Source organism: Canis aureus, chromosome 9 (assembly GCF_053574225.1).
Source record: "Canis aureus isolate CA01 chromosome 9, VMU_Caureus_v.1.0, whole genome shotgun sequence".
In the NCBI taxonomy this organism is placed as follows: domain Eukaryota; kingdom Metazoa; phylum Chordata; class Mammalia; order Carnivora; family Canidae; genus Canis; species Canis aureus.
The window spans coordinates 57,478,490-57,550,578 of NC_135619.1; the positions used below are offsets into that span (position 1 = coordinate 57,478,490).

At 37.4% G+C, this 72,089-nt stretch overlaps 1 long non-coding RNA gene across 1 annotated transcript; it reads left to right on the forward strand.

Moving 5' to 3' along the window:
* The first annotated feature begins 4,009 nt into the window (after window positions 1-4,009).
* LOC144320165 (uncharacterized) lies at window positions 4,010-31,049 on the forward strand. Its single transcript, XR_013385728.1, has 2 exons — window positions 4,010-4,115; window positions 30,764-31,049. It is a non-coding gene; the product is annotated as an uncharacterized LOC144320165 (long non-coding RNA).
* Window positions 31,050-72,089: the final 41,040 nt, after the last annotated feature.

A 72,089-nucleotide genomic window follows, 5' to 3' on the forward strand; every position in this document is an offset into this window, starting at 1 on the left:
CAAAAACAAAAACAAAAAAATCCTTTTTACCCTGGGGATAAGGAGAATCAATTAAATCTCTATCAGATTGGACAGAATTTACATGTTTATCAGTTATTTATAACGCAGAAGGATTGCAACATATCAAAAATAATAAAAGGTTAGTATCTGATAAACTGGTAGGATGTGCTGTATGTAGACAATGCATAGTTTTCTCTGAAACACATTCTTTTAATAAATGCAAAATAGCTAATACTGATTTTTTGTTGACTTCTCAACTATCAGTATTTTCTTGACTCAACCTTTTCTTTAACAGGCTAATCGTATGTCAGGGTTTCATCCTAGAGACTTTTAATATTCTCAAGGTTAATATGCGGGAGGTTTGAGAATTTTTGGAAGAACACTTTGAGAAGCCCTTAGGGTTGCTTGAGATTGGATTTTTAGGTGCTTAGTTTTAGAGAACTGGGAAATCAATTACTATGCCAGCTTCCTCGATGTCAAAAATTGGCCACTGTTTCACACAATCCCTGCCAGGTAATAAAGCAATCAACATTTCCCCCATTCACAAATCGTTCATACCAACTATTCAACTTGACCTTCTCCTTAAAGAATACACAGTATTTGTGAATTCTCTAGCTCCTTGTGCCTCAGATCCTTAGAATTAAAAATGTTTGTATTATATATCCTGGCAATGCTGATCTGTTTGTGTTATCCCCACAGTGTTATTTGTTGCTTATGCAGCTTCTGGGGAAAAAGAGATACAGTCAATCCTCATTTTTCCCAGATTCTGTATTTGCAAATGCTTACCTTGCTAAAAGTGATGTGTAACCCCCAAATCAATACTTAAGGTGCTTTTCTAGTCATTCTTAGACATAAGCATGGCAGGATGGTGAAAATTTGAGTCCCCTGGTACATGTTCCCAGCTGAGGAGGACCAAGGTGATAGTCTGTCCTTTTATTTCAGCTCTCACACTGTAAACAAGTATCCTTTTCACGGTTTATTTAGTGTCACCTTTTTCACATTTTGTGCTCTATGTGGGTGATTTCTCTGTTTAAAATGACCCTCAGGTGTACAGCTGAAGCGCTGTCTAGGTTTTCTAGGTATAAGGGGGCTGTATGGTGCCTTATGGTGAAAACATGTGTGTTAGACAAGTTTCATTCAGGCATGAGTTATAGTGCTGTGAGCCAGAAGTTCAATGTTAAAATCAACTGTATATATTTTAAAAGGTATCTTTAAACAGAAACACACATGAAACAGGTTATGTATCCATCAGTTGACAAAAATGCTTTCAGGATTCTACCTTTGGATTTCCCCCAGAAGCAATGATTTAGTATTCACTAATTCAGTGTCTGCAGTGACTTTATAGAACATGAATATCAAGAACAAGAATCAATTATATCTATCTATCTCAGAGGATGTTGGTATGGGCAGTGATGAGTTTTCTTCCTGGGTGCCATGGAGTCCTCTCCTTGGCTTTCGTTTTGTGACTGGAATTTACATCATTTGGTTTGTTTGAAGAGATTTGCTTGTGTCCAAACTTTGTCAAGAGTTGGTTAAGGTAAGAGAGCGGCGTTCTTCTGGAAAAGTGTTTTCTCCTCTTTTTGAAGGGATGGAAATAAAATTCAAATGCTATGTTCCTCTTGTTCCAAGTTGTGCTGAGTTACTAGTGAATTAATTGCCTGAATACTTCATCTTTAGGAGTTTGTAGAGTTTCGAGTGGAATCCCATTTATATGATTTTCATTGCCCTTCTAAATTCTGATTAGCCTTTCCATTGACACCCTGGCTCTTTCACTTCTTTGTGGGTCTTGAAAAATTGTAATGAATACACGAGTGCTGGGCAGACCTCATTTATTTTATAGCCCTGTGCACTCATTTCTTTGAAAGGAAACCAAGTGCCCCACCCCCTGCACACACACACACACTAATTGGGGTCATATGGGAGCAGAGAGCTGGAGACGGGGAAGGAGGGAGAGATGACAATATTCCAAAAGGAAACTTGTTAAATACCACTTCATAGAACAGCTTTAGATAGAACAATTGCTCCTGCCATTTTCAACGAGGCCCTGAGGGGTTAATACCAGCTAATAAGAGGTGACTGTTGTAATAACACCCCCCTCCAACTTTTGACAATAAAATGCAAACCAGATTGGAGTAGTGAGGGAGAGAAAACCATGTAGATAAATTGAGTTAGGGACCTGACTGCTCTCAGGCAACCCCAGTTTTGTTTTGTGCCAGCCTCCCGTTGAACCACTCCAGTTTCTCTTTAGGTGAAAATAAATGGCTTGACCTCTTTTTCTACTCAGTGAACAGGGTCTTTTCTCTGTCATTATCACCTTCACACAAACCAAACTTTTTAGTTTTCTTCTCTCGGATATTTTTCATTTTTACGTTATCATTGCAATGTGAAAGAATAGTCCTTTCCTAAAGAAATTCCAAGCATGAGTGTATAGATGGAGACAGGAAGAGCTCTACTTTAAAAACATCAAAAGTATGCCAGAGAGGAGATGATCTGGTTTGGGACAAATAAAAGCCAGCAACACTGACTTCTGAGGAAAAATACAAGGTAGGAGGTTTAAGGGTCTGGGCTATGTCACTCACTCACTGAATTTGGGTAATTTTCATAACCTTTCAAAGCCTATTTTCTCATCTATTACAGAGTTCAACAAACCTTATCTGTAAAGAGATAGATAATAAATATTATAGGCTTGGTAGGCCCTCAATCCGGGGATCCTGGGATCACAGCCTGAGCTGAAGCTGGATGCTCAACCACTGAGCCACCCAGGCGTTTCTCAAAAGTCATTTTCATTGCATTTTAATTTTCTACAATTTTACACAGTTGAAAATAGCTCAAAGGTAATGAAAAGACAGAATCAGGTGACCCTTAGTGATGTGCTCTAAACAATGCATAATTTGCCACTGGAGAAACCCAGTAATCTTACTTGCTGATTCTAATTTTCTTTATACACTCAAATCTTGCCACTATCATTGCTGCTCACATGTCTACTAGGGTTACCCTGTTCTTTGAGACTGAAATGGAATTGGCTTAAATCTCATTTGTGCATGCTCTGGAGTGTTCTTCAAGTCAAGCCTGATTTGAAGTTCCTGATTCTGTTGTGAAAGTTCGGTGGGTGATTGCTTCAGTGGAATGCATGGTGTTGTTCAGTTTTGGTGTGATGTCCCCCTGTGAGATGAGTTCCCAGTGACTCCATGCCCTTGAGATGTCACCAGCCTGAGAGTCTATGAATAAGAGGGGCAGTCAAACATATATATCCTAACAATGCAGTTTAAAATGACCACAGCTTCCATTGGCTTCCCTGTCATTAGGGATTTCCTACTGGCTGACATTTGTTAGACTCCAAGTCAACTGATTTCTTAGCTCTTTTTCTTCTACATCCTCCGACCCACCTTCCTTTCTCTAACAGTCTTACATTCTTGTTCATTTCTTTTTTTTTTTTTTAATTTATTCATGAGAGACACAGAGAGAGACAGAGAGGCAGAGACACAGGCAGAGGGAGAAGCAGGCTCCATGCAGGGAGCCTGACGTGGGACTCCATCCCGGGTCTCCAGGATCAGGCCCTGGGCTAAAAACAGAGCTAAACCACTGAGCCACCCGGGCTGCCCCATTCTTGTTCATTTCTTATGTTAAACAGTTTAACTCTCTCTCTGTTTTATAGTCTCCTTAGAAAGTATGATTCCATAGTCTACCTTTAACACCCAAAGTAGCTTATCAAGTTATTGAATTAAACAAAAGGTCAAGTACACAGCAGAACATACTGGGATCTAGTGTGGTTTTAGATAGAAGTTTTTTTCTTTCTTGATTATTACTGTTATTATCATGATCATTAGGAGGAGATAAATCTGGGGTACATATGGTATTGTTTGGCTAAGCAGTTATTTCTTCAGGGTGCTATTTGGCTTTCCATGTTTCTTAGTTACCTTTTCCCTGCTCTCTCTCTCTCTCTTTTAGCGTTCTTCCTACACAAATTAGATATATTTTTAAACTGTGATTAAAATCTTTTTGCCTCCACAGGGAGAAACCACAGACATACAGAGGCAACATCAAATCTCAGCAAGTCTCTCCAAGTGTTGGGATAACTTCAAGGGCTCCTTAGGCATTCTCACTGCCAGAACCAGGTAGGCCTCCTCAGATGGTACTCAAATATGCAGAGAAAGTAAATGAGATTAACAACTCATTTTTCTTTTAGGAAATCAGTGGTAGGCTTTTGTCAGTCTGTGGAAGTTTAGACTTGGCTCTAAAGGTTGGATGATGGAACAGTCTTCTTAGGTTAAATGGTCCAAACTAGCAACTTGGATTTAAGTATTAGTTATGGTTGGTGTAAGGAAAAATTGTGACTTGTTAAAATGGTAAAGAAGACTTCATTCAAGACTTTTGCAATAGAGGTATTGTAGCAGGAGAGAAAGATTGGACTCAACTTCAAACATAGCAAAGACAGTTGGGAATTTATAGCCAAGAAGCAGAGTGACAGAATAGGTGGGTGGAAAATCACTAAGAGGGTAGCTACATCAAGGGTAGGGTTGTTCTTGCTATCTTGGCCTAACAGGATTCTTGTTAGAGGCAGACCAAGAACTTATTCATCAACATTGGGGTATGAGAAACTCGACTAAAAATCAAGGGTGATCAGATACCAAGGATCAAATAAACCTTAGCAGGATTCCTGCTAGTACTGTGTTGGGCCGGCCAAAGATGGGTTTTTTGACTGAAGCCAAGGTGAGAAAAAGACTGAGAGAGCCTGATTAAGTCTGACTAAAGACAGAGATTTGTCACTGATTAGGGTAAATCTCTTTGAAGAAGGTAAGTTTTGAGCAAAGGCTTGAAGGACAGAAGATAGTTGGCCTGGCAGATATCTGGGTAAAATGCATTCCAGAAGGAGGAAACCACAAAGGCCCTAAGGTAGAAGTTGACCTGCAACATGAAGGAATACCAAGAAGGCTAGTGTGACTGGCCACACAGTATATCCATCTCACATATGCTTCTTACAATGTGATATTAATATTCTTTCCATTTTTCTGGCCAGACTTTGTGAGCATATTACATAAATGTTGTTTTATACCACAAAGATTTGGGGTGGTTTGTTATGCAATAGTAATAACTAGAATAACTACAGTGACTGAGATTGAGTGAAAAAGGGAGAGAGTAGTTTGAGGTGAATTCAGAATGGAATTAGGGGGCAGAAAATGCAGGACATTTTTGGGCCAAAGTAAAAACTGTCTTTTATTATAAGTGAAAAGAATGAATGAATGAATGAATGAATGAATGAATATTTTTTAATTATTGGGAAAGATGAACTCTTAAAAGAGAATAATTATTGTGTCTCTATTAATCAACAGCCTCTACAGTGACATGAGAAAAATCACGTAGTTGATTTTCAATACTTCCACTTATGGTTTTAGTCATGGAAGAATTATTTAAATATTTGAGCCTTATTTTCTTCTGTGTAAGTTATGCTATGAGAATTAAATGTTACAATACTTATAATAAGCATCCAGTGTTTGTTAGTTTTCGCATCTGCTCCCTTTAATATTTTGAATATGTTTAGATTCCCATTAAAGTGAAAGGGATTGAATTTAACCTGCCTCGCCATTCATAAGAATTAGGTGTAGTAGAATGGAAAAGACAAAGAGGCATATTTTAGCTCTGGACAAGGTTAATAACTTATTATTGCATACAGTTACCTGACTCTGAATCTGACTCTGTATTTACTAGCTTTGTGACCTTAGACAAGTTACTTAAATATTCCAATGCTCATTTTCTTTATTGGTAAAATTCTGCTAATTATAGGACCTGCCTCATGAGTTTGTATTAGATTTAAGTGTGGTAATCTATCTAAAGTGCTTACCATGGTGTTTGACACTCAATATTTATTAATAATTTACCTCCACTTGTAACAGGGAATGCCTAATGAAGATTAACTTCTCTTACTTGCAATGTTAAGGGAAATATTGCATGCTATCTAATGAAGTTTCTTCATTGACCAATTCTAGTTTTAAATTCCATCTTTCTCAGTTCCTCTGATGACATCTTAGGTTTCTTTGATCCATAAGTATATCAACTAGATTTTCTATTTTCTTTTTGTGCACATGGTCCTAAATTATGAGACTGTATTGGTTGGGATGGGCTAAATTTTGCTATAATAACAATTCCCAAATCTTACTGGCTTAACCCAACAGAAGTTTATTTCCTATTCAAGTTAACATTTCCACTGTGGGTTCACTAAGAGCTGAAGGTAGAGATGGGATGGGGATTCCACTCATTAGTTGCTCTTGGATTCAAATTAGTAGAATGATCATCACCTTGATTGTCATTCATAGTGCCAGACCAAAATGAAAGTTCTAAACTGTACTTTTTTAAACTATCTGAGGTAGGAGGCCAATTTTCATTGATTTATTTTATTCTAATCTGTTAGGGACCAATACTTTTATAAAATATGGTAAAGATAAATCATTGACCACATGTTTGGATGTTGTAGCAATACTAAATTACTATTACAGTTTATAAATATTTATTTCCATCTTTGTACTTATCTTTTCATGGACTGGGAAAAAATAGTTTATGGAATACTACTGATCTGGAAGGTCTTACTCTGGTAAACAACATGTTATTTCCTTTCAAAATTCATTGGCTGATGCTAGTCATGTATTCCCTCTCCCAACAGTGAGAGTCAAGGAATTCAATCCTGTTGAGTGCCCTCAAGATGGAGAAAGGGGTGAAAGGAACTATTATAGTACTTATGATTACCACACTGATCACAAGAGCCTTTTTATAAAATATAGAATTCCAGGAATAAGCTTGGGAGACTTTGATTCAGTAGGTAGAGGAGGAGTAATTGGAATCAGTTCCTAAAAAAAATCTCCCGGGTGATTTAGTTTATTCATAGACCTATTGTTACAGGTGAAATGCATTTTAATTATATCACAGATCATGAAGATGATTAAATAGTGAACTTGGTATCATCTTATATTAGTCCACGTCCTCTGAAAAGCAGGTACAAAGACAGGACTAAACATGTGTGGATTTTATTTGGGAAAATGTTTGTCTGAAAGGAAATGGAAAGGGAATAAAAAAACTGGAAGACCTCCCAGACCACATAATGGAAGTCTGATCCCAAGTGAAGGAGAGAAGTTTAAGGCAACATGACATAGATAGCCATGCAGTCTCAGGATGAAGCAGCAAAGTTGTTGGGAACTCTGAACTAAAGTTGGATGACAACAGAGTACTCTGTCTCCCAGGAATCTGAGTCTGTCTTTTGTAACACTCCCTTCCTGCCCCCACTCTTCCCATACTCAGTCATTGTCTGAGAGCAGCCTTGGCATAAGCCAGTCAATGAATTTCAAAGCATAGCAGCTGAGGCCCCTGGTTGAATACACTTTCCATGTTGGAGGTTTGCAAGGCATATGCTCATGGCTGCCACATGCCCTCTCTAGTCTCCCGCCTTTAGGAATTTTAAATATTTATTCCCATTTTATGAATTAATTACTGAGGCCAAGGGCGCTTAGTGGATTAAGGTACTGGCGTGAGGTCCAGAGCTATTAAATTTGGAAACCGAGACCAGAACTACTTATACCCTACTGTCCCTAGTGATATACTTATGGCTTCCATAATTGAAAATATTTTTAGTGGATATTAAATTATTTTTAATTTTTAATCTGTCAAGCACTTCTCCTTTCTGCTGGAAGCAGCACTACCTTCTTTCAGTCATGAAATTTTTGCCTGGTGTGGTCCTGCCTGCCTGAATTTAGCAAGTCCTCCAGGAAGGAATTGGGCCAATTATGTTCTTCCCTGGGACTTTTAAAGCTTGAACATCCTGAATGCTGGAGGTAGAAAGCAGAGGAGTTGTTGGCAGTCATGTTCCTCATTCTGTGGTTTAGGTTAGTCTCTGAGAATGGAATTAAAATGTACAAGGAAACAAGAATGAGAAAATGGCAATACCAGTTGTCCTTGGGGTTCAGCTGCACTTCTTTTCGTCTGGCCTTCATATAAGACATCTCAGTATCCTTTCAATAATTTCCCTATTTTGCCTAAACTGCAGTGAGCTTCTATCACTTGCAACTAAGAGACCTTGACTGATACATTTCCTTAGAAATGCAGACTTGGAGATCTCTTATTGTAGTGCTACATTTCCTTAGAAATGCAGACTTGGAGATCTCTTATTGTAGTGCTAACACAATGGGGTAATTACTTTTTTTCTATTTCCTACTCTTTTCTGTGTATTTTTTAAAATGCTTTTGGAAATAAAATGCCTTTGATCAGCTGTCAGAGACAGTGATTAACACCTAGATAGGCAGCAGAGGGTTCCACCTAGCACTGGGAAGGCAAAGAGGTTTGGCAGACCAATGAACCATTAGAAACTCATTGCTCTTGCAATGAAGAGATCGATCCTTTGTTAAAACTCCACCTAGCTTCACAATTAAGTCTTGTGCAATTAAATGCTGATAGCATTGAGTGTTCACTGAAAAATCAGCATTTTATTTCTGCAGGAAAAAAAGAGAGAGGGATTGTTAATACAAGCCAAGCATATGGAATGAATTTGTTAAAAAAAATCATAAAACAAGTAGACTGTTGTGACTAAACATAAGACTGGTATTTCCAGTTTGTGTGTCATTTTTGTGTGCCCATAGAATCTGTATCCTGAACAACTAAAACCTAAAGATAAATCTTTTTAGCATCCTAAATTTAAGTAAGTAGATTGCATTCTAGAGATTAGAATGGCCTGAATCAAGAGAACTGCATTGGTGCCCAGGTTGGCTTTGAATATGGATATGATCCTCCATGCCAGTTAGGTTCTTTGGGTCTTTATTCTCATTTTTAAAATGGGGCTACTAGAATAAATGATCTCTAAGGTTCCTTATAATTCTATAATTCTTTTACTTAAAAGAAAGTTCTATGTGTGAAGAGGGTATTTCTTTCTTCCATCTCTTGGCCCCATTTTGTATATAGAAATTAGAGACCTAGAGAAGCCAATTGAATGTGAGGTGGGACTTTTTGTCTTCGCTAGAAGAATGGATGCTGCCCTTCCTGGGATGGTAAAACAGCTCAGTTTTCTTAACAATGACCCACTTTATGGGTCTGAATAGCTGTATCCATCTTCTTTTTCTGTGATTTTTTTGTTGTTGTTGTTAGCATCTATTTTGCATGTTTCTGTAACTTGAGTCAACGGCAAGAAAAAGGGAAATTTAAAATAACTCTGGGAAAAAAAATAACTCTGGAGGTGATAATAATAACATTTATAGTAGAATTAATGTAATAAATTGTAGTTCTATATATGCATACTTTACAATATCTTACTTAGTATTAGAGTTCAGTCAATAGAACATGTAACTCTTGATCTCAGGGTCATGAGTTCAAGCCCCATCCACACTGAGCATGGAGCCTACTTAAACAATGGGTGGGGAGATGGGTAAAATAGGTGATGGGGATTAAGGGGTGCATTTTCTGTGATGAGCACTGAATGTTGTATGGAACTGTTGGATCACTATATTGTACACCTGAAACTAATATCACACTGTATGTTAACTAACTGAAACTTAAATACAATTTTAAAGTTTAAATTTCAATTATTTAAAAGTTTTCCATTTAGTTTTCAAAAGTTTTCTAATATTTGAACATTGGAAGAATTTTTCTACTTTAAAAAGCTGCATGTATTTTAAGTTGGTTGGCCGGGTAAGATAGCAGAGAATTAACCTCCATTTTTTTTTTTTTTGGAAAAAAATTATTCATTTGAGAGAAAGTGAGCACAAGCAGAGTGAGAGGCAGAGGGGGCAGGGGAGAGAGAGAGAGAGAGAGAAAAGCAGACTCCCTGCTGAGCACAGAGCTTGATTCAGGCTCAATCCCACAACCCTGAGATCATGACCCTGGCCGAAATCCAGAGTCAAACCCTCAACCAATTTAGTCACCCAGATGCCCCACCTTTTTTTTTTTTTTTTTTAAATGCCTGAATAGACCTATTTCTTTATGAAATATAGCCAAACCTCATGCCAGGACTTTTTCTATTTGGGGTTCATTCAGACAAAAATGATTAAAGTTGGTTTAAACAATAAAGTAAAAAAGAATATTGCAATTGTCAATTTATTTAAGAAAGGAGGTAAGAAACTTGAAGAGAAAAATGAGAAAAAAGCTCTAGACTGAAGGAAGAGCTTGACCATGAGGTCAAGGGCTTTCTGGGAAGTCTTAATGGGTGAGGCGAAGGTGAGGTGACCTTGAGCCATTTTGTATAGATAGTAAAGAAAAAGTAGCCCAGAGGCAACCTATTTTCAGCATGAAGAAGCTGAAAAGGCCCAGAGAAGTCATCTGACTTCTTTGTGGCTAGAAGATACTATAGACTAAGAGAACAAAGGGACAGTTTTTCTGAAGTCCAACTTCATAGCTCCTTTCTGGATAACAGAATACACCTGATGACCTTCTCAAAGCAATTGATTAAGTTACATTTCTGAGTAGATGAAGTCATCATATTACCCACAATAAGTATTCTTTCCAATATCGAGACAATTCCCTTATGTCCCATTCTATGTAGCACTTGCTCTGTGTTTATGGAGTTAGACAGCACTCGAGCCTGGAAGGTACATCACTGTGTTTGAGGCCAACTGGCAGAGAAATCCAGCTTTCATAGGCCTTGAAGCCTCTACAATTTGGGCAGGGGCTTCTTTAGGGAAAAAGAATAAAAATTCACAAATATAAAATTAGAGATAAAAGTGAATATTTATCTGGAAAAAGAAATCACAACCAAGTACACAGTTTTTAAAAAGGTGGCAAATATCACAGACATAAAAAATACAGAAAAATAATGATTTTTACATTATTTAACAGCCTGCCACTTGTCTTTTATACGTTTTTTCCCTATATGTTATTTTGACAGCTTCTTCACATAACAATATTTTGTGATGTCATTTTCTATGGAGAGAATGGAAAGATAATTCAGTCTTTCCTCTAGAGATGTTGATTGACACTTTTTTATATTTTTGATAATAATAAAAATATAGATGTACTTCTCTGTTTGTAGGATGACTATAGATTTGCCCTCTTTTACCACAGGATTTCTGTTTGATCGTTTCTTTGTTCGATTCTCATCAAAAAAGAAAAGACATGTATGCTGTTGGAAACTGCATCTTGTGTATTATTGAGTATATTCCTGATAGGAGAGAACTTCTGTTTTAATTATGCATTTTTGAGTACTGAATCTATGGATAATGTCACCTGTCTAATATGTAAAATTATTCACATTATTGCACATACCAGCTTCTGGATCCAGAACTTTCAAGTTTGTTTCTCCCCTAATTCCCTCATGCTACTGGTTCACATCATGGTAATACTTAGGCCCGGGCACCATATTCACATCATGGTAACACTTTGGCTGGCACCTTTGTGTCTAGTGTAGGATGCGTTGGCACAGTGGGCAGAGGGAACGTTCCTGTAGGCCATGCCTACAAAAGGAAAGCTTGCAGTAACTTAACTATATGCAGAAGTGACTGAGAACCACATACATATATCACATCAATCCAAACTAAATGTACCCCTAACTGAACTGCTATTTAGCCAGGTTGTAAAAATGCCTATAGCCACTCGAACATTATCCAACACAGTTGGAAGTCCAATGATGAGAAAAGCAGAGTGGAAACAGATAAGTCTTAACCAATTGTGATTAAAATTCTTATTTTGGCAAATCTTCAAACACATACTGACCATGTGAACATATTGTTGGAGTTCCTCCCAGAGCCTTGGAAGGGGTTTGGGCAAGTAAAGTAAAGCTAAAGCTTAAACTTCATTAGCTTCATGGTAAAACTGGTTCAACTAACTGGTCAAGTGATTACTTATCAGTTGCATTCCATTCTGGACCAAATTCTTTGGGTAAAGGTATATATTCCAAAAGCATGCTATTGTTCACTTCGGCTTTGTTTTTGTTTCCTAAGAGAATTTTGGCTTTGGCAGGTAGTGGTGCATAATGAAGACTTGCTTACTTTTCTCCCTGGTGAGACTGTTATGATTAGATGTGATAAACCTAATCATAGCTTTAATAAGAAACTGCTTTCACCTTATTATTTGCCCAAGCTGTGTGTGGGATTTTTATTGGCCATAAACTGTGTTTACTAATTCTTTGGGTTCATGAACAAAGAAACTTGGCCTTTTTGGAAAGCTTTCTGGCCAAGTAGTTTCTGGGCAGATCAACTAGTATGTTCATATGCTCCAAAGAATAAAAAGGGGGTATTGACAGCAGAGGCACAAAATTGAGAGGGGTTTCCTGGCAAAATGAACAAATTTTTGCTGCTCATCAGATTCAGCCTTATTAATTGTGCCCTAATAACTTTTCCTCCTATTCCACCCTCTGCCTGCAGTATATTATAGTGGATTTCTTTATTGCCTTTGAAAAGTATTTGTAGAGAGACTTCTAAGTAGACTGAATTAGCCAAGGTCTTAATAGGAAGAGAGAGGATAATTGAAAACAGCTTAGTAAAGGGACTTTTTTTTTTTTGCATAGGTGTAGGCAATGATGATGTATATTGGATAATGATATACCCACCCCTACTGCAGCAATAACTAGCCCTCACATTTGTAATCATGGAGGGTCTAGTGGAAGGAGCCATTATTGACATGTGGAGAGAGCAGAGTAGCTGTAGAGGAGGGATGTGTAGCAGAAGCAGTGACTTGTGTGGGAATACCACTAATCCAAAGCCTGGCAGTGTTGCAGCAAGGGAATAAACACCCTGACCTTCCTCTCCTATTGCCCTTTGATGTTTTGCAGGTGATTCTCATTGGCTGAACTGAACAGCAAACCAAAGGTCAAGAAAGCTTATTGATATAATCAATAAAGGTCAGGTGAAGGGTCACAGGTGAGGAAAGAGAGTGGATTTAGAGGGGCAAAGAGAAAAATATGCAGCACAGAGGGTTATTAACATTGGGGAAGTCTTACCATTACAAGACTGGCCCAAGAGGAAAAGATCTCTGCATTCCTGTCTTAAGAGTTAGGCTTGTGTTTTTGCCCAGCTCCCCAAATTTCTCTTTCTCTCTCTTTTTTTTTCTCAAAGAGGGCCCAGATGCCCAGCTTGAAGGAGTGCAGTCATCAGATAACCTCAAGGTGTCAGCTCCATTAGGGTTTGTCTCCGCTGCCAAGAGCGGTCCTATCCAAGGTCAAGTTGTATTTTCTGGGGGTAGGCTTAAGTTGGATAAAATTAAATAGTTCAAAACTCTTCTTTTTACATATCTATTACAAAGTGTGCCCTATTAAATATTGTCTTAACCTTCACCACTTTCATTACAGAAAACCTGTTCCAGGAATGATATTAAGGCTTTCTTTTAAATATTTTTACTGGAGCAAGTCCTTCCTCATTTCAATGACTATAATAAAATGAATTTTTCATATGTTAGAATTATCTTTTTCCCTATTTCAGGCAGTGATATTTTTCAAATTCCATGTATTTTAGACATTATTTCTTCAGTTTTCTTGAATTGGAAGACATATGTCAACATTTATCTTTGGTGTATTTTTTTTTTGGCTCTTTAAGTTTTTATTTTAATTCCAGTGCTATATTAGTTTTAGGTGTACAATATAGGGATTCAACAATTTCGTATGACACCCAGTGGTCATTGCAATAAATGCACTCCTTAATCCCCATCACCTGTTTAACCCATCTCGCAACCCCCTTCCCTCTGGTAACTGTGTCAGTATTTATCTTGGTGAGAAATTCTAATGAACAAATTTATGCATTTCCGAATGCATAAATGCATTATGCATTTCCATTGAAATGGACTGAAATTCTCCCCCGCTCATTCTGTAGTGCTTCATGCAACTTATTGAGAGAAAATACCATTTGATCATGGTTCAGTCTGGTCATTGAATATTTCGTAGTGTCACTTTATGATCTGCAGTGGACACTATTACCTTATGACAGGAGAGCTCTGAGATACTGAGGACCATTTTGTGTTATCTATTTTGTGTTATCTATTCCTCCATTAATTTTCAATCATGCTGATCCCTTTTTCATCTTCCTTAGGGAATTTATAAATTTTGTAACTGATAAATTTTATAAAGAGCTTTCTGAATGCCTTAATTTCACATCTTTCTCCAGGTCTTGTCATGTACTGATATTGACTCTAAATTTCTTTCAGAGTGTTTTACTTTCTTTAAATGCATTCTTTAGTTTTCAACTTTTATTTTCTAGCCTAGGTTTTTGTTTATGACTGAAGTTGGGAAATAAATATGGATCTGCCTGGAAAGCTGTAGAATCACTTTATAAAGTAGTATAAAATTTGGTGAAAAGACACGTTAATCAATGTTAAAATTTTTCTGTGTTATATAAAATAAGAGGAGTCAATGAAAATGGTTTATTAAGAACAATTTTATATAGAATTCAAGTAAAAAAAGCGAGCATATTGTAATACCACTGAGATAAAGTTTCTAGTAGTACGAAAGTGCTCTATGTTGTTTAGTATATGTACAAACATACAGTACATATATACATACTTGAAGTAAATTTATAGAGACATACTTGAGTATGATACATATTGAATTCAAAAAGTTTTAGGATGTGGAGGTAATAGAATTATGAATGGATTCACACAGACCTGAAGTTGTTTTTGTATTTTTCATCTCTTTCTGTCAAGCTTCAATCTGGCTATTTTCTTTTTATGTATCTTCTAGTTTACTAATCCTTTCTGTAACTGTGTCTAATTTGCTATTGAACCTGTTTATTGTGTTCTCAGTTTCAGTTACTGTATTTCCAGTCCTACGATTTCCATTTTATAATAGTTTCCAGCTTTCTGCTGAAATTCTTCATCTAATTGTTTAATATCTGTCAAGAACTGAGAAGAGTCTGAGATTTTATTTTGTTTTCAAGGTAACAAATTAGCATGCCACAGTTTCATGGATCTTGACAGAAGATACAGGGCTCATTGGATCAGAGAAATATCACACTGTTACTTGTAGCATGGCAAGATGCTGTGCCTCATGGTGACATTGATTTTCTTTGCTCCTCAAATACCATTTGAGGTGCAATTTAGTTGGGTACTGCAGTGGGTTTATGTCAATAGCCAAATATCTCCAAATTGGGAAATATAACTCTTTTATAATGAACTATAAGCAAATCCTCCATTTTTCCTGAAGGGAGACATCTTTATTATTCTATATAGAAAGCAAATCTTCCTGCTGCTTCAGAGGGAGACATTACCATTCTCTTCCAAGGCTGCTTGCTACATTAGTATATTTTAAAAGAAAGTCAAGAACAAAAGCTGTCATTATTTTCCTTGTAAGATGGACAGAAACTCAGGAGACCCATAAAGAATTATATTCCAACAATTTCTTGAACTAGATCACATACTTAAAACTATTTTGAATATTTGCATCTTCCACACCTATCTTATTATCTGCTATTTGCCCTCAGTTTTTAGTACTGAGGTACTAATCTGCAGTAGTCATAGAAAGTGATTAAGAAGTAATTTTTTTATGTTTTATATCATTGAGGTTTTAGGGTTGTTTGTTACTGTGATGTACCTTAGCCTATCTTATCAGAATGTTATTTTTATTGTAATTACTCCTACTACTATTGGCAGATCTTAATGAGTTCTTCCAGACACAAAATGGAAATGTGGAAGACATAAATTCAGATAGCAAAGTGTCCACCTGCTTCCATGAATAATACATCTAGCCCTACTTTCTACCTTTTACTTACTCCTTCTCCAAGAAGGAGGGCATATTTGATTGGTGACACAGGGTGAAGCTTTCATAAACTTTCATTTGGAGGCCCCTCCTCCCTTTTTGGAACATCCTGAGTGAACCTTCTGCCATAAGGTGAAGAAACACTGCTTGACGAGCAATCTTCCACACAAACTGAAGAGGAAAGAATGCTCTGAAAGCTAACAAGAAGGGTTCTGCTACGTATATCCCATGGATTGTTTCCAATCTCATTAATCCAAATTGTCTTCTTTTTCTTGGATAGGACTGAGTAAGGGAATAAGGAGGAAAGCACAAACTAGAAAAGAAATTCCTAATATTTCAAAGAGAATAGGAAGTTCTATTCATAAGAACAGCAAAACCTCCCTATGAGGCAGAAACACACATGTTTCTCTTCTCTTACTGCTACAAGTTACTGGGAGCAAAGACTTATTTCTGTCTAGTGCTCTGCTATGACAGGATAGGTGTATTTCATTCTAGGAGGAAAATGGTGGGAAGCCTAAATGTGGCAATAGACCAAAGTGCATTCATTAAACCAGTTTACTGGGAACCAAATATGTCTTGATACTTCATCTGCTTATGCCTTCTGTTCTTCAGTTGGTTACACTTGGTAGCAGAAATGGTGCAATTGTCCATCCTAGGTCCAACATATAGGACACAAATCTATCATTTGCTTCTTGTTCTTTCCCATTTAGGGAGCCATCTAGTATATTACTTCATGGAAATTAAAGCAAACCAACAGAAGAGTAGAGAATAGTGCAGTCACATTGAGAAGTAGTTACTGGGTTCAATCATTAACTGACTCATTTCAGCAACCTTCCTACCCAGCTCTATTTATGCTGGGGTTTCAGCAAAATGACAACCACAAGTCAAAGACCTTCAGAAGTTGCTTGTAAGTGATCAACAACACAACTGCTGAATTCACAAATGCCAAGGGTCAACTGTGTGCATGCACTAGTGTGTGAGTGAAACCAGTCTAGAAATAGCACAGGTATTGTAATCCCCTTAGCCCACTAATGGAAAGTTAGAGAAATTCAGACCAGCACATGGGGTTTACTCTTTTTGCCAGAGGGCCTTTCTCTTCAGAGTTTTTCTTTTCTAAGAACCATAGACATTTATTTTATTGCCACTCTATTCCACTGCACGGTTTTTCCCTGGGCTAAGAATGGAATTACTAACATTGCTTGTTCCATACCCTGAAAATTGCTGTCAGGTGTGAATTAAATGTTTTATTTGAAGATTTGAACTCCTTCTCATCAGTCACAAAGGGAATTTTTATGGAATAATACTCGTTGGCACTAATATAATTCTTTTCATCTTAGACTCTCTAAGTGCTTTGTAAACCTTCTCTCTCCGCGATCTACATTTCAATGAGTCTTATCACCCCTCCATCTAGCATCTCTGACAGAAGCTTTATACTAACTCCCTCAACTCTTCGGAGCCGCTTTCAGTTCCATGTAAGTGGCAAACATTTGAATAATTGTTTCTGGGTACTTAGAGAAAGGAGCAAGACAATTTTGATGACCTTCTGGCATATTGTGAATTCAGAATTTAGGAGAGGTGCTAAGAGTAAAACGTGTCCCTTGAGCTGACAGGGTAGAGAGAAAAAAGAATGTTAATAGCAGGTTAAGAAGAAGCAAGCAGCCAATTACCACCCCCCCCTCCCTCGCCTCCTCCTGCCAAGCCTACCAAAACTTTTTTTGATCTTAAAAAGATCACAACTAGGGACGTTACGGTTTTTCACCATTTGGGCTTTCAAATCATAACTGTTTTCTAGTCACTTATGTCATAACATGTTTCAGTTGGAAGGAATGGTAAACGCAACTCATAATCATGAATAATCCAGCCAAATCAATTCTATAGTTGAGGCAATGAGGTTCAGAGACATCTACTCTTTTATTAAAGATCAAGCACAAAGTTAATTAGTGCAAAGCTGGGTTCCTGGATATTTTTTACTGCTCTTCACTCTCACAACCTCATACCAACTATATTCTATGCCCTTTCCTTTCCTTTCTTTTTCCTTCCTCCTCCTCCTTCTTCTTAGGCTTCGTTTTCATTTTCTTCTGCATACCATAGCTAGATCTTTGTCACATGGACAAGAGTGGTTTACAAGAATGAGAGAAAAATAAATATGAATTAAAATGCAACCAATATCTAGAAGGAAGAAAGGACTAGACTCTCTTCCTTGTCATTGAGGATGGCTTTCACTTGCACATTCTGTGTCATTTAAACCTTATATTATGTCATAGGGCTTCATCCCACTAAGGATTCTGCAAAACACAGGTTGTCATGTGAGGATAAAGCCTGAAATGTATCATATACCTTGAAATAAGAACATTAGGAAAAATGTTTTCAGAATATGATATAAAAAAACACAGAGACCAGGTTCTTCAATGAATGGTCATTCTTACCTTTTATCCATAGTAGTTTTATCTTCTTAGCTTCAAGTCACCCTTTAGAGTTTGGATCATTTAAAAATGATTTTATTTTTTAAAATCCTGTGGAGAAAGTGATATTAGATGTTGAAAGTTAAGGAGGCAATACACCAAAGAAATTAACCCGTTGGCTAACGTTTTGAAGGAGATGCTTCTAACTGCTTTTCCTGAGTCATTCCTTCTTACTTCTGTGTGATTTATATAACTTTCAATTACTGGGTAGCACCTGTAAAACAGAATCATACAATGTTAGTGTTGGCAAGGGACTAAGAGATCCAAAAACCTTCGTTTCATATGATGAGATTCGGAAGGATGAAATGACATATCCAAGGTCACCTTGTAACTCCTCCCTTAAATTTGATTTACTTTGGATATGAAGGTAGATTGTTCTTTACATTCTGGAAACATGGAATTTCAATATAAGACAAATCTTTGTGGCAATTTGGCCCCAGAGAATTTACATAGAGCAGGAAATTTCGAGTTATGATTCCCACAACAGTTTCAACTTGGCAATAGTCAGCATGCTCATTAAGACAGAGTCTCTGGGATTACTACATTAGCATGTTTTCTTTTCTTTTTCAGTTTTAAAAAATTTTTTAATTGAATTTTTGGTTTTGTGTATCCTTGGTAGCTGCATTCATTTGGGGAAGACATTTCTTGTCAACCAAACACACTGCCTTAGGAAAAGGGAAAAAGTAACTCCAGGGAGTTAGGCTTGTTTAAACAAAGAGCCATCTCCGGATGTGGGATGCACAGAGCTGAGTCCAGGCAGAGCGCCACTGAGCTACTTTGCCAAGCTCATTAAATTCTTTCTTGCCTGCCACAATCACCAATAAGTTAAGAGGGTGTTTTGTTGTTCTCATCTCTCTTAGGCATCAGAGTTTTAGGAATTCTTCGCTCCTAACGTGACAGTATTTGTGGTGCTGCAGTTTGGCCTTCTTTTGATGGCTGTGTAGCACTTCTCAGAGATTATTGCAAATCATTCTAGAAGCTTGGCAGCAGTTAGAGTTTAAAAAATCTTTATAAAATCAATTTGAATGTGGTTAAATGAAAATATACTGCATCCCATAATAAAATAAAAGTTCAGATAGATTTTTTTAACTTCTTTTCCTAAAATCATGTAAGAGTTCCCTTATGAGTCATTTATTCCCACCCCCACAATTTATACAAGTGGAACCAGGGCTGTGGAGGTGGTAGAAATCTTGGCCTAAATCAAGAGGGGCAAAGAAAACACCAGAAGCCTAAAACCTAGCATAGAGCTCAGGCCTTGAAAATATATTGTAGAATGAATCAGTTCCCAGTATTACTTTTCTTACTGCATCGTGGTTACTTGGTTACTTGCCCATCAGGTCACTCATCCCTGTCCCTCAAGTCCTCACTTGCAGATGACCCCACTGAGATGGACTCTGGCTGACCTGCATTCAAGTTGAGACATTTGAGTTCTGATGCACCAGGGCAGTCCCAAGTTCTACATCTTTCCACATGGCTTGAACAGGCGCTTCAATCAGTGACTTAATTTGGGATGGCTGAGAGCACAGCTCCCTATCTACTTGTTTCTCTTAACATGGACATTTTTAATCAGGCGCCTAATTTGGTCCTGGGGGATCTCACTCTGCTTTAATAATACATGTGACAAAATTTACCTCTTTGCTTTCAAAGTTGTTAATTATGGAGTGCATTTCAAATGAGCTATTGCAGCCAAGAAATCATCCCTTTTGGATGCTTACATACTTTAATGCTGAGAAGGAGCAATAAACATGGAAGGGTTATGAAACACCTCTCCATATGGACAGTGGTGCTTTGCAGGGGACCAAGCAGGGTAGTCATGAAGATTTTTTGGTGATGGGCTCATATTAAGTTGTATTTCAGGTTATGCTACAGACTCTGCATAACCCAGAAGGCTTAACCTGCTTTCAAAGCAGAGGAAAGAGGAGCAGACAAAGACAAACTTTAAGTGGCTAGGTCACTGAGCTTTTTAAGGAAGTAGACTTCACTTCAGGAAAAGACAGGTTTGTTTGTTTGTTTGTTATGCCTTCTATGGTGAGGATAGCCAACTGCAGATTGCTCCAGGCTTCCAGTGATCTTTGGGGTGTGTTCTCAGACTCACATGTGTTGTGAATCCTTATGGTTATTAAAGCTGTTCCTTCTTAATAAATTGAGTTGGTTTCTGTGAAATTTGTTATAGGTCTTCTGGTCTTCAGACATACAAATGCTGTTTAAATACTGATGTAGTTAAAAGGACTTAAACAATCACCTAAATCACTGTGCCTTAAAAGCAACAGAACCGAGCCAACCCATTTGCACGTTAGCCTCAGAAGATGGCTTTTAGTGGCTGCGTTCCAGAGCTTCCTCTATTATTTTCTCATTACCTGAAATGATTACTAGGCTTTGCAAATGACTTTGGGTGCCATACAAAATATTTACTTTAACCCTCTAGGGTACATTGTCTTAGAAAATATGATTGCTCAGGAATTGGAGTAGGAATAGGTCTTCATGAGGTGGCCATTTTATGTCATCTACTCAGAGGCATGCTTAGTCTTAAATCGGGAGCAAGATAGAAGACAGAGCTAAGAAAAGCTTTCTACTTTGTTTTATGAGAAAAGCCAGGGATTTTGTTTTTTATAAATTTCGAGTTGAGCTCAGATTTACTAGGCATTACAAAGGCCTTTGGAATATAGTCTGGTGGACCAGTGTGATGTGATCATGTCTTTGTACTCATCAGCAACCAAAGTAGAAAATAGATTAATTTTTGAACATGTGGGTGGCAATAATTCTCCTTCTGAGAATTGACCTAATAGAAATTTTGCCAGTAGAAACTAGGTATTTTGCAGAGTAATAAAACTATGATAAAAAAAAGAGTAAAAGCTGATTACTATTTGGCTAGATGAGAAGTTGGAGAACCATCCCTCCTGTGCTTTGTAAGGAGAAACTACTGGTGACTATAAATGGCTGCTCATGTGGGGGGACTCCCTTAATATCTTGGCCTTCACTTTCCTATTTCTCAAGTGAGAACTTTGGAGAAGATGGTGACAAAGGACCTGTCTACTTTGACTATTTTTATGGTCCAGATGGTTAAGATGCTAATGTAGATAAAATAACAGATAATGCTGCTCAAGGTTTTAGAAAATCTGGTAATTGCTAAATATTAAATTATTGGTACTCCTTTTGGTCATGTAGAACATTTGCAGTTTTTCACAAGCCATATGGGATATTTTTGTACATGAATCTTTTTCATCCCAGTAAACTCCCAAAGCTAGATCAAAAGTGGTCATTTATAAGATGTTTACTATATTACCAGAACAAAGCCAGCAAATTAAACTTTCACCAGGTATGTAATTTTGCCCATGTTATTATAAATTTCCCTCAATGGATATTATAACAAAAAAGAACCAAGATCAATATGAGAATTTTGAAAATGAATTAGCAATAACAAAAGATATGAATATATATTTTTCTATATGTAATATTCCTCTCTTTATCTGACACTCAATTTCCTGCCTTAATTTAAATTATCTCACTTTATTTATATGAGCTTTCAGCTTTTGGTAGCCCCTTTGTGATACATCAGTGCAGAACTCAATCAAGGTTGAGTGCAAGTATTCTGTTTCCAAGACTCTGGTGTTATAATGTAAACCTCCTATTATAGGAAAAAACAAACCTCTCCAGCAATATATATACCTCAAATCCTATTTTATAACACGTATTCCCAAATCCCAATCTAATCTCTCTATTATGCATGAGATATGTAGAAAGGATCTGGAGTATCATATAAACAAAGTTCCTTATTTGAATTGAAACCAGAGAGGCCTAATGGCTTGCCCATCATTGCACAGCTCTTCATAAATAGAAGTAGAGGATTCTGGATTGAAGAATATTCATGAAGAGTTGTCAGGGTGACAGATAAAAACGAGTAATATGTGTGGCACTGAAGGAAGTAAGATACTGTGTCATTTTTCTTTTTAATCTTATTCTTTTTAAAAAAATACATATTAGACTTTTAAAGTCCTGGCGTATCATTTAGGAGACTTTGTACAAGTTAATTTATGTCTCAGGATCTCAATTTTCTCAAATTATAAAATAAAATTAAAAAAATCTTAGATTGACTCAAACCTCAACTTTCTTCTAAAGTTAACATTGAAGTATTTTCTTTAGATCATACCAGTGACTTATTAAAAAGGCTTTTTTTTTTTTTTTTTTTTTAAGGAGAGAGTTGTCATGAGTTCAGGAAACACCAAGATTTTCATCTTTGTGCATTTTTTCTTAATTGCCAACAAGCAAAAGATGGCAGATTAAAGGTCTAAGTTTTATTTTCAAAGTCATATAAGCAGGCCAGAATTTAAATGCGATGTTGAAGAATAAAATATCAACTTAATCTATTGAATTTGGATTTGGGTCCTATAATAGAAATTATTATACTGCATGGGGCAGAGAGTTCTTAACCACATGTTCTCAGGCAAATGTTGGGATTTCCTCAGCCATAGTGAACTTAACAGATTTTCACACAGTTTCTGAGAGGCCTATGGTAGAGTGTGAGTGCTTTAGACAAATCACCAAGAAGTCTTATTTTTTTTTCTTAGATTAATTCTACAGAAAAGTGTAAGATGTGGCACCTTGGTGGTTTAGTTGGTTGGGTGGCTGACTCTTGGTTTTAGCTTGGGTCATGATCTCAGGGTCATGATCCTTGGGTCCTAGGATTAAGTCTTGTGATGGACTCTGTGCTCAGTGGGGATCTGCTTCAGAATACTCTCTCTTTCTCTCTGCACTGTCTCCATCCCTAAAATAAGTAAATAAATCTTTAAAAAAATTCTTAAGACACTGACTCTGATCTCAAGGAGCAGGGTAGTACAAGAGGCAAATATAATCCATAGTAATTATAAAACAATTTAATAGACAAAGTAATGGAGATAATATTAAGATATAAAGGAATAAGGATGTCCCATCTATCCCAGATTTGGGAGAAGAGTAATCAGAGAAGGTTTCTAGGGAAGACAATCTCTAGAAACACTAGGTGCTTTGCCAAAGACCACACTGCTAATTAGTAGCAGAGCAAACATTGGAATCTATATTCAGTCACTTTCCTGAGTATCTAAGTTATTTTATTTATTTTTTAAAGATTTATTCATTTTATAGAGAGAGTGTGTTCAGGTATGTGTACAAGTGGGGAGAGAGAAAGAGAGACTAGAATCTTCAATCAAACTCCCTGTTGAGTATAGAACATGGGGCTCCACCATGTGCTCTACATGGGGCTCGACATGGGGCTCAGTCTCACAACCCTGAGATTATGACCTGAGCTGAAACCAAGAGTTGGATGCTTAACTGAGCCATGCAGTCACCCCACTGAGTGTCTAAATTCTAATCTACTTTAAAGAGATGGAAAGGGAAGAATCTTAGATGGTGCAGTGTTCTTTCCTCTATGCTATACAACTCCCTTAAGTACATTTAACATTTTTCTGCTTACAGTAAAAGAAATTTAAGTAACTGCCCTGTTCTATTATTGTCAAACTTTTCTTTCTTTCATCAGTTGGTTGCCTGTTTATTGACTGGGTGTTATCCAAGTGTCTTCTATTGAAGGGCACCACAGTGTCCTAGTTTTAAGGAATGAATTATATTTCCTTGTTTTCTTATACTTAACCTATCAGGTGTGATGGTCTGAGGGGATGCACGTAAAATGCAATGGGTAATTACTTGCTGCTAACAATAATCAGTGTATATTAGCTAATTTTATTGTTAGTTCCTACAGAACCATACTTAGGAAGGTAAATCCATTGTTTTATAAAGGCATTAAAAGTCAAAGAACCATTTTTTTTTTCCTTTTCACTGTCTAATCTGAACTATTCTTTATATCTCAACATAGATAATTCATCATCTCCTCAAGGGCAAAGATAATTCTTTACTCATTTTTTTTTCCATCTCTCTAAAGTGTTTTACATGAAATAAGTGTTCCAGGTAGCTACTCCCTTTTAATTTGGGATACAGAGTGAAATACACAGAACATGCCTTATCCTGACCTGGAGCCCATTTCAGCTGAACCCCAAAGGACCCAGAAACTTGTGACTGAGAAATGTAAATGTTTGATGTTGTATGACATTAGGTTGTGTGTTTATTTGTTATTAAGTATTATTATAGCAACAGCTAACAGATATGAACATGTAATTGATGCCCCAGTATACTGAATGTTTCTGCAAGTTAGACGTATCAGTTTCTGCCACCTTTGTGTTATACACTAAGAGTCAATTGTCTTTGTTTCTATATTTTAATTTCAATTTCACCCATTATTTGAATTACATAAATTACTTTATGTTATAGTAGTCAACAAATCATGTTAGAGAAAAAACTTGTTTCTATAAAACTAAGTTGAATAATTCTTAAAGACTTAATGAAAATGCATTGTTAAAACATTTTAAGTCAAATGAAGTGTTGGTAAGAGCTTTTAAAATGACTGGAGAGGGGCGCCTGGCTGGCTCGGTCAAGGGAGCATACAACTCTTGATTTCAGGATTGTGTGAGCCCCACACTGGGTGTAGAGATTACTTAAGAATAGAGTCTAAAAATAAATGTTAAAAAAAAAGGACTGGAGAAAAATAATTAGAAAGATCTTAATTCAGATTGTTCTTTCTTCCTTAAATTCTCCTTTTCTCTTTAAAGAAATTAAAACTGGGCATTTTAGATGATGCTACATATGGTTTTATGAAAGAAAGATGAGTTAAATTTAAATTATTGGAGTTAGCCTCATAGAAAAGGTTTTGACCCTTAATGAAAGATTGCCGGAAAAAAACAAAAACAAAAACAAAAACAAAAACAAAAACAAAAAAAAACAAAGAAAGAAAGATTGCTGAGCACATGCTTATTTGTGTATTTAAGGTAAAATAAAATGTCTATCTGTATTTGTATACATTTTTATGATTTTATTTTATAACTACTTTTTCTGCTTAACTGAACAAAAATCATCTTAATTCCTTTTTATTAAGAATGTCACAGTTTTGCAGTTTTGACTTTTTTAATAGTAGTTGACTGAGTTTCAGGAACGCTGACTGTTTCTGGTTATTTGAACATTTTGTTGTTGTCCGTACAAAATCATACCTCAGAATCATCTGGATTTGAATAAATCCATGAATAGAAAAGAAAAGATGGACAGAGTTACCATGTTTTCACCTGATTTTTTGGTTGCCACCAAATGAAACCGCCATATACATTATTTACCTAAAAACCTAAATCTTTGCAAAGTATGCATGAAACAGAGCCAATTATAAGAAAAAAAAAATTGCTAACATTTTCCATGCATCTGTACTTGGCTTGAGGTTTGGGAAAACTTGGATTCATTTCAGAGTTTTAAAGAAAATATTGCAGATATTGATTGATGAACCATGCTGCTGGTAGTGGTTTCTGGGATGCTGATGGTCACCTCCTGGGAACCATTCTGAGATGAATGCTCTGTGACATTTTAGGATCAAAAATCAATCTATAGGTGATGACATTCAATCACCACTGACTAAGGTTGGAATTGAAAAGAGAGTTCCAATTGGAAAAGCAAGCTTCACACCACATTACCCATAAGTCAATGGCTTGGAGTGTAGGGACTAACTACACAAAGAAATCCAAGAGCCATTCAACACCAGCTCACCAACAGTTTGGGACACATGTGAGTAATTTGCAAAGAAAGAGAGTTCTGGCTCAGACATTTGGGTTATTCTAGTTTCAAGAGTGTCAGTTCTCACCTGGACAGAAAAGGTAGACAGGGGGCTTGGCTTTAATAAAGTATACAGACTCTAGACAGTTTCTAATACAATAAGATTATCATAGGCCCATAAAACAGCAGATTCAAAGACACTGAGCTATGGTTAAAGAAAGTCAGGTGGTAGTTTTCAAGGATGTTGAATATGTTCTTCCACTTCAAGATATTGTTTTGCATTAGGGTTTTTTTTTTTTTTTTTTTTTTTTTTTTTTTTTTTATTCTTCAGATTTTGAGAGAATGGGAGAATTGAACTATTTGTTCCAGGCAGATATGAAGAAATTCTTGGGTCAGAGATATAAAAATTATGTGAAAAAAAAGTGACTATGGGTATGATGTGTTGGCATTTATAAGCCTGCACAAACCAATTCCAAAATAGTAGGCTGGTAAAACTGAAGATCTTAGGTTGTCGTTGTTCTCATTTAATTAATAAACTAACACCAGAAAATATGTCAGGGAGATTATTTCAATATTCCCGATATAAACTGTGCCAAAGTAGGAAAGGAAACATTTTCTTTTCCCTCCACCTATTTTGTGTTCACTAGCTGGGGCCGTGCAAAGTAGACTGACAGAAAGAGGGGAGATTAATAAGAGAAAAACACACAGTTTATTAACATGTGCAGCATCCATCACATGGGAGAAAACTCCATGATGAATAACTCAAAGAAATGGTTAGAACTTGGGCTTATACAGCATCTTAACAAGAACAATAAATTTATAGAGAATTGGCAAGACAAAAGAAAAGGATTTTAGGCTTCCAAAGGCAGCAAACTGTGGGAAGGGAAATATATGGAGGGTAACTAATGGAAGTTAAGGGCTAATTAATAAAGGTTGTTATGCAGATCCTTCCAGTACCCTCTTTGGGCTGATGAGGATCTAGACTTGTCTCCGGTGATTAACTTCTGTCCTTCCTAGTAGAGAGGAGAGGGGGGCACCTTTACAGACTTATGTCCTGTTTTAGGCAAATAGGTAGAGGACAAGAGTTTTTCTGGTATCTGCTTCTTCTAAATTGTGGTCAGCTCAAAGTAGCAGATTTTGAGGTGGCATATTCTGTCTCCCTCCTTCAAGGAAAATTGTTCTTGAAGATATCCATGTAACAATAAAAAATAACCAAAATGAGAGATCTATGATACAGTGAAGAAATTGCTGGAATGGGAATAAAAAGAGCCACATTTGTATGTAGTCTATAATACTTCCTACTCTTAGGACTTTTGAGAAAATTTTTGAGAGACCGTATTGTTATTTGAAAACTATCAATGCAATACAAAGTATCAACACAACTGTCATCCAGTTGTTGAGAACATGTCACAATGTAATACATAAGAGCAACCTGTATCCTACCTAATACTACCTTACGTTTTTTTTTAAAGATTTTATTTATTTATTTGAGAGAGAGAGAGAGAGAGAGAGGCAGAGACACAGGCAGGTGGAGAAGCAGGCTCCATGCAGGGAGCCCAATGTGGGACTCGGTCCTGGGACTCCAGGATCACACCCTGGGCTGAAGGGGGCACTAAACCACTGAGCCACCCGGGCTGCCCACCACCTTACATTTGATTAGTATTTTACAATCAATTGAATGACACAAATATTGACTTATTTGTATATTCACTTAGTGCTTAGACACTTCAAAGTCTCCAGCTATTTGATGGAATTATTTCCTTTTAATAACAGGTGTTTAGCGTCTTGTGGATAACACTGGAAACTGTGACACTGATATTTGCCTAGAGGGAGGGGTGTAAAGGAACTCCATCGCTGACTCTGCACAGGGTTCAGTGGCCTGTAGCCCCTATAGTTGATAAGTATTCTTGAAAGAAATGGCTTTATTAAGCACTCTGTTGACAGGCTGCCCTTATGATCTGAGCAGATGGCAGTCACTGGTCTCTTTGCTTCTTTCCTCCCATAAGCCCAACTGTCTTTATACCTAGAGAAATCAAAGTGAATAATATATAGCTATTGGTAACGGAAAAACACAAACTCCAGACTTTTTCTATTTTAATTGGACCCTCAAGCAGGGAAACAGGAAGACAGTGGCAGCTACAACACTCAGCTTCAGATGCTTTGTCTTCTGCATATGGAAACAAAGAGTCCTTTATTCTGTTCTCAGCATGGTTATTTTTCACACAGGAAGGGATGGGGCAGTTGATACAGAGACTTCATCATTGTCTGATTTCATTCCATCACATCTCCATCATTCCTTTTCTTCACATTAATTGTCCTCTTGCTGTTTGCACCTTAGAAATATTTGTGGATACTTTTTATTGCTATACTCTTTTAACTGATAATGAGTCAATCTCTACACGTTCAATTATTTTTATTTTTACGAATTTTGCTCAGTAATGAAGGGAAACAAATGGGCTTTGGAATCAGATCTGATTACAGTTTTCCTCATTTATTTTGAAAAATACTTAACATTGAAATATAACTCCCAAGACTCATATGTCTCACTTGAGCAAATGGGGCAGTCTCAGGACCTTTCTCAGAGGATTCTGAAATCATTACATGAGATAATTTCTCTGACATGATTATTCAGTCCCAGATTGTATGCTAAAATTTCAGTAAAAGTTTTATGAAAAATATTTCTAGCTCTTATAACTTAAAGACTTAAAATTTCCCAACTTCAAGCAGGTTCATGGGTTTAGTAATTCATTTGTAGTATATAGAAGGATAAAAGGGGACTTTGACATTCATGCTGGTTGGTTTCATTAAAGTGGATGGTCACTCTCAGTCCAAGAGATTGAGACAGCAGCTTTTCTTAATCCCCCATAGGGAAAATAGCAGCTGCTAAATGATAAGGCCTAACTACCACACAAGAGAGAAGAGCTGTGTGTGGAGTCTTCTTTTAAGGGTCATCTTAAAAAATACATGGAGTCAGGGAACTTTGAGGCTCTTCATTAATTTCACAGCTTGAAAAAGTTATGTTAATGTGCACTAGACATGGTACTGTTGTAGGATAATCTATCTGCTGAAACATTCTTGTGTCATCCATTAAACTTGTTACTCAGTGGGATATCTATACAACTGATGAAAGAATGAGTGATCTCACTGATTTTCTTTTGAAGCAAAATACATTTTCTTTCTAAATTTCAGTGCTAAGATTTTATTTTCTTAAAATTAAGTTGGATTGAAGCAGAGAAAGGAAAGGATGATGCAAAAAACAAAGTGAAACCATAGTACTGTTTTGTGCTTGCCATGTCTGCTCTTTGGGACTAATTATGAATGTAAATTTCTGTTATGAAGAAAGTTTCCCTTTGCCTTGCAATTTTCCCCTTCTTTTATGCCCCACCTGCCAGTACAAACCTGGCAGGAACCCCATAGGGTTATGGAAGAATGAGCTAAATTCATTTCTGAGTTTTTGGCATCTCATATTCTATAATCCAAATTGGTCTCTAAATCTCACAGAGTACCTAGTGGGCCTCAGTGTTCATGGTTGGAGAATGAGTAGCTTGGAGGCATATCTGTTTCACCTTTGTTTAATTCAAAGGTCAGCATGAATTTTAAAATTAGTACATACCATTAGTCACAAAGCTCTGATTGAGAAAAATTGAGGAAGTAGCTGGGAGTGAGAGAGGGAAGTGGGATCATTTCACTGTTGGGGCAAAACCCACGTCAAACTGGTTCTTTACCCCTTTTGTCCAGGATGGACCTTTATATAGATTTGAGGAACAGAGTGCTGCTCCTCAAGGTTTTTTTTTCTTCTTTTTTTAATGTACTGTGATAGAAAAAGGAAAAAAAAAAGTGATGGCCATTTGAGCAGTTTTATAAGCTAAGGCTATGAAAGCTATAATTTGAAAAACTACGTGGGTGGCAATGTTGTTTAAGAGGGAAAAGAAAAGATAATTATGGGAAAAAAAACACTCAGACACACAAATCAGGAGATGCTAATTACATAAGATGGTTAATTTAGGAAATACAGCTGAATTAGAGTCAAATTTCATATGACTCAGATCTTAAAGCAGCAGCAAAATAACCATAGAGAGCCTGGGGCAGTCTGGCATAGGTTTTGGAGGTATAAAAACAACAATATTTGTAATAGCTAATGTTTGTTGAATGCTTACTATGTGCTATATATTGTGTTTTTAAATTTTTACCCCATTTATTTCTCCCATCCACATACTAACCAGGACCAACCCTACTTAGCTTCTGAGATCAGACGAGATCAGTACATCCAGGGTGGTATGGTCATAGACTACCCTACTTATTTCTTAAAACAAACTACTAAAAGAGTATCATTTCCCTCCATTTGTCAGATTAGAAAACTGAAGCACAAAATAGTCACATTATCCTGTCCTGTTATGTCCTGTTATGAGGTAGGACCAGAACCTAGATCTTTCTGACCACAAAGCTTCTTATTTATGAAGAGCTCCTTCTCAGAGAATCTTCTCTTCAGAAAACTGAAGCACAAAATAGTCACATTATCCTGTCCTGTTATGTCCTGTTATGAGGTAGGACCAGAACCTAGATCTTTCTGACCACAAAGCTTCTTATTTATGAAGAGCTCCTTCTCAGAGAATCTTCTATAATTCTGCAAATCAGAGGTCTTCTCCTGGGAGCTAAATCCAAAATCCTGGATTCAAAAGAACAAGAAACCTGGAAGAAACCTGTCTGTAATTTGCTTCTGTATGTTATCTTTAATTTTGTTCTTACCAACCTAGGGCTTACTATTAACATGAACCAACTTACTAATATCAAAACGTATTCTTTAAAACATTATTTAAAAAGCAATAAGGTATTATTTCTTAACAAATACTTAATGTAATACCTTTAATAGCTACATGAAATCAAAATAAAGTCTATCTTTGAGATGTTTAATATAAAGAGGAGTCTAACTGAGCAACATGGAAGAAGTTTGCTCCAGGGAGAGGTGAAAGACATCAGTATGTGATGTCTCTTTTGGACTCTGACTGTGATCTCATTATTATCTATTCTTCTCCCTCTCCCACAGAAGTTTGGAACCATGATGACAGATGTGGAAAGCCTCATCTCTATGTGATAGTGTCTATCCTCACATTAAGACCAAACTCATTTCAACTCTTCGGAAATGGATTCACTGGTTTCAGCACAATGACTCCACATTTTTTTTAGCACCTCAAATATTTATACCAATTTGTCAGCAGCAAGTATCAGTGACAAGTGGAGATAAAGTATTATTTATGCTGATATATCCAATTTTTACTTGTTTGACTGCTTTCTTGAAAGATGATGCTTTGGAAAATAAAATGTAACATTTATCATTGTTTGGTTGACTGTGGGAGGTGGGGCTTGCTCTCTTCACTGTGATCCAGTTAGTTCACAGAACTGAATGAACCTTCACAGACCATACCCCATTCAGCCTATGGCTCCACAGCCCCAGCACAAGAGAGACATTTGCAAGCCACTTTTGAAAGGCAGAGTAAACTGGTTTTAATACAGATAAAGATAAGTTGCTTTCTACAAGTTGCAACCTGTTTCAAAGCCAATGGATAAAAACCATTGCAGTTTTCAGATTTGCAATATCACATTGTTGCTATATGGGGAGGAGGAGAGAAAGAGAGTGAATGGCAGACAGAAAGGAAAAAAATGGTTGACAGTTTCAAAAGGTAATAGAGAAGACTGTCTATATTCCCTCCTCACCACAACATTATTATTTATGGAGTATTTAAAAGAATAATTTAATTAATTCACTTATTCAACCAATATTTGTTAAACACTTACCACATCCTAGAGACTATTCTGCAGCATAGGGATATAATAAGGAACAAAAGAGTCACAGTCCATTCCCTCTTGAAGCTGCTATTTGGGTGGGAGAAACAGATAAGAAATGAATAAGCTAGAATTTAGTATGTTACATAGTAACAGCATTGTAAAGAAAAATAGAGCAGGAGTAAGAGGAGAATGAGCAACACCATTGCACACTGTTGTGTGGTTTGTTCACTGCACAAATACACTCAGCTGAGGGGCTGAATAGCAATTGAAATTAACAAACATGTTGAGTCCCATATGTGCAGAATGATTGTCATGATCTGAGGGTGAAGGATGGAGAGATTAGCAAAGGTTAAATTAGAACAATTTAAAAAACAGTGTTGGAGAATCTACCCTCTACAGGTTGCAACCTGTTTCAAAGCCAGTGGATAATAACCGTTGCAGTTTTTGGATTTGCAGAGGGTCTGCAAAATCACACACTACTAAATATTTGGGGATGGGAAGAGGAGAGAAAGACTGTGAATGTAAAGGAATAAGACGGCTGGTGAAATTTCACAGGAAGGGTACAGAAGGTTATTTATCTGCATTTGGCCCTCACCTTAGTACTATTATTTATGGAATATTTTGAAAATTAATGTAATTTATTCATTTATTGAACAAATACTTGTTGAATTCCTCCAACTAGACCCTTTGACACTCCCCAATTCTTGATTCAATATTTGATGGATTTGGGGATCCCTGGGTGGCTCAGCGGTTTGGCGCCTGCCTTCGGCCCAGGGCGCGATCCTGGAGTCCCGGGATCGAGTCCCGCGTCAGGCTCCCAGCATGGAGCCTGCTTCTCCTTCTGCCTGTGTCTCTGCCTCTCTCTCTCTCTATGTCTATCAGGAATAAAAAAAAAAAAAAAATAAATAAATAAAATTAAATATTTGATGGATTTTATTTGAAGATAACATTAAAATCATACTTTTGCTAAGTTTAATTTTATTAAACTTTGTAGTCTGGGGCTTCTCCTCTTTCTGTTTTGCAAGATGCTCCTTATTTGGGGGATTTCTTTCCAGTGACTTTTAGGTGACCTAACGTGAGTGTTTTCATTTTCATATTTGGAGCCTCAGAAAACATAATGTTGGTGGTGAAAATCAAAGACATCTAGACTTTTTGTGTGAACAACAGATTTTTACGAATGCACTGTGCTATACATAAATTGCTATGTTAGTTTCTTTTTGAATATTTAACTTTTAGTCTGAAAACTCTGAGGAAGACTGATAATCATAGCCAGTTGTGGGCTTAGTTGACCTTATTTTAAAGCAGTTACTTACCTTCTATTTTTGCCAAATGGTTGAAAATGACCTTAAAACATCTCCATGAATGACATGGTAAAGAGAGAACAGGGAATTTATATTATTAATATTATTATTATTATTACTATTATTATTATTTTCCTCCTTTTTTGTCTTTACCAATTATTCAATCAGTTGACCAATTTCGATTTGGTACACATCATAGGTAGATGGCATTGTGCTATTTGTGTATGTGGTATTTTAAAAAGGAAGACTGAGCTCTAATATGTAAGGAGCTAAATGGTGTTGGTTAGGTAAAACTAAGTTCCAAACATTGGGGTGGATATGTAAGTAAATGCTTAACTTCTGTAGTTTGAAGGTCTTGAGTTATTAATTCATAGTTCTTGGTTGTAAGCAAGGGAAGCTGAGTCTAGTAGACTAGGGAAATGGAGTTTAAACTTATCATGTGCCTCATAGATCTACTGGGAGAGCAGAAGAATAAACCCTCGAATAAACTTTGAAAAAGGCATGGCTTAGAACACATCTGATGAGTAAACTGCTGCTCCTGCTGCTGGCCATCAGATTCTAGAATTGGCATGATTGCTAATTATGGGTCAGATGTTCAATCCTGCATCCACTGCAACCCTGCTGCCACAAGCAAAAAGGGAACTCTTCATCCCTGCTCTCTGGTATCACTAGCCATGGGGGCCAAGTCGAGGATGGGTAACTCTGATTGGAAGAGCTCGTCACCTTCTGAGTCTGAGGAGGAAGGGATGCTATGAAAACAATCAGCTCTCATTTCTATTTTCTAATGGTGGTCTTTGCTGTCCACCCAAAATGATAAACTGTGGAATTCTCCAAACATAAAAAGGGTTCTGATGCTTTGTAGCCAAAATAAGTGATGAATTGTCACTACAAGAATCAAAGTCAGTCAGAGAAAGACAAATACCATATGATGTCCCTCATACGTGGAGTTTAAGACACAAAACAAATGAGCAAAAAGAGAGAGAGAGGCAAACCAAGGAACACACTCAACTATAGAGAACAAACTGATGGTTACCACTGGGAAGGTGGGTAGGAGGATGAGTTTATAGGGGATGAAGGAGTGCACTTGTTGTGATGAGCACCGTGTGATGTATGGAAGTCTTGAAGACCTATATTGAAACTAATATTACACTGTATGTTAACTAACTGGAGTTTAAATAAAAACTTCAAATGAACAAACAAACAAAAAGAATCAAAGTCAATATTTTTCTCCCAGGCCTATTGATTCATATCCACATATGCTGAATAGGGTGGAGGGAATCTTAGATTTCATATTACTGGTCTACTCTTTGTAAGGCTACATTCAGCCAGCCAACCATCCCATTTTTATCCTTCTACCTCATCATCTTATGTGAGAGGTTCAGAGATTATTTCATATACCATTTACCTTTTTAGAGAGCAAATAGAAAACCACTGGACTGACATAGTAGCACTGATAAGTTTTGAGGATTTGAGTATGTGTTATAGAAACATTCTGGCAGATGACAGAGTAGTCTTTTCTAAAAAACTCAACTATTCTAGCTACAAAAGCATGTTTTTAAAGAAGATTCAACCTTTGGGATGTATTAAAAAGGAAGAATAATTAGAAAGCTTTTAGAAAAGCATCACCAATGTCAAGTGATATAATAGAACATGTACAATTAGAAAAACTTTTTGAGGCCCCAATAAAACAGAAATATAGGATGGAATATACTCTAAAACTTCCAGATAGTCTCTATATTGAACAAACTAGGAAAATGAACATCTGAAGTTGAGACTCATCTTTAATAGATATTATAAAAAATGATGTATGGTTGACAAATGGTCACTATACTTACCGTGATGAGCACTGAGTAATATATAGATTAGTTGACTCACTATGTCATACACCTGAAGCTAATATAACATGGTAGGCCAACAAATATTTCAATAATAAAAAAGGCAAAAAAAAAAAGATTTTTGATCCTTAAAAACTTAAGAAATAAAACATACACGAGAAACCACTTAATATAGTGATATTCAAAAGTAGAATTGAAACTAAATATTCACTTAAGTGCTGAAACTAAAATAATTCTTCACCAAATGCTTTCATTTAGAAGAAATGTCTCTTTGGACAGACATGTTCAAGAAGCAACATCGGTGCTGCTGGCTGAAGTTCAAAGCCACCCATTTTAGAGGGCATCACCAGCACCACTAGCTTTAGAGTGAGCAGAAGCATTGTCTTCTTAAGACTGTAATACACATAAGGAAGAACAATTGATTGGGGACTGAGTTTGTCATCCCAAGACATGTATTGTTGGTTGGATATCAGACCCAACTTCCCTGCACATAGCTGAGGCTTTATTAACGGAATGACACTCAATCCCAAGACCTATGGAATGTATCCTAATTCCCTGAATTGGATTGTTTTACTTTATCGTGAAATGTTCAATAACCTTCCATTTGTCTCATTACTCTCTGAGGCCATGGAGATCCATGAGATGAAGAGCTGATACCTAACCACTGTTCCCGAGTAGGGGAACTTGACATTGCAACTTTCTTGGAGCTCACAGTGCTGTCTACATGTAGTTTTTTCAGTACGCATAATCTAAGAAGCAGTTCCTGCAGTGGGATGCCTGCTTGGGCACAAGGAGAGGTTCTACAGCTTTCTCCGTTGGTGTTTCTGGTTTTGTTTGCTCAGGTGAAGCTTATTCCCAAAAAGGTTTGTGCTGGGAAACACAAATGGCAAATATCAATGGTTTTTCTCACTGTTTTTAGTTTTCTGGGGCTTCCCTTGGTTCTTCCGTGGAATCTCAAGAGTCTTTCAAGGGATGTCTGGATGGCCTGGCTGCCACCTGCTCCAGGCAGTTCAGTTCTGCTTTCATCTTTTATATATTTGGACTTGGTATGGTTTTATTTTTGAAACATAATTCTACTGCTAAAAAAAGGAAAAAAAGAAGCTTTGGAAATCACCGGCATAAAGAAAAATTCTAAAGTCTCTTTCTCTTTCTCCTCCTCCTCCTCTTTCTCTCTTCCCCTTTTCCTTCTCCCTTCCTTTCCCTTCTCTTCTCTTCCCTTCCCTTCCCTTCCCTTCCCTTCCCTTCCCTTCCCTTCCCTTCCTTTTCTCTTCTCTTATAGAATTTTTTATTCCAAATATTCTTTGCTTCTGCAATAATAACCAACCTGTGGTGCTTACTACACATGAGGCACTATTCTAAGGGATTTGCATGTATTAAATTCACTTAATCCTCAAAACAGCTTCATAAATGAGGCATCGTTTTTACCCTTACTTTATAGGTGAGGAAAAATGGGAACAGAGACATTTTAGCTTGCCCATGATTCATACATCCAGTACATGGCAGAGCTGGGATCCGAAACCCAGTAGCACAGTTTCAGAATCTGTCCTTAAATCTACTTCGTTATATACTTCTCCACTGTATGCCACTATTTTTCTCTCCACTCCTTAAGTTTTTGAGCAATGACGTGGTCTCTGATCTAAATGAAGTGCTTAAGAGGTAGGGACTGGCTATAGATTTGGGATTAATTTTGTGACTAAAACAGCATCCTGCACAATTATTAACCTTTTCAAGAAATTCCTGAAGCTTATTAAAATATATTCATAGGGGACATGTCAGAAGACTTATGTATATGGCATGATTATTTTCCGAAATCTTCTTAATGGTTATGATTATAAGGCTAAGAAAGTAATTGCTTAAGACTATCACATGCTTGCAGGTATCTTCTATTGACATAAATAGGAAGTGGTCCTTTCCCTATTTCTATTTACCTTCTCCCTCCTAAGAACATAACTTTAAGTTCTCCAGGATCTGCATATCTACCCAAATCATAAGTGTCGCTCATAAAACAAATATAAGGGACTAAAGAAATGATCTGAGTCTAATCATTTAAAATCTCCATATACATCCATTCTTCCAAATTCTCGGCCTTAGAAAATAATTTCCCCATCTTTCAGGTTGTTATGAAAACTGAACTGGAATTAGCATATATTCTGCTATTCATCTGGACTGAATCAGTGCAGAAATGCTCTGATGTGTGCAGCTGTCTTTCGCTTTTAGGGTTGCCACGTTTCGTTCTTGTCATGGTCTTCCCCGGGGCACAAAAAAAGTGGATCTCTAATTTCTCAGAGAAGCTTATGACCCAGGAAGGTTGTTCTGAGAAGTTTCCCCCTTCGATACCACAAACTGGAGTTGTTGATCATTCTCACATGAAGGAAAGTAAGCAATGATAATGTTAAACAGGGGTAAGAGCTAGCCTTTATTGAGAGCTTGTACCTCAGGCATTTTGCGGGCAACTCTGTGCATATGATCACATTTAATCCTCATGCCAGCATCTCGGTGAATGACCCTTGAATAAGAGACGAGCAATGACACTATGAAGTGAACGCAATTGTCTCCCATTTTCTATAAATGGAACCCTAAGGTTCAGAGGGGTTAGGTAACTTTCCTGAAGTTTCCGCCAGGTAGGAATGATTAATTTGCTGTGACAACCAAAGCCTCCATCGGAGGAGCCAAACTATTATGGATCTCATCCAGCTTCCATGGGGATGAAAGTGAATTGAGGCTCATTCAGACATACCAGGGCTGAAGAAACAAGGGGAGAGTGGCATCTCTTTTTATTGGTAAAACCCCTAGATTATGGGCGAGGGCTGCTATTAATTGGTTTTTAGCACAAGTTACATTTGGCTCCCTGACTGGTGGTAGAAATCCCTCTCCGCTGGGAATTTCTTACCTAATAAAAAGACTATTTCCCCTCCACCCCCCACTTTTGGTCTTGAGAGAATCCAGAAGCGCCCGTTGCTCTTCCACCGTGGACCAGTAGATGGCAGCAAATGTCCACCCTAAACTCCCGGAGTTTTGCTTCTAGGCTCCTCCACCGTGCAAAGCTGGAGGCAGTTTTTAAAAATACAATCATCCACGCTCCTTACCTGACGCGTTGGAGGGGCTGATTTTCCAGGTCACACATGTCTTATTACTTTCGAAAATAATCATGTGGAAAGGCTTTTCATTGTGTTTGCTGCTACATTTCTGCACAGTGGTGACTGTCAAGCCAAAATCAAACTAATAGCAGGGGGAGAGAGAGAGAGAGAAAAAAAAAAAGACGCCTACGACCCAAGAGAAGTGCAAATAATTTCCGTTAAGAATGCTTCTCATGGGTTTTCAAAGAAGTTTTCATCACCCAATCTGATCAGTGAAGCAGTCTTGTTCATAAATTATTTATCAGTCTCTGTTCTCTGTTCTCATCTTTCGCACCATCGAAACAAGAACATCCAACTTTGGGTGAATTCTTTTTTAAGAAAATCTGGAGAGAAACATTTCTTACCAGCCTTCACTGTCAGAAATGAAGCACAACCATTATGTAAACCGTTCACGGCACAAGGATTGTTTGGATGTTTTTTTCTTTACATTAGAATTTTCCTTTTGAAGAATGTTAACCCTCGGCATTTAGTCTTAGTGTTAATTTAATTTTCAGCCTGTTGTTGGTTCATTGTTCTGGGCAACGTGCTATGGATTTTATGGACAGTGCACCATTGTTGGTCTGCATTTGAACAATTGGTTCCCTGACCTAGGAGAGAAAGCTCTTCAGGGTAGGTGCCCTGTTGCTACTGCTCGGCTATTTGGCAAGCACCTAGCATCTCCACGTTTTGTTTCATTTTCTCTAAAATCGAGATCTTACAGAATTTTTGTAAGGATTATGTGAAATTAAATGAGTTAATGTCATGAAACCTTAGCTTAGTGCATGTTAAAAATTCCCTGTCCGCTGAATGTGAATTGAGACGGTAAGGCTGGTGAGAGCTAAGAATTCTTCCAGTTTTAAGGTCTAGGACTGATTAATTTCTTTCCATTCAACCTCATCCCAAGAGCTACTACGGATGTCCATCCTAAGAAGGGTAGGGGCACTTGACAGATGCTGAGAGGAAAATGTTCTAGAGGATGAGAGGTTGATCCACTGTAGAGAAGGGCAATCCTGTTTTTACTACTAAGAGGTGGTTGTAGGTCATCGTTGACAAAAGCTCATCATCCAACAATTGAGAACGAATGGAGAAAAGAAAAATGATTTCATGACGAAGAGAGAAAATGAAAAACAAAGGCTCTGAGTAATAGAAAGGGGATTGGCATCATTACCTGCACTTTGTCACCTTGAAGAATATTTCCCAGTATCTGAACCAAAGGAAATGATGTTTTAAGAGCACTTCAAGAACTAGGTCAATTATGTGTTTAATATAGAGACTCTTAGTCAAGAGCCTCTTATTTTAATCTTGCATCAGGAGATAACGTCCTGCATCAGGAAGATAATATCATCCCTCCCTGATGTCTGTTTGGCGATCCATCTTAATGGGTTTGGTACTTTGCCTGGCATTTGGGACAATCCATCCTTTCCATGCCATGACATTTTCACAAACATTCCATACTGAGTCTTTGTAAGGTCAAGGTCTTCAGGGGTTTTAAGTCTCATTTTGCCGATGAGCAAACAGAGATTTCAGAGAAATTGATTTGCCAAAGAGTCCCAAGTTAGGATGAGTTCTGTGAATTTCTCTTATTGCTGCTGCTGCCACAGCTACAAATACAACTAAGAAACAGTGGTCAAGCCTGAGGCCTTTGACGATAGAGTGACAGCTTGGGTCTCTGGCTCCATTGCTATGCCCAGGCTGTGCGACTGTGGCCACATTACTTATCAGGGGGTTGGACTTCATGGACAGCATGGACAAGGGTGACCATGTTTTTACCATGTAGAGGTGGTTATAGTTCATCTTTGTTCATCCAGCAATAAGCATTAATAAAAGATAGAATAGATGATACCTCAAAAGAAAAAACAGAATGCACTTTTAATAAGATTTATTTATTTTAGAGAGAGCATGTGCACTGCATGCACAAGTGGGGAGAGGGGCCGAGGGAGAGGGAGAGAGAATCTTACTGGGCATGAAGCCTGATGTGGGGCTGGATCTCACAACCCTGAAATCGTGACCTGAGACAAAACCAAGAGTGAGGTGCTCAACTGACCAAGCGCCCCCCCGGTGCCAAATCATAAGGGTTTTGAAGGAGATGGCAAGGGCACTGTCACTATTTTCTGCATTTAGGAAGTACAGATACAATTGCCTGGAAGCTGAACGAAAAGGAAATCAAGACTGGCCCTGAGTGAGTTCCTGGTGGAAAGCCTGGCTTCTCGTCAGCTGTGTAAGTTGGCTACCTCTCAGAGCTTCTCATCTGAAAATGGACATGGTAACGGGACAGGGATAGAGTTGTTTTAAGTACAAAATGAGCTTATATGTGGTGAACTGCTTCCCACAGTTCTGTCACATAGAAGATGCTTGGTAATACGTGTTCGCTATCACTACTTGCGCCATCTACCACTGCATGCTGCCACCACTAGTGTTTAATGTGCAGTTTTTCCAAGGACTGAAAACTAATTTGACCTTGAATGTTCAGCTCATTCATACTTAGTGTAATCAATAGCAAAACTTCCAGATTCTCAACAAAAGTACTTTTTTGTTTGTTCATTTTTGAAAGAAATCCTTCTATATCAGATACAGTGTTAAAGGTTTATCTTGGCCTTAAACTTGGAGCACATCCATGGGATCTGTATGCTCTCATTGTCTCTCTTTGCCAGTTAGTGGTTAGGAATTGAATTTCCTGCCCAAAGGAAGGGTCCTGACAGTAAAAATAAAACAATTATGACATAGGGCTCTGACCTACTTTCTGAAAACACATACTCTGTTAAATCTGAATAATATAATTAATGATTTAATATTAGATTTTTTTTTTTTTTTTTGGTGAACCACTGAACCTGTTGGCTCTGTATTTCCTTATCTGAAAATGTGGGGGCTGGCCTGGCCCTAGTGATCCTCTTTTGAGCGTTTATTCTGTGGCCAAGTCCTGCAGTAAGTGTGTTACATACACATCCTTACTCAACTGACAGCAACCTTGTGAAGTACAGGTTGTTTGTGTTCTGTAAGGGAAGAAGCCAAGGGCACAACATCTACGTGAGCAGCTCAAGGCCCCGTGGCTGGCATATGGCCACGGCTGTGATCTGAAGCTCGTGTTTATTACAACTGCACAAGTCTCACTCTTCCGTGAAAAATGCTTTCATATCTAACATCGTGAGATCGTACTCAGGATACTCTTTCCTGTAGTTGGTGAATGTATTTTGCCACATTGCCTTCAGCTTGAGGGGGAACAAGACAGTTTAACAAAATAAACATAGTGGATCAGGTATAAATTCATGCATCACCACTCAGGGGCACAGAACTATAACTTTTTCATTTTCTGTAACTCAGCTCCATTTTGTCTTTAGGTTCCCTGAAGCTGCCTAGAGCATAATTACTTTATGGCATTCTAGAATATTCTATTCAATTTAGTTGAATTTGCAGTCAAATGCCCAGTTTGAAGCTTCCTGACTCTGGATGGCAGTGGGAGGGGGGGACTCGCTATTGCAGGCTTCGCTACCTCACTTCCATCCTTCTCTCTTCTTTCTCTGTATGCCACCGGGTGCTGGGAAAAGCTATGGTCCATTCTCCTGCAGGGGAGTGGTATCTCTGGTTAGGGCAGGAGTGTCTGGATCCTTGCTGGCCACTGTTGGTAAGGAAACTACTCCTTGTTGGCCCATGATAGGGCCTGATAGCCGCTACTGAAGATCCGGTTTCATAGACTCTACAGCTTCTTTGTTGGCATTCAGTAGATTTGTAGCTCATATTTATCCCTCCCTGGGGTGTGTGGAAACTAGTGAATATGCTGAAAGCCACAAACAGATGGCCAATGGAGTCATGGGAGGACCTCCTCAGTCCATCTCTCTGTCCCACCCTTCACACCTTCCTTCAGTTCCACCCCTGCTGCCTCAGGTTGGCATGCCTCCCAGCTCTAGGCCAAATGCCAGAGCTCAGTCGAAAACAGAAGCAGCATTTAACCCTTGTTTTGTTTCTGCTAAACCCCTCTGGGTTTTTCAACCCACTTCCCATCTTTAATCTGGAAGAGGATTTCCCTTCACTTATGGGGAAGAAACATTCTTTATATCATATCCTAGCTCCTTCCTGCTCTACATTTACTCTGTGGTCACATCTTCATGTTTTGTTGTGTATCATGTAAAAATCCAGCTTTCTGAGTTTTCAGGAAAGCCTTGCTTTTGGGAATACTATTGAACTATGGATCTATGGAAGTCTGCTTGGATCAAACAGATAGTGAACAATGGCTTCCTTATTCTTGGCCTTTGTGCCTATTCCTGGAAGCATTTGCAAATATTTTGGCTATAATATGTTGAAGGGCAGTGATTCTTGGGGCAATTGGAAGCAGTTGGGAGTCCCAAGTGGGGCAGAAAAATCTAGCTCCGCTAAGATTTTTGCTCACATTCTGTAGTGTAGGGTTTTTGCTGGAAAACCATCCATGTGTATCACTTATCCTTGCATTTAAGTGTGGCCATGTGACTGGTTCTAACCAATAAAATATGAAAGGAAATTGGTGTGTCAATTCTAGGTTGATACAGTTTATAGAAGAGTGTAGTTACTCTGTGCTCCTTCTTGCTCCCTGTCACTCGCTGGATGATGTTAGCATAGTTAATGCTGACCTTGGGAGCCTTGTATTAATACTGGTTGATCCTCTGTCAGCTTGGGTTCCTGCATGACTATATGTAGGACATAATCCCTGCTCATCTTCCTATGGGGTAAAAAAATAAACTTGTCTTTTCTAGTTAAGATTTGGAGGCTTATTCTTTATACCAGTGAATGCTACTTCAACTAGAAAAGCTACTTCAATTAGAAAAGATACGAGTGTGCTATATTTTTAAAAATTATCCCTTTATCCCTGCTATAATAACCAAGTAAAATTTCCTATAGGGATAATCTTGAAAACAAAAGGAAAAGTCATTTATTTCACTCTTTATTTGGACTATACATACCTAATACCTGTTGATGTTGGGTAAAAGGCACAGGTTAGTAAACTCTGGCCTGTGGCCTGTTTTTATATGGCTAATGGGCAAGGTTTAGTTTTTTGCACTTTTAGACGGCTGTAAAAACTAACAACAGCAGCAACCCCCTTCCCCCCAACCCACACACAATCAAAAAAAGAAAAATATGTGACAGATCATATGTGGCCCTCAAAATCTAAATTTTTATTATCTGGTCCTTGGCAGAGTATTTGCCATCCCCTGGTATAAATGGTGGAGAGACCAATGAGCTTAAAATACATTGTATTGACTATTCTGAGCATAAAGAATTGAGTATGCTATCCTAGGTTGATCTGTGATGTTATGATTTAGGCCTTTGAAATTCAAAAAGCTCTATGGAAAGCATACACATGACCTAACACTGGTGGAAAAGATTTGCTCAATCTTCAGTTCCTGTGTCTGTAGAGCTAAGAGCAGCTTGACTTTTTTCATAAAATTGACTGATTATTTTTGAAGCTGATAGTCAATTTGGTATTATACAGACAGAGCCAGAGAGACGAAACTGTTCTTTTTTGTTTATTTTGGATTCGTGGCTCCCTAAACCAAGGCCAATGACTCCTGGATTTATAGGGTGGATGAAACATTTTTTAACATTCAATTAGAAAATGAAATTCTCTTGAGACTTGAATAACTGCAGCAGTAATATACTTCTCTTTTCCATTTATAGCCTCAGAAAAGTCAAGCACATTTGTCCAGAATAATCTAGATTAACCATCAGTTTCTAAATTTATTATAAATATACAATTTTTGGTAGGTGCTGCAGCCAAACTTACCCATTCTATCCCCTGAGTCATTGATAATAATTAAGAGGCCATACTTAGTTTCCAAGGGGGACTGAAATCAAGACTGTATTATGATTAAGATTCTGCTTATGATATGTGCCAATGAGCAAGATTTGTTTAAGTTGGCAGATTTTAAGGCTTGCGTGAAATACTTAAAAAAAATTTTTTTCCTGCCACTAATTGTGTTATGATTAAGTTACAACCACTAGAGTGTAATTATCTATTGCATAATACTTTTTACACGTGGGTCCCTAGAAATTTGCCACTTCAATAGTGCTGACTGAGGGTTTGCTACACCTTCTTAATGATAAAACTTTCTTTTACACAGTTCGGTTTATCTTCTTTTCCCTAGGAACTCCTTAATAATCATTTTCAGAAGAATAAAATTCTAGTCTAGGTTGTTTGTCTTGTAGATAGGATTTTTCATTTGGCCCTTGTGAATTCTGGGGGAATCATGATTGTGTTGAGCTCCTGAGTGGTAAGGGTCCTACTCAGCTGTGGTGGTGAGAAGTTTCTCCGAGAGATGGCACTGAGAATTCATTTTTATTTTAGTTTCTATTTTGATAGCTTTGTGTTTTTCCAAGTCACAGAACAATGGAACTGATAGGTAGTTCAGAATTGACACTACCTATTTCCTTCACTTTCATATTTTATATTCTGTGCTTCAGATAGCTGTATAATTTCCTTTATCTCTGAGACTCTGGCGGTGTTCGTTAGTGCACTGGGTGTGGGGAGTAATGTTTCCCCCAACACATTGCAGGGTTTGTTCCTTCTTTCCCTTTTTCCTCCATATCAGTCTAAGAGTCGTCATGGCAAAGACCATGTCTGTCTTTCCCACCATTTGTAATTTTTATTATCTGGTCCTTGGCAGAGTATTTTGCCATCTCTTGGTATAAATGGTGGGGAGACCAATGAGCTTAACATACATTGTATTGAGAAAACTATTCTCAATAGTGTTTCTCACCCGACAACTGTTGGCTGAGAGAATTAATTAATCAATTATCTCTCTGTTGCAGAGGCTTCTGAGATCCTTCCCCAAAATGGTGTTTTAAATTCTGGAGTTCACCATATATTTCTGGTACTTAAGTGGCTAGATGATGTCAACATTTAGTTCTTTTGCCTGCTCTAAGATTCTATGATCTTAAACATGTACCTTATGATTGATTTATTTTGCTTGTTCATTCAATCATTCAGCAAAATGTATTATGCACCTACTGTGTGCCAAGGTATGTTGCCAGTGCAGCGATGATCACAGTTTAAAAGGTCCCTGATTGGGATCCCTGGGTGGCGCAGCGGTTTAGCGCCTGCCTTTGGCCCAGGGCGCGATCCTGGAGACCCGGGATCGAATCCCACATCGGGCTCCCAGTGCATGGAGCCTACTTCTCCCTCTGCCTATGTCTCTGCCTCTCTCTCTCTGTGTGTGACTATTATAAATAAATAAAAATTAAAAAAAATAAAAAAATAAAAAATAAAAGGTCCCTGATCTCATGGAGCTTCTATTTTTATTGGAACGAACAGCAAACTAAACCAATCACAGAAGTTTTAGGTAGTGAGTGATGAATGCTCTGAAGAGAATAAAAGCAGAACACTGTGAATGAGAGTTGCTGGGGTGCCCTCACATTGAGGGTTTGGAGAAGGCCCCTCTAGGGAGCCAGACATGCAACAATGAGTTGCAAGAACATCCTTTGCAGAAGCAGCAGTGAAGGCAAATGCCTCCTAGCAGGAACAAGCCTGACACACTCAGAGAAGGCCAGCAAGGTTGGAGCATACACAACAAAGGAAAAGTGAAGCTGTGACCAGAACTTGAGTGGGTGGGTGGGGGTCAAAGTGGGTGGGTAGAGCCTAAAGATAACTTTAATGATTCAACATCAAAACACTAGCAGGAATGGCATTTGAAAAGCTTTCTTGGGATGAGGGGTACAGGCTGGAAATTAATCTTTGGTCTTAGTTCATCTTCTGCATTAGCATTCTTGGAAGCTGGACAAAACTTGCACCTCAGTCTGGGGCACTGTACAAAATATCCTTAAAGAAGGGCCGGGAAAAAAAAGGAAAGGAAAAAAAAAACAATTCTACAATGCTTAATCCAAAATGGATCCACAGGGGAAGGTCTTTCTTCTTGAAAGCAATTATACTTTACAACGTGTTCTTTTCCCTGGTGTTTCAGCTTCCCATGATGCCTGACTTCATTAAAGCAGGCAGGAAACAGGATTTTCTGTGATGTGCTGCTCAAATTATATCTTCTGAGCTGCAACTAATTGTTTTGATGAAAACAAAAAAACACAATATAACACTGGATGAGAAGAAGATCAATGCTCACACATGGGCAAACTCAGAAAGAAAGGAAACAGAAAAATAATAACAACAGAACACATTGTTTTATCTATCACATTTTGTTTATATAAAATATGAAGCTAGGAGAAAGCTTGGCTTAATGACAGATCAGGGTGCCATTTGAGAAAAACCTCATTGTAGCTTTACCCATGTATTTCAGTTTGTGTGTGCATATTGTGTGTGTGTGTGTGTGTGTTCTCAAGCAAATTTTTTGCTTATTTTGCTACTGTTTTGATTTCTTTGGTTGTTAAATTGGGAATAGGTGTGTTCACCTATTCTCATGGAATATCTCATGGAATGCTGACAAGATACTGTTGTAGGGAAAAGAGATGGAATAACTAAATTGTTATTGTGCCCTCTCTGCTTTTCAATACTACTACTACTACTACTACTACTACTACTACTACTACAAACTCAAAGTAAACCAAGCACTTCCTTGTAGGTGTGAGAATAGTTGGGCTCCGGTCTTTGTTCTGCTATCAGTAAAAGTGAGACCTCATCCACTCTCCCCCACTCTGGGAGACCGCTGGAGATACTTATGATTTGATCCAACCAACATTGAATGCCTTCTCTGCTCTAAGATTTGTGATTATAAATACATATTAATCCTTAATATTTTCACCTCGTATTTTGGCTATACAACCACAGGGACCCATGATTTATCTACCAATAATATTCTGATAATTGTAACCAAATGAGGATAGGAAATGATTACAGAAGAGACTCTTTATTTGGAGTCTATCTTCAGACAACAAAAAGCCTTATATCTACCAAATCCTTCTTATTTCTTGTCACTATAAAAGGTAAACAAAATTATCACTGGAACTAGAGGGGTGATTGATCTGATTGAGATATTTGCTACTCAAGTATGGCCCAAGGAACAGTGGCATCAACATCGCCTGGGGGCTTGTTAGAAGTAAAGAATTTCAGGCTTTGCCACAGACCTACAGAATCAGAATCTTCATTATATCCAGAATCTTAGGTGAATCATTTGCACATTAAAATTAAAAAAGCTATATTTCAGATAAGTGGCCAATAAAGGAGATTATTTGGCAAGTTATCTATTCTAACCCCAAACAGAGTAAAGATATCATTACTGTGAGAAACCCAACTGTAGCACACTGGTTGCCCTTGGCCATATCTCAAAATTTGTCTTCCAACTCACTTACAAAATGCTGTACTATCCAAGAAGTGGTATTCTTCAACTTCTGAACTGAACCAGTGACCCATTTTACTGTTAGGAGTTACCCTTCAATCTTTCAAAGTGTAACTTATACCCACTTGCTGAGATGAGCATATTTCTAGGAAATACTTATGCTGGAAAAAAATTCACCTTCAGGCCTCATCTAAGGGCTGTAGAATTAATAACCAACTTATTTCTCTACTTGTTTTTAAAGTATATTCAAAATCATTCCCCTTCTCTTGTGCATGACTGGATACAGAATGTGTGTGTGTGTGTGTGTGTGTGTGTGTGTGTGTGCATGTGTGTATATGAAAAGAAGTAGGTAGGTGGCTATCAGCCCCTGTTAACTGAAAATATTCTTAGATCTTATGCACAATGATTATCTTGAATGGATACCCCTTTTCCAATTATTAGGGCCTATAATCAAATAGGTGATTTGATTACTTAAAAGTAAGCCACCTAGAATGTTGTTTGTTACTCATTTCAGTTGAGGTCCACCGTGACTCTGGGAGATTATTTGTACTTTCAACGTATCTCTTGAACGGTTTGTTTTTGTTTTGTTCTGTTTTGTTCAGAGAAAAAGGAGTAAAGAATCTCAAAAAAATGTATGCAAGCTGTGCCCTTGATTTAAATAGACCAATGACCACACAGTGCAGAAGAGAAGAGAATCTTATTGGCAAGAAATGGGAACTCTTCTGAAGTCATTAGGGCAATATTTGAATTGGATAACAGTAGAAGTCAATAAACCTCAGGTTTTAGCTTTAAAAGCTGAGTATGTCTTAATTGACATCATACACATTATGAGTCTGGAGACCTCATTTATTAATACCACACAGTGTTCTGATCAGTCCATATAGGAAGAGGGGGGCTCTTCAAGATATAGGAAAGCACATTGTTAAGTCTTTTGAGTTCAAGGCTCCAACAATAACCTGAAACATGTAGTTCTTTGCTTCTGAATGGCTGATGCTATGAAAATGAAGTAAGAAGGACAATTGTGTAATTATAATCACATGGTTATGGGCTCAACCTATGTTAGAGCTTTATAACACATTACATTTCTTGGAACAAAACTTGAATAGTCAGTCGTTAGTTATCCATTTATTTTATAGTTTAATGAACAGATGAGGCTGAATGATGTGCCAAGTTCACAGAGTTTGGTGGCAGAGCTGGGACTAGAGTTCAGGATTTTTGAATTTCAGGGCATTGAAATATCTGCTACATTGGGTAGGTATAGAATAAGTTTATAGGAGGACTAGGATATGCCACAACATGTAGGATCTGAGATTTCCCAGCCTGATATGTGGATATAAAGGCTTCTGTACAATTGAGCATCAATGGACATACTCATAATGAATCACATTAAAGAAATCTGCTCAATCTGAAGATGGGAGGTAGCATAGGAAGGAAGAGTGCTTCCATCCCTTTAGTGTGCATTCACTTGCTCAACAAGCCTATCTTGACTATGAGCCAGCATTTAAGTTAGGTAATAGTAATATTAAAATGAATGGGACACATACTCTGTCTTGGAAAGCTTATAATCCAGTGGGATAAACAGATAGGTAAATATGCAATTTACTTGCTTAATATAGTTTCTGAATTCTGTGTCAGGCACTGTGTTTGTCATGAGGGATACAAAAAAGGACAGGTTAGACACAGTCCCTGCACTCAAGGAGCTCACTATACAGTCAGAATAACAGACATGAAAGAGACTTATGAATAATTAGTACAGTGATAATGGGTTACATCTGGATTTGGGGAGCACCGAGTAAGGGTATGTGGTACAAATTAGGATGGAGTCAGAGAAATGTTTTACTTGATTTTGGTTTTAGAGAGAAGTGATGAATTAAACAAGAGATACCTCTTAGAGCTAATGGTGCCCCTAGATTTTTTTGGGCCTTTATCATAAGGCATGGAATGTCCTTGAGAACACACATAGATGAAGATAGACTTATTTACCTAGCTTGAAACAATTCCTTCTCACTAGGGCCCTGGGAGTTGAATGAAGCAATCACTTCTTTTGATTTCTTTGGCTAGGAAGAGAGGATTTTTGGCTCTTTCCCCAGAAGGCTGTTTTTTTGCATGTATCACTTTGTGTGACAGCTTAGCCATATGATTAGCAGGTACTGACTTAAGCAGGAAACATTCTGCTGGATGTAATTGGACTATAGGGCTTATTGTTTTGGGTTATTTCCTTTGGGATAATGGAGACCTCAGATGGTTTGTTTTTATTCTCTTTCCCCAAATGCTCCTGTCTGAGGCTTTGAGAATCTGAGTCAGGCTCTCAAGGACTGTTAAGGTTTCTGGAGAGTCTATAGATGCTAAATAGAGAAATTTAACTCAGAAGATTGTTTACAGATGAGGGAACCGAAGTGCAGATTGCTGAAGAGAAACTATCCAAGGTGAGATGGGAAGTTAGTGACCAAGCTGCCTGGCCCACAACTGTTTCCTGTACCCAAGAAACTCTGCTTTGCAGAGACTGGACTCAACTTTGCAGTCATTTCATAAGCAATCCACCTGGCAGCATTTCTTGTGGAAGTTTAGATGAGACACCAGTCTGGGTATGGATGTTTAATGTTATTGTCTTAAAGCACAGTGGTAGCAGGACTTGGGTATATTTCATCTTTGGGTCTTTAACTCTCAACACAGTCTTGATGTGTAGTAAGGTTTTAATATGTGTATTTTTAAAAGATTTTATTTATTTATTCACGAGAGACAGAGAGAGACAGAGACACAGGCAGAGAGAGAAGCAGGTTCCATGCAGGGAGCCCGATGCGGGACTTGATCCTGGGACCCCAGGACCATGCCCGGGGCTGAAGGCAGACAATCAACCGCTGAGTCATCCAGGCGTCCCTTAATACGTGTATTTTGAATTGAAAAAAAAAAAGGATATAATTTTGTTCAATGGAATTTGAAATCTTGTCCCATTGATGCCACCATATATTAGCTTTTCTTTTCTTTTTTTTTTTTTTAAAGGATTTTATTTATTTATTCATGAGAGACACACACACACACACAGAGGCAGAGACACAGACAGAGGGAGAAACAGGCTCCATGATGCAAGGAGCCCAACGTGCCACTATATCTGCAGACTCCAGGATCATGCCCTCGGCCGAAGGCAGGCGCTAAACTGCTGAGCCACCCATGGATCCCTTAGCTTTTCTAAACTACACGAACATTGGGAACACATGACGTCTAGTTACTAATCTCTATTGAACTAGAGTTGAGGAAGTATTTCCAAAGAAGGTATTCAGATTCATCTTGAGGGATGGGCCGAAATTAACCAGAGAAAACTAGGGAAGATATTTTAGTTTAAAGAAATAACATGTACAATGGTGTAAGCAAAAACTTCTGGGCCATTTAAATATTTTCTCATGATAGAGTAAAAGTTCCATCCATTAATTTAAAAAAGGCTTATTATGAGTCAGTCACTGGGGGATACAAGCTAAACGAAATAGACATGGTTGTAACTCACATGAAGTTTAACATCCAGAGGGGGAAGACAGACATTTTTCAAACACACAAATAACTATAACACTATGACACCTGCTGGAAAGGAGAAATAATGATACAAATGAAAGCCTGTAATAGGGCAGGCAACATGAAATAGATTTAGGAGTGGAATTCAGAGAAGGACTTTGGCAAAAATTGAAAAGGTTGGAGGTGAATATAGGAAAAAAAGAACATTCCAGAAAGAAGAAACCCATGTCCAAAGGCCAGTGTGGCAGGAACATTAGAACAAGTAGAAGAGCTAAGCCTGGGGAGTCGGACAAGTACAGACAAGGTGCTGGCATCAGATTGAAAGACTGTAAGATTTGGGCTGGATGATTATTAAGCCACCTCTCCATCTCTAAACTCATATGTCATTCCCAAATGTTGTTTATGTCACTTCAATCAGCATGTTCCTTCCTGTCTTCCTCCATCATGTAATTTTCTTTCAGGTTTTTGGGAGCCAATGGATGCACCTCAATTGTATGGTAACTCCTATGTTCTATGTTTGTCTGGTGACTTAAAGAAATAAACTATTTTTGTTGTTGTTAAGACTTGTCTCTATAGTTTCATCTTGCTTAGCATCAAGTGTGAGATGATATTCAATAATATTCAATATAGTTTCCAGAGTTCAGATTAGATAATTTCTGCTGTCTGCTAAGAACTGCTGAATTCTAATTAGTTGGATTACTTCAAATGCAAAACACTTATTACCTAAAGCAAATGAAGTCAGCCTTTTCCCTTCAATTCCCCTCATGTGTCACTTGTGTATTGCACTGGATTAAGTGATGGCAACTGAGATGGTCTAACATCAGACCATTGGTCTAGTTTCTTTGGTAGAAGAGTTATGCTTCACTTACAAAAACTTATCTCGCTTAACGTATTCTTTGTGTCCAATACTTCCTCCTTGTTTTAAAAGCAAAGAGCTAATGGAAGCATTCCAATGCCCGCCTAAAATAGTCAAATCTTATGTTGGACTTTGATCCTTTTTAAAGGCAAAGTAAATATAGATTCTAAATATTTTCATGTTTACCTTGTGTATTCTTCTAGGGGCCAAAAGGGTGGGCATGAATGTCTTCATAAATCATCAATATTAATATTGTTTGACAGTGTAATTATAGAAATACTGCATAGTGATAATGAAAACAGAGAAAATAACATTTGGTTTGCTCCCAAGGTCAAATTATTTTCCTTAATTTTATACGTGAAATGTTATTTTAAAAAACTCCGATCCTTTCTAAGATTTTGCTGCTTGATTTATGGATTTAATTGTGAAATGGTACTTCCTTGTGTATCACTGCACTAAATTATCTTGGTCATGTTTGAATCTTCCAGTTGCATTTCAGAATTTCACATGTGTTTGGAGTAAAGCAAGGGAATGCTAATGTTTGACTAATATATTGTTTTGTATTTCCTAGCCCTATGAAACTACTTCCAGTTCCTGGAATATGACAGACGTTTTTATGCCTCTGGTTTGAGTATGCACTCCTGTCTCTGTACTGTAATTCCATCCCTCCCCTTTCCTGTTAAACAACTACTCATCCTTTTAGGTAGCTCAGGAGTCATCTTCACTGGGAAAACTCTACATTTTCCTAGTCATATGTGCAACTTCTTTCCCATTCTTATAGGATTACATATATACTTGTCATTACACTTATCAAAATTATTTATTCAATTGTTATACTATATATATATATATATATTTATTTATTGTATGGGGCATGGAAATACTACAGAATTGCCTCAAAAGTATTCTCCCCAGGGGCATCTGGGTGGCTCAGTCAATTAATTGTCTGATTCTTGATTTTGACTGAGATCATGATCTCAGGGTCATGAGATCCAGCCTCCTTGGGCTCTACACTCAGTGGGGAATCTGCTTCAGATTCTCTCTCTCCTTCTCCCTCTCCTCCTCCCCCACTTATTCACTTTATCTCATAAATAAATAAATAAATAAATAAATAAATAAATAAATAAATCTTAAAAAAAAAATTCTCACAGGTCTGTGAGCTCCTCCAGGGAAGAGCTTCTTCCCTGGCATGGAGTACAAACTCAGCAAATGTTTATTGAATGTATAGAGCAGCAATTAAGTGTGGCTAATCTGTATTGATTTATTATTTTCATCTAGGCCAAGCTCCTTATTTTCATCAATTTATTTAATGTTCACAGCAAACCTTTGATGTTGGTATTATACCCATTTTACCTTTAAAATATCTAAGACATGCCAAGGTTAATTAGTCTGTCCAACATCATCCAACTACCAAGAGGGGAAGCTAAGATTTGACCCCTAGTTCTATATTATTCCAAAGACTATATAATCTGCCTCCCACTGATATGATTTATGTTGAAATAACAGAAGCAGCTGGGCAGAAACAGTTCGAGTGGTGATTAATAATAACTCACATCTGAGTGACATTTTACCATTTACATAGTATTTTATTATGCATTGTATCATCCGATTAAAAATTATAACTTCATTATATACATAGTACTTTTCCAGTTTACAGGATTTACAAATAAATCACAAATAAATCAAAGGAAACCACCTCCAAGTTTCACCACCTAGAAATAAGTCTTGTTGTTTTTCATCAATATTTTGTTTTATATTTTCTCTTTCTCCTCCCTTGTATTTGTGTGTGTATGTGTGTGTTTGCATGAGTATTTGTGTGCATGATGCTATATACAATGTTCCTTTAATGATATATCAATAAATATCAATAGCTCTTTTTCATGTCTACAGTAGTATTTTATGGTATTCCATTTTGGGGTTGTGCCATAAACTGTTTTATTGGCGTTTATGTTGACTCACTCACTCTGATCCCTCGGGTTTTTGCTTCTTTGCAATACTGCATTCAAATTCTATCCCCAGGAGGTGGTAGCTGGACCACATATTGGTCATTTGTACATGATTTTTCTCATTGTACTATTTTAAAAAAGATTTTATTTATTTATTCAAGAGAGACACACAGAGAGAGGCAGAGACATAGTCAGATGGAGAAGCAGGCTCCTTGTGGGGAGCCCGATGTAGCCTTGGACTCCAGGATCAGGACCTGAACCAAAGGCAGATGCTCAACCACTGAGCCACCCAGATGCCCCCTTTTCATTATATTTGTTAACATAGTAGTCTATGCTCAGACTACAGTTCAGTCTTTGGCAGATGCTCTGCTTACCTAGGTCAAACTCCAATTGGGTTTCTTACTCTCTGTTGTCCTGTGTGAGCCAGAGTGCAAATACTTCATGGATTCCTCTTTATTTGTTACTTTACAAAGCACTTGTTGACTTGTACAAATTTCTTGGACTTCAATGGCTTAACCCACTTTTTTTTTTGTCAGTTAAACTCAATTTATTTTTAACCCATAAAAAATTCTTCTTTTGATGAATAGAGCCTCTCAAAAATTAGGTTGTTTACAAATATGATTTAATTTTTACTAAAATTATGATGTCTGTAGGCAGATACTACCATCATCATGTATTGACACCTAACATTATGAAAGTCTCAAGACGATTAAATGACTTAACCAGTGACATTAGGTAGCAAATGGCAGTTTCAAAGCCCCACCCAGGTCTCCTATTTCTAAATGTGAATATTTCCCCTTTCACCACATTAGTTCTAACGGTGAGCAATACTATTACAAATTTACAGACTGGAAGAAGAATATATAGCTATCATTTTTGCTCACTGAATTACATCATGTTCTCAATTTCAGATTTTAACTGACTTGAGAAGTGGTTAACTGGTTGTAACTAAGTACAGAAACTAATATGGGTTTTATACTCTAAATCTTCTATTAATCAGGTTTAAATGACATTTTATTGCTATTGCCTGTCTTCAGGATAAAGTTCAAAGTTCTTAGGCTGGCATTTAAGATACTCCACTCTCTGGGTCCAATTTACCCTTTCTCATTTTATCATTTATTATATTTTTTGAGAAATACTATGTCTTATTTAAACTTATCTCTGCACTGTAGTCCAAGTGTTTTTTTCTCTATTTTACATAGATCTGTAATGCTCTCTCCCCCATTCATCTACTAGTATATGCCTAACATAACAAGACTCAGTCCAAGGCTACTGTCATCTATGTTATGAAATCTTCCTTTACCAGCTCAGGTAAAATAAATCACTTATTTCTTTAGAATCAGAGAGGAATTGGCATCCCTTAGGTCAGGTACCCTTGAATGGGCTTATGTATTTAGAAAAGTTCATTTGTACCTCAATGATATCTCGCCAAGATTATCTACTTGAGTGCATTGCATTCTCAAAAAATATTTCTGACTGGTTGACTGCTAAGATATTATAGGCATCAGGGGCAACTTTAAGTAGAGAGGCAAACAATTGCTTAATGTGATTTTGAGGGCTCCAGATTCCACTTTCTATCTTAAAGTATCTTCTTTATTTCCAAATTCTCTAAAAATTCAGTGGAAGTCATGGTAGCCATTTGGAAATAAAATTATTTTGGATTCTCATTTTATATCTTATACCAAAATACATTGTGGATACTGTGTTTGTTTTCTATGCTGAATAAAAACTAACATGAATTCAGTGAATTAAAACTACATACATTTACTACACCATAGTTTCTGTGGTTCAGGAGTCTGAACCCAGCAGGGGATGGGTCTTTTGTAAGGCTGATAAAAAGATGTCTGCTGGAATTCAATTCTCAGCTGGAGAATCAACTGGGAAAACATCTACTTTTCAACATCCAGAGGCTGGTGGCAGAATTTATATTCTTGGAGCTGTAGGGTTCATGGCAGTTTGCTTCTTCAAAGCCAGAAATGAGAAGACAGTGAGGTGAGTCTCCCAGTAAGAATATTATATAATGTAACATAGTCATGGGAGGGACATTCCATCACTTCAGTCCTATTTTATTGACTAGAAGTAGGTTATAGGTCCTGCCCACATTCAAGGGTAGGTGATTATACTGGGTTATGAGCACCAAAAGGTGGAGGCCATGGGGACCACTTTAAAATCTGTCTACCAGTCTGTCTTCTGGCCTCCAGTGATTCATTTTCCTCCCATAGGCAAAATACATTCATCCTCTCCTATGCTTCCAAGAGTCTTGTTACATTAAAGCATTTGTTTAGAGTAAAAACAAAAAATCTTATCATGTAAATCAAGCGTGGATGATATTTCCACGTATGATCTGTCCATTGTAGCTCCTAAGGCATAATTCTTCTCTCTGGACTTGCAACACTACAGAGACAAATTACCTGCTCCCTTCAAGAGACGGTATCTATCTATCTATCTATCTATCTATCTATCTATCTATCATCTATCTATCTATCTATCTATCTATCTATCTATCTCACATTTCCTTTAGTCATCCATCAACAGACATTTAGGGTGTTTTTTATCTTTATTATTGTGACTAGTGTGGCAATGAACATGGGAGTGTAGATATCTCTTCTAGATCCTGATTTCATTTCCTTTGGATACATACCCAGAGGTGGAATTACTGATATTATGCTAAGTGAAATAAGCCAGACACAGAAAGGCAAATACTGCATGATCTCACTTATACTGGAATCTAAAATAGTCAAACTCATAGAAGAAGAGAGTAAAATAGTGGTTGCCAGGGGTTGGGGGAAGGGGATATGGGGAAATGTTGTCAACAGATATAGTTTCAGTTATGCAAGATGAGTAAGTTCTGGAGATCTAATGTACAGCAATATGACTATAGTTAACAACACTGGATTGTATACTTAAAATTTGCTGAGGGTAAATCTTAAGTGCTCTCACCACACACAAACACACAAACAAAATGGCAACTATGGGAAGTGATGGATATGTTATAGCTTGATTGTGGTGATTATTTCACTATATACACATACATACACACATACACACTCTGGAATGTTATTTGGCCTTTAAAAAAGAAGGAAATCCAAATCCAGGTTTTTACTAAGAGCCTATGCAAAGCCAGTTAGGCTTTCCCTATCATGTTTCTCAGGATTTTCCCAGCCTCTGCCTTAAGCTAGCTTCTATAGATAGTTCCATACTTTTATATATTTGTTACATGAGCAACCCAGTGCTGATACAGAAATATGTATTAATTTTTTTCTGTGTAACACATAAACACAAACTTGGAGGCTTAAAACAACAAACTTTTGCTATCTTATAGCTTCCGTATGGGGGAATGCTGAGCATGGCTTACCTGGGTCCCATGCAAAGCTGCAAGGAAATTGTAAGGCAGAGCAGGGTTCTTGTCTAGAGATAGATGCTATGAGGCCACCTTAAGTTTTATCCATCATGGATGGTTTAAAGAATTATATGTGAAATAAATAAAGTAGGTTTTACTATGTAAAGAAATCTAAAAATTTCTGATTGCAAAAATGATAAAAATTATAAAAACTGATAGAGGTGTGACTTCAACAATTCTGATTTTAAAATATTAATATCATAAACATATATAAAGCTCATAAACATTGTTAAGGAAAGCAGTAGATACTTAGTAAACGAAAGAGAGAACATGGAAAAAAATTACAAAAAAGAAAATATAAATGACTATAAATGTGTTATTTTTGTTAATAATTAAAAAACAAAGCAATATTAATACTTCCAATTACCAAATTAACAAAATCAGATGCAAAGTTATCCATACTGGTAAAGATACAGCAATTGGGCTCTCTCTTGCTACTACTGGTAAGAATGGAAAATTAGTATAGTTGTTATGAAAGGAATGTATTCAGAAGCCTCTGTTTCAAAAGCTTCAAAGTTTTACATATTGTTTTACCTAGTAATTCCTCTTCCAGGAATCTACTATAATAAAATAATCAGCAATGCCGACAGAGATTTATGCACAATGATTTTTTTTGAAGCACTGTTCGTAATAATAAGGCATTGAAAATAATCTAAACATCCATCAAGAAGGGAAATGTTGAGTAAATTATGGTATATCTACAGTGTGGAATGTTGTGCAGCCATTAAAATGATATTTAAGATGAATATTTAATGATATGGAGAAATGCTTAGGTAGGTAAGAAAAAGGCAGGATACAAAATTGCTTATAGTGTGGAACTAATATGTAAAATAATTTATTATTAAAAAGAAGTGTATAAAGACATTAACAGTGGTTTCCTTGGGGTTGAACTTATCCCTGTCATGATTGTTTTCAGTAATGAGTTAGTTGCCTTCTTTTGGAGCCTTTATACATATATACATGAAGCCTCTCTCATCCATGTTTTTTCACTTTTCTTTTTTTTAACAAGAAATTAATGTTGAGTAAGCAAGTTTGCTTGAAATGACATCAATCAAAGCTAGTTTTGGATACTGGTAGAGGTCACTGGACAAAACTAGTGGAAATGAAGGCAAAGAAATTAACCTCAGATTTAGTAATTATTCTTAGTCATCCTTACAACTGTCAAAGTACAGTGACACAGTACACAGTACAAAAGTGTAGAGAACACTTTAAAAATAATAGAGTAAGTTTTAGTATTTTATTTGCAGTGTGAATATATTGCCCATGAGTGGATTTAAAAATATACTGATTTTTATGAATGGGTACTTTTAGCTTAGGATAAAATAAGTAGTGAGAATCAAAAACATTTCAAAATATTTTACCTCAAACAACTTAGTTGAGTGAAGACAATGCCAGGACACTGTGTTAGAGGAGGATGTGAGGAATTCAGTTAAAATTATTTTAAGGAATGTGAGTAGAAAAAAATAATTTTTCCATGTTCTGTATAATGTGATTTAAATAATACATACATAATTAAGACTTTAAAAATTGTAAGTATGCATTTGTATTACTAGTAAGTGAATATTTAGCTTGGTTACAAATAACAAAAACAGCATCAAAATTTTGATTGATTTCATTGTGAAATGGAGAATTACACTTTCTATCTGATATATACGTTTTATTTCCTACTTTTTTTTCTGCAAAGGGTACCATGACAAAAGAATGAATAAGAGTTTTCAGTTTATAATTTAAAAGAAAATTTGAAATTGTAAGTACCCAAAAGAGAGTAAAAATATCTTTAGTTCCATTCTAAAATAAACAGGTCCCAAATCTTTCCTACATAAATGGTTTGGAAGTATGTGTAAGACTCTAAAATCCCAGGAAACCTACAGTGGTGGAACAAGAAAAGGAGAGAAAAATATACAAAATAGACTGCTATGAACCCTGGGAAATTAACTCTCCATTTTAGTCCTTTTTATGACTTGTCTTCTTGAAAACTGGTATGACTTTATTTTCCCTATAAATAGCAACCTATTGCTCAGAACCTTTTTATTTCTTCTTTGTTTCTTAAACTTCAAAAAGAACTGGAGAGAACTATTTTTCTCCAAAAGGGGTAATGGAGCCTCTTTTGGCACATGCAGCCCCCTTGATCTTGAAATGAAAGTCAGCCCTTTAATTAAGATGGTGTTGGTAGCCTTTTTCTGTTGTGGTGTACTACTTTCTAGGTAAAGGAGGATGAGAAAACAGAGAATTATATGCATCTTCCCTATTTTAGCCCCAAATGCCTACACCTGGTCTTATTTAAAAGAAAATTGCTACAGTTGGAAGCAGAAGAGATGTTTTTGAGTCATTCAGCCCTAACTTAGGAGTTCAAAATTCATATGATAAAAGTTGGAGAAGCAGAAAGTTGTATAATTTGTTCTTTAGCCCAATTCTCATTTTTGTTTCCTCTAGGTTTTCCCTTCTGATTTAAACTATACAAGGAAAGAATATATATATATATATAATATGTATATTATATATATATGCACATGTATGTGTGTATATATATATACATATAAAACTTCTATATATAAAGAGAAATTCTTACCTGTAGAAATTGTGCTAAAATTGAGTATTTCAGACAAACTTTGCCATTTTTACACAACTAAACAATTTTATGCCTTTCTTCAGCCCTCTTCTTCATTTCTTACCCCCCAGAAAGAAAGGAGTTAGGCTCAGGATGAAAACTTCTGATAGACTGATAATCTCTCATCCTTGGGTTATTTATGTCTCAAACAAGCTCTATGTAATGGTTATCCACGATTCTTTCACCAGGGGCTTGAATTTCATTATTCTTATTAAGATCATTTATTTTTATTTTATTTATTATTTATTTATTTATTCATAAGAGACCCAGAGAGAGAGAGAGAGAGAGAAAGAGGCAGAGAGAGAAGCAGGCTTCATGCAGGGAGCCCAACATGGGACTCCATCCTGGGTCTCCAAGATCAGGCCCTGGGCTGAAGGTGGCACTAAACCACTGAGCCACCCGGGCTGCCTCTTATTAGGATCATTTCCAGAGCCACTCTATTCATTTACATGCTTCAAAAGATTGCGTAAGAAAGTCTCAGCTTTGCTATCCAGTTATGGAAATTTCTTCCAAAATTTTATTGAAAATAATGGAACTAATGGCTAATGTTTGCCAAAACATATGTCTTTTGTGAAAGAAGAGGTAATTAAGAGCAGATACTTTCAAAGATGGGTAGTCTCTTCAAAGTGAATCAGTAAGTCTATTAACCTTTTGATGTTCATTCCATATTATCTTAACATGTTAATTGAATTGTTAGGAAGGAAAGATCTACCAATAGGTCTAGAGTATATTTTCTCCCTTTACCGGGTGATGCCTCAAGAAAGAAAGAATGATTATCTGGTCAAATCTTTTCATCAATATGCTAATAATAGACATTTTGGCAAACATACTTGGTGTTTATTTGCAGGAGAATCTGCAAAATCCTTCATCTGTGAAATCCTTTTAGAAGAAAGTACCTGGTCTACCTAGGACTGACTATGATAGACAAACCTAGAATCTATTGATTCATAAAGAATGACTTACTGGAAAATGTCATGAAAGCTATATAATAAGTAGAATAAAAAATGCAAATTTATCATGACCAAACAAGCTCCTTTTCTGTAAGTGATGATCCTGTTGGCATCACTTAGAAGCCTTATGTTAAATATGAGTGACAGTGTATCTTTACATGCATTTATGGTCCCAGATTTTTCCCTCCATGCCTGTATTTTGTAATAATTTGTATTCTTGGATTATTAATTATAGCTCAACATTGGGAAATATCTCTGATTCATGTGAGTCTGATTTGACAGATACTCCAACCCTTTGTACTACCTTGAATGAAGACTTAATTTAATACAGGTTTAGGGGACATTTGCCTTTTTAAAAATTTTAATTCTGGTGTAGTTAATATATAGTGCTATATTAGCTTCAGTTGCACAGCATAGTGATCCAACATTTCCATACATTACTCAGTGCTCATCAGGACGAGTGCACTCCTTATCCCCTTCACCTTTTTCATACCCCTCCACCTCCGCTCTGGTAACCAACTATTTATTTTCTCTAGTTAAGAGTCTGGTTTTGGGTTGTCTCTTTTTTTTCTTCCTTTGTTTGTTTTCTTTCTTAAATCCCACATGGGAATGAAATCATATGGCATCCGTCTTTCTCTGACTGGCTTATTTCACTTAGCATTATAACCTTTAGATCCATTCATGTTGTTGCAAATGACAAGATTTTATTTTTTTTATGGCTGAATAATATTCATGATAGATAGATGATAGATAGATAGGTAGGTAGATAAATAGATAGATAGATATCTTCCATCTTCTTTATCCATTCATGTACTAATGGAGACTTGGCTGTTTCCATTGTTTGACTATTGTAAATAATGCTGCAATAAACATAGCATATATATCCCTTCAAATTAGTGCATATATCCCTTCAAATTAGTGTTTTTGTTTTTTTTTTTTTTTTGGTAAATACAGGATAATATGACTACTGGATTGTAGGGTGGTTTAATTTTTAACCTTTTGAAGACTCTCCATACTGTCTTCCCCAGTGGCCGCACAAGTTTGCATTCTTATCAATAGTAGGAAATACTTGACTTGATCAAATAAGTGACAGAGTGTAATCAGAACTAGAATTACTCCAAATAGACAAGTTGTTTATTTTACTCAGAGTCCTTAAAGGTGGGGTCCATTGCTGAAAATTTTTTATTAAATAATCAGGCACTGACTAGCCGTTTCATTATTGGCACAATGCAACTCTTTTTTTTTTTTTTTTTTTTTTTTAACCCTTCTATATCTTTGGATTCACTTAAGAGGGGGCCTTGAGACACAGGGTAGAGTGCTGGTAGTTTATGTGGGCGTTGAAAGGAGCACCTGCAGGAAGTGGGGAAGTGATACACTGAAGGAAAAACATCAGTCAGTTGTGTGCTATTAGGCTAAATACAACAGTGGGTGACTAAGGTTAAGTTCCATGGGGAAGCTCTAAAAAATGATGTCTTGATCACACACTCAGAGCTACCTCATCTCAGGACCAAGGGAACTAGGGTATTTATATATTGAAACCTGGGGGTAACATTCTCAAGATGTGCTATTTCGCTGGAGCTGTTGGTCTACTATGCTTGGAGAGCCTGGTCTTCTGTGGTTCTGGAGAAGAGATCTCCAGGTACAGAGACATGCATACTAGCAGTTTGGAGTTTCTGCAGCATATAAAAGCTCTGATGGACAAGGGCACCAATACTCTCTGCTCCATCCTTCAATCATCTCTTTGACCTTATCTGCTTCCTCTGGTTGGCCATGAGGGAATCTGAATTCATTCATTCAACAAATACCTATTTACTTATGTTGGAGATATGAAGATATGACAGGGATATCAAATCAATAAAAATATGACAAATGAATAACATGTGAGGTAATGAAATGTATTGTCACAAAAAATAAGATGGGATATGCTAGGTAAAAAAAATGCCCCAAAGCTTTCATTCCTAATCCTTGGCACTGGTAAGTATTATCTTATTTCAAAAAATGGTCTTTGCTGGTGTGATTAAGTTAAAGATTTTAAGATGGGGAGTCTATCCTGGGTTATCTGATTAGACCCTGCAGGCCATCACAGGTGTCCTGAGAGAGACAGAAGGGATTTCAGAAGCAGGGTGGGAGAAGACCATGAGAAGACAGAGTTTGTAATGATACAGCCACAAGCTAAGGGATACCAGCAGCCACCAGAAGCTGGATAAGGCAAGCAATGTATTTTTCCCTAGGGTCTCTGGAAGGGAGCATGGCCCGGCTGGCATCTTGATATCAGCCCAGTGAAACTGATTTCAGATTTCTGGCCTCCAGAACTGTGAGAGGAAATGTCTATTATTTTCAAGCACACAGCTTGTGGTGGTCATTACAGCGCATCAGGAAACCAATACACAGGTCATAAAGGCGAGCAGATGATGCAGCAATCTCCGTTTTAGAGGGTTGAAGCGTCATCCTTCTCTAAGGGTACATTTGAGCAAAACTTGAATGAAAAGAGAATGAAGGGGTTAAGGGAGAGAATCCCCAGGAGAAGGGCAGTAAATGCAGAGACCCCTGGGTGAGATTAAGCTTGATCTGTATGATGAACAGCAGGAAGGTCAGTGCCTGGAGCTGAGAGAGCTGGAAGAAGAGTGTCAAGGAGATGAAATTGAATAAAGAGTGGGGCCCAGGTCATGTTAGGTTCTTGCAGGATTTGGGAGTTTCACTCTGGGTAATGTGGAAGACATTTGCAAAATTCTAGAAAAGTAATTGGAATTGACTTTTAAAGCTCCCTGATCTAGAATAAGACCCTCTGATTCAATCTATCAGTTATTAAGTTTCATTTAAATTTTCCCTGGTGAAAATTGGAGGAAGCCCTTCTAGTCCCTTCAAGTCCTTAAAGTGAAAGAGGTGGGGTATGTCCCCTCCATCCCTGGTCTGGTCCTAGCATGACATGACTATGTGTCATGGCTGGAGTCTTAAACTACTTCCTAAGTCAAGAGCCATCTCTCCCGCTCTGTGTTGTATTCCTCACAGAACTTAACGTGTTGCCTTATGTAGATTACATATTCAATACACATTTATTGAACAATTTGTTGTTGGTCAGCACTTGAGATCTAGAGAGAGAAAAAGGACTGAGCCATGAAATGGAATAAATCAAGCCCATGCTTCCTGCTTCTTATCTGACACTCTTCACAAGCTCAGGTTGTAGGAGTTGACTGTACTAGACCTTGGAGTTGTTGAAACTGAACACCCACCTTCCCCTCCTGCACATATATTCTCAGGAGAGAGCTCTGTGGGTGCATATTAGAGGCAGCTGCAGGGGTGGCATTTTCAGTTTGAGTATCAGAGCTGACTCATTAGTCCCTAGAAAACCTTGGTATTATGCCACCTCCTTCCCAACACCCACTTCTTCCCACCAAACACCTTTACAGAGAAGAACATTTAGATCTAGACTATTTTATGTATATACTTTTTATGTTACGAACACTAAAGTCATTATCCCGTTGGCTGGATAATTTTAACCCAGTTATCCATTATCTGATCCAATTCCATAAAGGTTTTGAAGCATTTATAGCTTCTATATAGCATATCAAAAAAAAACTAGAGGAAAATACAAATGCTAGTTTGCTTGTTTGGTACAGATTCGAATGTAGTAAGTTGACAAAAACCTGAAAAATCACAATGGGATGGACTAATCAGGAAAACCTCAGAAGCAATTAATCTATTATGACACTCCCTTGTATTTTCAGGTCTCTGGAGTTATTTTTTCTTTGGGTTTCTGTAGACTTGCTCTTAGACTGATGGCATAATGAGAAGGCTCACCCTTAACTAATATTAAAAAATTTCATCATTTTTAATTCCCCAGCAAAGAGAGAGAGAAAGAGAGAGAGAGAGAGAGATCGAGAATCCTCTAAAGAATGAGTCTTTAGGGATCCCTGGGTGGCGCAGCGGTTTGGTGCCTGCCTTTGGCCCAGGGCGCGATCCTGGAGACCCGGGATCGAATCCCACGTCGGGCTCCCGGTGCGTGGAGCCTGCTTCTCCCTCTGCCTGTGTCTCTGCCTCAATCTCTCTCTCACTGTGTGTCTATCATAAATAAATAAAAATTAAAAAAAATAAAGTTTAAAAAAAAAAAGAATGAGTCTTTATAGCTTGTTTTGGTAAGAAGCCTAGATATTTCATAGAGCACAGTGTTTTAGGGCATTATCATAGAAATAGAGAATCAGAGTTATCCAGAAGGAAAAGAAAATCAAAAAAATGGAAGAAACTTCAAGCAAAAGGCAAACTTTTTAAAGACTCCCACTGTGAAAATAAATGACTGTGGTCAAACCAGTTTAAAGCTTTGCTTTTCATTTTGAAGTTTTAGATCATGGAGAGATCTTAGAGTTCATTTAGTTCAACCCCTTCATTTTACAGATGACAAAGCCAGGACCCAGAGAGGTTAAGTGATTTGCTCATGGTCACACAGACGGTATGGGGCAGAGCTATAACTACATTTCAGATTGAATGACTCCTGTTCCTGGGCTATTTGTACTATAGCTCATTGCTGCCTCCAGCTGATCTCATTTTGGGAAGGAGATGTCCAGGGGCATCAGCAACATGGATCAGCAGGGAGAAGTGGAGATGCAGGATACATGGGAGAGCTGGAGACACTAACATAGTGGAGTGGCCAGGCCAGAACCAGCAAGGACCAATGGACAAGGCTTTATAAACGGTGTGGGAAATTTTGATGTAGTTCTGTCAGAAAGTAATATTGGGAATTTACTCCAGGAAACAGGACAAGAGGAGAACTGCAGGAACAAGTATATTAAAAATGATGGCGTCTAAGGTCTGAAATAATTTTATTTAATTAGTTAATTTACTTAAAGATTTTATTTATTTGAAAGATTGAGACAGAAAGCGAGTGTGCAAGAGAGAGCACGAGCAGGGAGCAGAGGAGGGTGGGGCAGAAGGAGAGGGTGAAGCAGACTTCCTGATGACAGGGGGCCCAAACTGGGACTCAATTCCAGGACCCTGCGATCATGACCTGAGCTGAAGGCAGATGCTTAACTGACTGAGCCACCCAGGCGGCCCTGATATCATCATTTTGGTAATAGTGGGTATCCAGCTGTGGGTTAAGGCAACAAGAGCCATGCCCAGAATGAGCTGTGGGCAGGACTATATAGCATATTAGAACCTCAGTAGTCCAGGATTGAGGCAGAGCCAACTTCAAATCCAGAATAAAGCTTACATAGCCAGTAGAGAAAACCAAGTCCACACCTTATTTAATTGAGGAAGAATCAGACCTAGAAATAAGATGAATAATAATCATAAATCACCTGTTATATGGGTAACCATGAATTTAACCATCTTTTGCTAGTCTATAGGATGCTGAACTAGATATTATTTCTATCTCTCAGCAGGACAGACTATTTAAGAAGAAGAGCTGAACATGCAGAAAAGAGGCCTCTTGAATTTAGCTGCTAAGGACCCTGAAAGATAGGTGGGTCCTTAGGCATATATACATGGTATCAATTAAGATGTGTTTGACTACAAGTAACAGATCACCTGAATAAAATCAGTTCATTCCGCACCGATGCTTATTTTTTTACTTAACAATTATTCAGTAGGCAGGCAGTCACAGAATTATTCTGTGATTGAAAATGAAATTGTTCAATTTTGCCATTTTACCATTCCTAATGTATTAATGATGACTCCTCTCTTGGTTGCAAGATGGCGGCTATGGCTCCAAGCACAAGTCTTTCTTTATGTGGCAGCATTCTGAACAAGAAGTAGGAATGGAAAAGGAAAAAAAGACCTTTCCCTGCATACTTCTCTCATTATCAAAAAATATATATTTTCCAGAGATTTCTCTTGGGAAGTTTATTTTACATTATATTTTCTAGAACAGGGTCATGCGACTTACCTAAGCCTAATCCAAACAGGTTTGCCATGATTAATTAAATGTGGTTGACTATTGAATTTCTTCCCAATATTTGTTATTTATCTCCCAGGGCTAGACATATTAATACTCCATCAAAATTTATTTCTCTGAGTATGGAACATTGGGAAGAAAACTAACAGTCAACCACACTCAGGAAATTGATGCAGAACTTCTATAACATTTTGAGCCACAAGTACACCAACTTTTCATAATGTTTTACCTAACCACATCTCAATATGAAAAATAGAATCCTCAAAGCAAGTTTCTTAAAGGTCCATCAATAAATTCAGAAGACTCCCCTTTGATTTAAAGTAGTAATAAAAGGCTGAGTCAAACACATTCAAAAGCAAGCAAATGAATAAAACCTACCATTAGTCTATTTTCTCCAAACTGAGTGGTGAAAGAAGTATATGGGATAGGAAATAATGCCACATTCCCTTTTCTGTCTCATATTCTTCCTTAACCTTCTTTTCTAACTTTCTACCCTGATCCTATTTTAATTAAGAAAATAGGGCATTTCCATTTTCATGGATGAAAATGGGTCAGTTATCTTTGCATGTATGTGTTTGATATAACTTAAAAGTAACTAACAACCATATTTTCAGTATTTCTCACCAGTAGAAGGTGGAAAATTGAATTACTTGTGTTACATACTTACCATTTATGGCACAGTCAGTGTTATGTATTCACCAGACCCTGTGGTTATACTATACTTCTCAAACTCAATTTCAGAACTGTGGGCCCAAATGGGTGAGGGGAAATATAGTATATCCAGGGTTGGCTCATAGAGAATTCTCCATCACTATGGGTTAAATTGTGCCTACCTGCATCCCTGTGCTTCTCCCACCCCTCCAAAATATGCTGTGTTGAAGTCCTAACTCCAAGCATCTCAGAATGTGATCTTATTTGGAAATATAGACACTACAAATATAATTAGTTGAATTAAGATGCTGTCATAGGGAGCAAGGTAGCTCCCTAATCCAATATGACTGGTGTCCTGATAAGAAGAGGAGAATTCCGTGTGCTGTGGGCTGAATGTTTATGGTTTCCTCACCTGGCCCAAATTTATATGTTGAAATCTTAACACCCAAAGTGATGATATTAGGATGTAAGGCCTTTGGGAGGTGATTTCCGTGATGAGGGTGGAGCCCTCATGAATTGGATTATTCCCCTTATAAAAGCACCCCACAAAATATCCTTTGCCCCTGATGTCATGTGAGGATACCGTGAGAACTTGATAGTCTGCAATCTGGAAGAGGACCCTCACCAAGACCTGACCATGCAGACACCTGATCATGGACTTTCAGGTTCCAGAACTGTGAGCAATATATTTCTGTTGTTTCTAAGCCACCCAGTCTGTGGAATTTTGTTACAGCAGATAGAGCAGAGTAACACACCATGTGAAAGCACAGAGACAGAGGAAGAGTGCCATTTAACTGGGGAGGCAGATATTAAAGTGTTGCAGCTGCAAGCTGATGAGTGCCTGGGGCTATCAGAAGCTGGAAGAGGAAAGGAAGAATTCTACTCTACAAGATTCAAGGGGAAATATGGCTCTGCCAACACTTTGATTTTGGACTTCTAGCCTCCAGAACTGTGAGAGAATAATAGCGTATTGGTTTTAGCCACCAAGTCTTTTGTTCTTTGTTAAGGCAACTCTAGAAAACTACTATACTATCCTCCATGCTCAATTTCTCTCTTCTCTTACCAGCTAGCCAAATCCAAAGATCAAATTGAAAATGGAATGTCAGAACCACTAGTTTGAAGGTGCTTGGGCCACTAAATAACTACATGGACCAGACACCACCCCATTTTCCTCCTGTATGGACAGTGATCTGAGAGAGAAACTGTCTTGTGTTAAGTTCTGACATATTGGACATTGTAACCACATTGGCATCCTCAACTGAATATATTATAAAGCCTGGACTGAAAAGGTTGTAAAATTAGTGGTAAGCACAATGTGGATAATTTTAGAGTTCCTACTTCTGTTGGTACCGCAGATGTAATAAATCAAGCAAACCAACATGGTGTCTGTCTCTTTAGGCTGTGAGTCAACATGGGGGCACTTGTGTGTCATGGGTCCTATGACCAGAATTGGAGAGGTACCAGTGGTCTGCCTCATAAACTTAAAACATGATCAATAACAAGAGCAATGACATGCAGAAGGATTTTAGGCTCTAGTTTGTGAGTGTGAAATACCCTTTCTTCTCCTTTTAGATTATTATACATATTTCAGTTGGTACATTTTCTGCAATTAAAAAAGAAAAGAAGGAAATTGCTATTTATATCTGAATAACTAAGTTCTTATAAACACAATGCACAAATGCGGGTGATTGCACAAGCCCTCTTCATCATATTCTCTCATCTACACCCTAAAGCATATACAGGAAAGGTTTTAGAATATTTATTTTAACATCTTTAGATACTTTTGTTTGGGAAGGTGAGAAAGTAAAATATTAAATAAAAAACATGTCCATTTTAGTCAGATGCAACCAGCAGGGAATATAACCTAGCTTATATTCAGCAATCTAGGTTTGATACCCACTGTGAGCATTCTTTAGTGGTGTGACCTGGAGGAAATTATTTTGTTCTCAGGTCTTTCTTGAAAGAAGGAGTAGAGGCTTTTAAAAGTTGTTTGCAGAAGCCAAACTTTCCAGGTGTTTCCTCAGAGGCTAACTCAAGAAGTTTCCACCAGAATCACTCTGCCTTCCTGTGCTTTACACATTAAGCTTCCATGGGAAATAAACAAACAACAGATGGACAAACAGAATGAAAAAGGATGCAGCTGTTGTGGAAAATGGTTTGGTAGTTGTACAAGAAGTTCAACATAGAATTAATAGAATTACCATATGACTTATCAATATGACTCCTAGGTATATACCCAAAAGAATTATAAACAAATACATGTGTGCCAATATTCCTTGGAGCATTATTCATAATAAACAAAAGGTAGAAACAACCCAAGCGTCCATCAATAGATAAATGGATGAAAAAAAATTTGGCATATGCATACAAAGGAATACTATTCAGACATAAAAAGAACACATGCTATGACATGGATGAACCTTGAAAACATTATGCTATGTGAAAATGGATAAATGTTGTATGATTCCATTTATATAAAATATCTAGGGTAGGTAAATTTCTAGAGACAGCAAGTAGATTAGAGGCTACCAGGAACTGGAAGGGAGAGGTATTGAGCACTTCTTGTTCGTTGGGTACAGAGTGTCTATTTGTGGTGGTGAAAAAGTTTTGCCAATAGTGGTGATGATTGCACCACCAGTTGTGAATGTTAATGACATTGTGAGTGTTATTAATGCCACTGAATTGTACCTTTTAAAATGATGAACATGGCAAGTGTTATGTGGTATGTGTTTTATTCCAACAAAAATAATTAACTATAAAACATTTTTGCAATTAGAAAACAAATTCCTTTGACCAAGGGGTTCTATGCCAATGAAACTTTGGAAACTGCTGTCTGTATCGTGCTACACAACTGATATGACTTTTTTCCTTGAAGAATTGAATCTCTCTATAAGATCGTCTAATTCTTCCATAATTAGACACAGAGATAATGCCACCAAATCAAGCAAACTCCTAATTCTCACCAGCCCTGGGTCTCAGAAGCAAGCTGTGTAATGATGAGTTTGTGGCAAACAATGCTTCCATGGGAAGCTCCAGCAATATGCCCAAAGTACGTTAACTATCCCTCTGATCAGTGGCAGTTTCACTGCTAAATGCTTTGGAGAGAACACATCTCTGCATTTAGGAAGTTAGGGTATTGTGGTTCCCTGAATAGTGGAAGGTCAGTGCAGGAAATGGTGGTGAGGTGGGATGGGGCCAGGAGACACTTCAAGCCTTTCTTTCTTCCATCTTATGTAAGTGAAACCACTTTTTTCTGTGAGGAGGAGGGTGTTTTGAGTGTTTTATGCGATGATTAATGCTGACAAATATTTTTTTAAAGAGTGATTCTTACCCCTGATACTGTCCAACAATAGTGATTATGATTTATAATCTTCAAAGAGGTACATACTCTTTCATCTTTTTTTTTAGTGTATGGGCAACATGTGTGATGGTTGCTAGAGACTCTGAGTGGACAATCTGGAAGAGGTTTTCCCCTTCCACACCCTTTCTCCGTGCCTTGTGTTGAGAATCTGTTCAATTGACAGGCTGATGAGAAGTGTTTCTTATGTGAGACTGATTGGAAGAGTGAACAGTTTGAAAAATCTTTTATTGTTTTCTTTTGAACTTTCCTATGATACAGCCCTGCCATCAACCAGTCTCCATTGTTTTGTGTCCTAGAGAAGAGAAACTTGTAGAGGCACATTTGAAGAACTGCCAAATGGGTTTCAGAGAGCTTTACGTATATTAATAGGGAGCGACAGTTGCATATTAACATTTTATCATTTACTAGTTATAGAACAGCACAGAGCAAAATGGAAAGACTGTTATTTTTTCCTTATATCTTGTGGAACAATATTAACACACCTTTATATTAGAACATGTTTTAATTATTTTAAGTAATTGGCAATGGAAAAAAAGAGACTGGCAGTGGAACTCCGTCTTTAAGGCAATGTAAATATTCTAGGAAAGAATTGACTAAGTCTGAAAGTTTATTGTTAGTATTGTACTTTTGTTAAGTGATGCTCCTATCAGAGTGAGTGTACTCTTTTCTTCCTCACTTTGCTAAGTTCAGCATGTATCATTAATTATTAGACTCGTAAGTTCCCAAGAAGTGCTGGGCCCCATTTCCAAAAGACAGGACTTATGTCTCCAAGTTGCCATTACCAAAGAATTCTGTAGAAACACCCTACTGAATTAGACTGACCAATTTTGGGTACATTTGATTCTTTGTATGAATAAAAATAGCCTTTCAATGCCCAAATTCTTTCAGCATTGCATCTCTCTTATCCCAGTTGTTGACCCTCAAAACATTCTAGAGATAGAGCAGATTCAGGAATTAAAGGGGGTGGCATCTTGAGTTACATGTGCATGCCAGCTGGATTGTTTTTCCTTGGGAGAGACGAAGCCAACAGCAAGTCAGATCAATTTTGACTATGATAATGTTAATAATAGCAGTTAGAAAATTTGGAGTGTCTATAGTGTAGTTGGAACCTTCTAGAGTTATCTCCTTTAAACCTCAAAAAATGATCCTACAAGGTAAGTACTATGGAGGTAACTTCATAGTTACCTTCAGTAATATATATTGTTCTGAATGAGTATATTGGGGAGAAATTACTCTAAAAGTTTTCTTAAGGAAGAAAGATTTAACCTTTCTCGGAGGATCAATATCCACCAAGAGAATACAGAAAGGGGTGTTCTCAGTAGATGATGAGGAGATAAAAAATCTCCGAGGTTGGAGATTGTTCAAGGTGTTTAAAAAGCAGATACCAGGCTAGTGTAGCTGGAGGCTTGTGAAGGACAAGGAGCATGACTTCAGATAGGTAGGGTCCAGATCTCCAAGGACCTCTTTCTCTGACCTATGCCTAAGAATTAGTTATTTATATTGACCACTGTATAGATTCTATGTCCTCTACTATGTCAAGTCAAAGAGGACACTCAATCACTTCTTTGATTACCACGAAACCAAAAATCATCCAAACTTTTATGTGTGTGGTGGGTGTGGTTAGTATTGGGGATGCTGCCTAAGTTATGGTGTAGCATGTAAACAAATTACCAATTGCATAATAGGCATCATACTTTTAGTATCTTGTAGCCATGTCTACCAATGTGGAATCTAGCCTCTCAAAAGGTTGCTTCTCCCTCATTTATCTCCCTTCCCTTCATTTTCTCCTCCTTTCTCTTAACCTTCCCTCTGTCTTCTGCTTTCCTATTAGCATACATCCAATTCCCACTCATGTTGGATATAGATCAATTTAGCTATCTTTTCTTTCTGTTAACTAATATCCTCAGGGTCTCATTTCCCATCACA